The sequence below is a fragment of the Telopea speciosissima genome, chromosome 9, assembly GCF_018873765.1.
Source record: "Telopea speciosissima isolate NSW1024214 ecotype Mountain lineage chromosome 9, Tspe_v1, whole genome shotgun sequence".
Classification (NCBI taxonomy): domain Eukaryota; kingdom Viridiplantae; phylum Streptophyta; class Magnoliopsida; order Proteales; family Proteaceae; genus Telopea; species Telopea speciosissima.
The window spans coordinates 38,651,627-38,723,715 of record NC_057924.1 but is presented as its reverse complement, the minus strand read 5'-3'; the positions used below and the strand labels follow the sequence as shown (position 1 = coordinate 38,723,715).

At 41.2% G+C, this 72,089-nt stretch overlaps 1 protein-coding gene across 1 annotated transcript; it reads right to left on the bottom strand.

Annotated features, from left to right (window-relative positions):
• Positions 1 to 28,802: 28,802 nt before the first annotated feature.
• LOC122639289 lies at positions 28,803 to 65,947 on the bottom strand. Its single transcript, XM_043832109.1, has 5 exons — positions 65,765 to 65,947; positions 51,573 to 51,772; positions 50,107 to 50,585; positions 49,921 to 49,990; positions 28,803 to 28,821 (listed from the first exon to the last, which is right to left on the bottom strand). Exons 1-4 carry the CDS (start codon positions 65,907 to 65,909, stop codon positions 49,951 to 49,953), a joined length of 864 nt encoding a protein of 287 aa, XP_043688044.1. The 5' UTR covers positions 65,910 to 65,947; the 3' UTR covers positions 28,803 to 28,821; positions 49,921 to 49,950.
• Positions 65,948 to 72,089: the final 6,142 nt, after the last annotated feature.

Sequence of the window (72,089 nt, the reverse complement as noted above, 5' to 3'; positions counted from 1 at the left end):
AAGATATGACAATAGTTATATTGACATACCACTGTTGATATTTGACTTTGTTAATAATATCAATGAAATCTTTATTATTGTTTGGTAAGGTTTGTATACTGTTATCTTCTTCTTCTCCTACTTCTATTTCGACCTTTTGTTGGAACTTCTTTAAATTTGTAATATCTACTTTTATATTTTTTATTTTAGTTTTTAAATCACTTGTAGTAGCTTCTAGACTGGCAATTTTAATTTGGTCTGGATTTTGTGAAGAAGTTGGAGTTTTATCAAACTTTTTGTAAATATTTTTTATATTATAAAGGGTTGCTTTAGCTTGAGATTTTGTTGATGAGACCTGTTGTAAGAGTTCTTGGGCATGTTGAAGGTATAAAGTTTTGGTATGTTTATCTTTGATTTGATCAACAAAGTTGAGAAATTCTTCTGGTTTGTTAAAGTTTCTAAGTCCTGAACTTTATTGTATCATGTTAATAGATTTTGATGATTCTGAATCATCACAATTTTTACAAAAAACTCCTTGGCTACAGTTGCAAGGAGAGACTTGATCTTCACTATCGCTATTTGACTCGATCTAGTTTAACTCATTCTCTTGGTTTTCTGTTTCACTCTCGGAGCTGTTTTGTTCCAAATCAGCTAGGAGTTGGATTTTTGTATCATCGGGCATTATAAATGAATTTATCTTTTTTGCGAGTCTACAGTATTTAGCTATGTGGCCTGGCTTGCCACAGTTATAGCATCAAGTCTTGGTGTTTTGGGTTGGTCTTGATTTTTGGAAGGTTCTCTTGTAAGGTCTATGTTTCTTGGGGCTAGACCTATTATCTAGGTTCTTATCTGGTTCTTTTTGAGTTTTGTATTTGCTTAAGTACCTATTTTTTCTGTTGTGCCTGTGGCTTTTATATTTCTTTTGGGAGATGATTTTGAATCAAATCCGAATTGTTCACAGAATCCCCTTAACTCTTTTTTGTAGGATTTTGATTCTTTCCTAATTTGTTTTCTGAGTTTGATGTTTGTGCACAAGGCTAATCCTTCTTTGTGAACAAGACTTAGGAGGTTACCATAGGTGAGGGTTTGATAGGAAATTTCTCCGTTGTTTTCTTCTCTTAATTTTTGTTTAAGTTTTTCAGAGAATAAACTGGGTAACCCAGTAAGGAACTTCTCTTTCCTGCAGGGAAGATTTGCATCTTCCCTAGTTAGAACCTTGGTCATGAATGTGTCCTTATACCACTTGAAATCATGTAATTTTTTACATTTGAGGTTTGATAATTGTTCAGAAGATCTGTCCTTAAGTCTTGTAGGATCTCCTAAGAAATACTTGGTTATACTAAAAATCAAAGTGTTGACTGCATCTTCAACTGGTTGGTTTTCAATTATAATTGGTAAACCTTGTTCATTAGTTTGAATGGCATTTAGTATGGATTCCTTTTCAGTTGGGCTGAGAACATTATCCCACCAACCTTTTAGTTGACCTGTAAACCCATAAATAATTATTTCTGCTATGGCTTGGTCAGGTATGTTCTTGATCTGATGAGCATTCCTCACCATGGTCATCTCTTGGAGCTTGTTAACCAAATTGTAATCTGACATACCATCTATGTTCCATTCATAGATGGTACCACTTTGGTAATTTGCCTGAGAAAATTTCCTTCTCTGTTCAATTTGGAGATCTGGGTATGTTGTTTTTGGATAATAGTTATTGTTCATGTATGGGCTAGTAATAGCATTTACTTGGTCTTGTTCCTCATCATCACTGGATGATTCAGAGAAAGCCATTTGTTGGATATTTGCCACATTTGAAGTAGAACTTCCTTGTATTTATTTTTGAGGCGTGTCAGGGACAATCAAGTTTTGTAATCTCGTGGAAATCTGGCTTACTAGATCTCTATTTTTTTGAGTATTTAGATTTTTTTAAGCTTTTGTTGGAAATTGTGAAAGGTTTGAACAGAGTTGTTGTTGAGGGAGTACTAGCTTGACTTAGAGACGTTGGTTCAATAAGAGTGTCTTTTTGAACTAAGTTCTCTATTCTAATTAGTTGGCTTCCTATGGTTTGTAAGTATTGATTTGTGTAATTTGTTTGTTCAATAATTTTCTTGGATCCATCAGAAGCACCTTCAGTGGACCTGAAAGGTGTTGCCGCTATTTCTGTGTTGTTAATTTTGATCTTAATATTTGAACCAGGAGGGTGTATAGTTTCGATGGTTTTATCATCAGTTAATTTCCAGGTGTGGTAGGTCTTCTTACTAGCGTTGATGTTTGAGAATGGATAAGGAATGTTATTGTTACTTGTATAAATGTCTAAGTATGAAAAGAACATAACATTTACTTTGATGGCTCTCATCTTATCGTACCAAAGGTTTTTAATTTCTTGTTGGTTTTCTTTTGAGAAGTAGCTGAAAAACCATTCTCTTTTTTCAGCGTTTCTGGGTGAATTGAAATCTATCCTGAGTTTGGGTTTGTCTATCTCATAGTCTTCTACTGTGATGACAGCAACTCTTGCTTCGTGTTGCATGTCAGTTTGAGTTGGTGAAATTGGGTTATTTGTCGGAGAAGACTAATTAGACTGTTCTTTATAAATTCCTTGGGTGACATTACTGTTAATCGGAGTATGCAATCCTAAGATTTGTAAGGACCTTAATTGTTGATGTAACCTTTGGTTTTCTAAGTGAAGACTTGTCAGAAAACTAGAAGTTGAAGCTCTACTTGGAACTTGACTAAGTCTTTCAAACTCTTCAGGTTTTATTTGTTTATCTTTTCTCTGGAATGTTATGGTAACCATTCCGTCTTGATCTTGGTTTATCGATTCAACATCACTATTTGGTTCAACAATTGACTCAGGGCAAGGAGCCTGGAGATACCATTTTGTTGAAAATTTAATGTCTTTCCAGCTGACAGTTTTTGGGTGAACGGTTCTTGAATGGACAAAATCTGTTTCTATGAACGTAGTTTATCCTTTGATGGTTCTTCTCAGGGCCTTAGGTCTTAAAGTCCTCATGGCCTTGTACTGGATTCTATGGATTATGGCAATTGGTATTGATCCTTGTTTCATCTTGTAACCACTTGTAAGGATGTTAACTTTGAGAGTATCTAAGAGATTTGCATCATTTAGGGAAAGGTTTATATCTGGGTAACAATTGAAGTAAACTGGGCCTTTATGAAGACTTGTTTCTATCATCCCTAGAAGGGAATCATCGAATTGTAAGAACCTTTGATCCCTGAGTGCAAGCAGGAGGGCTACATTGAGTCCTTCCCTGTGCAGGGGTTTGATGGCAACTTGTATAAGTCCTATGTGGAGGTAGTTGAAATCCTTTTTAAGTTTGTTAAGATTTGAAGGATCTAAGAGTTGGATCTCTTCCATATCTGGAGAGTAATTGATGGTCTGTTCTATAGTCTTGATAGTTTCAGTGAAACTATACCATTCTTGTTTGTAAACTTCTTTGGTTGGGACCTTGGGTAAGGTCCAATTTTGCAGGGACTGATCAATGTCACTTGTTAGGACTTCATTACTAATTACTTGATTTGGCGAACTGAAGTCGCCGACCAATCTCGAAGACATGATTCTACTTAGTCTACTCATAGTTATCGTATCATACCCCCCTAACTAAAATATACTTCTTTCCACCAAAGGGTGAAGAAGATTTTAGTTGCTAATCAACCGCATATTAGGGTCTTACCTCTGCCCTATGGCTCCAAATAACCACTAATTCTCATTACGCAACTCCCAGAGGACTGCCAGAAAGTAAACTTGAAAGGGAGAGAAGAACTAAAACTAAAAGTCGACTAAATATATATATATATTACAATATAAAAGAAAAAATGGATTACTGTAATGTTTGTTTATATAAGTAATTTTATTATTTAAGTAAAACATCTAAAATGTTGGGTGTTCATTTCGGTGATTCATACAAGAAAAAAAGCAAATACGCGCATTTACACGTGCAATTTTACTAGTATATGCATATATATAAAAGTTTTTGTACACGATGATCATGCATGTACACCAACTGCATTAAATGCAGTTAAATTGATATAAATGTTTTATCAAAAAAATTGATATAAATACTACTTTGAGATGACATAAAAAAGCCCTCACACCTCACTTGATAGGGTTGGTAGGAAAATCTCCTTGTACGTACCTTCCCCATATATATTTTTTTCTTTTCTAATACTTCAGAATCAGACAAAAGAACCACGAAGACAGACAAAGATCCAGAAGGGGCCACCAAAGGGACCATTGAGTCATACCACTACCATTATTTAAGAAGGATGGGGTATAAGTGGGTCAAACTCTTGACTTTCCTTGGATTTAGCCTAAGCTAGTCGCGGGCCTTTGATCAAGAAGCATTTAATGCTTGATAGAAGAAACATCATTCCATTATTTTGGATGCAACAGTATAATGGTCCTAGCATTGTAATGGAAGTAGTTAATTAGTATTTTCATTGAGTATGTAGCATATGCACTTAAACTGTTTCTAATTTTAGTAGAAAATACCACGTAAAATCATTTACATCACTTCTCCAAGAAGTAATTAACATACTTGAAAGACTAGTTAATAAAAGGAAATTGATCGATTTCTCATGCTGATCAGTTACTCACATGGGGACGGGTGGGGACAGATCTGATCCCTCCATGGATAGTGGGTCTCATACCCTAGAGGTAGGTCCCACACCCCCATGGAGGGTTCAAATCTATCTCCACCCATCCCCATGTGGATAGCAGATCCAAACTCGTCAATGTGAAAGAATCTCCTTATACCAAAAAAAAAATGTAAAGAAATCTCCTAAGCCACATTAATCATAGTATGAAATACGCTTTTCACAATAAATGAAGGAGTGCCCTAAGTAGGGTTTTGGGTGGGGCAGGAAAAGTGAAAGGGAAGCACTAGGCTTAGCTAGAAAAGACAGGGGAGGGGAAGCAATAAAGCAGAGCTCAAATAGACAGGGCAGGGGGAAGGGGCTTTTGGGAAAATGATGTGCACACTGCGGTGATGCATGTCTTCTCACATTCCCTGACATTCCACTTTTTGACCTTGTAGGCCCCTTGTATATGAAGTGTAATACATTCTCTCCTGGCCATTGGTTTGACTGCCAATTTACATTGACAGTGTATCAATCCATTTGAGCATGGTGCACATGCGATAGAGAGAATGATTGAAATCCTCATTTCCAGCTAGATCCGTATTGTCCGAATGGCATCCAGGCCATATGTCAATGCCTGCTGTTGCGTTGGACGATCTCCAGCTCAGGAGTGCACTAGAGAGAAGCCCAATCCATCGATCCAATTAACCCTCTTAAATTTTTTATTTTATAAACTTATATTGATGTCTCCATAGAAATTAGTATATAGTATTGAAAATTTTGGTTTCTGTATGCGTGTTTGAAAAATGAAAACAAATACATATTACTTTTTTTATAAGCAACAAATACGTAATACAATTAAGTTTTTCTATTTAAAAAAATATGAATTCTAGCTTTATTTCCATTCTGAACGTTTTGGTCATGCATAAAACCATAAGCAATCCAAAATCAACCCATCCTTGTGTCATTATGGAAATGATTGAACATTTCACCAAAAAAACAAAGGGAAATTTACGTTTAGCATTCCTATGATTTCAAACTATTACATCTATCACCCTTAAATTTTTCAAAATTATGTCCATACCCCTAAGTTCTAATTTTGTTAGTTTTATTTTGAAAAGACAATTTTGTCCAGAATACCCTTAACTACATATCTTGTACCTGAGGGAGAAGGGTTTGGGAGCACCTGCTGCTCCGCGCAACCATTGCATCTTGTAACCAGCTCCTGGCAACCATTGTTGCTTCGGCAACCACCTGTTGCTCCAACAGGAAACTTCTTCTTCTTCTAGTTCGTTGGTGGAGAGAGCTTCAGTGTCACACCCCTATCCCAAACAAGGGGTATGTGACAGGAATACCCTCGTATTCCACACCGAATCAAAGGATGAATTCGGAGTCACAACGAAAGAATTAAAGGATACTAATAACATAAAATTAAAAATTTCTAAATGATATCAAATAATTCATTTATAAAGTTTGCCTCAAACATCCAAGTATTCATAAGTATCAAATACTATAAAATCAACCACATAAAGAAAGAACCAGATGTAAATATCCACCATCATTTAATTACAGTTATCCATAGCATTCCCATAACAAGATATAAACAGTGTTCCAAACCATTGGGCCTCTAGCCCACACCACTACTCTCTATGAGCATCCATCTCGCAAGTCTGATCACCATCATGTCCCTCCTCATCGGGTCTCCCTACAATGTCATGACCAGGCACGAGTGTCCGGCCAGGGTCTACCCAAATGTCAATACTAGCCAAGTATGGCCATCGAGACTCCTCATCAGTCTCCATAGCATGTCTTATATCGGCATCTAAAAACAATGGTTTCCGAGGTATGAGCTTCCACACGCTCAGTGAGCGATTAAACTAAATACAAACATACATCAATAGATACATCAATAATGCATGCTAAAGTATGCACATCACATATGATGCATGAATGCTTTTGTTCATTTCTCCCCTAGCAATAAGATTCTAAGTCGGGTCAAGTACTACTATAGCACAGGTAGCATCGTCGGCAAGCAGTGTCATAATCTAGATAACATTTCAACAATGTCAAACCCACACTATAATGGAAACCAGCGAGACCAGACCTCTCCACTAGGTTGTCCGCTAACCTTCGATACAAACCCCGTCCTGGTTCCCAGCTCGAATCACTATCGGTGCCTGGACTTCGCTGTTGGCTACCCCACAAACAGGTCGGGACCCATGGGTTTGCCCGACACCTACACCCCTGCCAGTAAGGGTCGTAGTATTGGGTAAATTATATCTTAACCAGCAAATAACTATTGAGATGCATAGGTACACACATGTATAGCTTAGAGGTCGAGTCCGTAGTGCCAAGCACGGTGGCCCGGCTACCCTCTCGCCCCCCTCTAGCTTACATACGTATGTTGGATAATAGTAGTATGTCGAGTGTGATGCTGAAATACCAGTCGGCCGGTCACCTCCCAACCCAATCTATCATACACAAATCATAATCATTATATATTCATAACACTCTCCTCACAATACTTTCATGGCAATCCCTAGTCCGGCACACACTCACAGCACTTGGATTCCAGCACTCAATCATGTTCCATATTTATCTTTCATATCATCATTTGCATAGCCTTTTAAATTAAGGTTTTAGCTTAGTAACATTTATCATAATGTATCTCATCATGTTCGCATCAATCATAAGGCATAACATGCACAACAAGCATATCACATCATTATGCATATCCTAAGCAATGCCTAATGAGAAATATTCCATAAAATAGATCAAATATTCACTCCATTCACAATCGTTGAAGCATAAACAGTCATAGGTTCTGTGTAGTGCATGGCCTAACATTTTCATAAACAATCATACAATAGGTCAGAGAAGGTCTGGGCATCAAGTTTGAAGTCAAACACCCAAACCAGTCATTCACTAGCCTGAGCGGACAATGGAATAGAGCGAATTGTGTGCATCGTCCGCAGGCCAACAGACTGTGTAGGTAGCAACCCTTGTGAATTTGTGCGGATAATGCTCTATTTCACGAAGCGGACGATGTATCATCCGCAGACTGTATCGTCCGCTCAGACCAAAACTGCTGAGTTTTGGCTTGAGGTCAAACCAGTCCTTGGTCAATGACCATGGGGCCAAACAAAGGTCCATGAGGGGTGTTCTTAGCCTCCATAGGAGCTACTAATCCTAGGGATTCGATCCTATTAAGATCCCCATGAGGATTTGGGTTCCATTCAATAAGAATCCCCAATTTGGGAGGTTCTAGCTTGGGGTTTCATGGTGGCTTAGCTATGGATTAGGGAACTAGCCAATAGAGGTCATCAATTGACATCAAATCAACATAAAGGGGAAGGAAGAAACACACCCAATGACGCATCATGTCCACCCTGGAAATGATGACCTCATCCATGCTGGCCATCATGCGCCGCATGTCAACATACCAAGCCGTGGTCACCTGGAGAAAAAAACACAAAAGAGGGGGTGAGGATTTTCACTTTGCAAACTTAAATAAACACGCACAAAAAAAAGAGGAGATTTACTTACCCCATCATATTGAAGAGGGAGACCTAGGTCGCAATCCGGAGAGTTGGGAGGTCTGGCTCAGTATGCCTGATGAACCATGGATGATAGCAAGGGATGTGATCATCCATACCCGCCAACCTCAGAAGAGAGACTCCGCCAGAAGTCTTTGCCTCAGGGTCTACCCCTATCGTCAGAAAGGCATGCGAGGACTGTCCTCGACCAAAGCTCCAAGGGAAGAGAGGGCGGACAGGGTGCTGCAAAAGAACCAAAATTAATTAGCATAATTCAGTAAATTTCTTGGTTAATTAATAAAGAGTAAAGAAATCATACCCGAGGACCTTTCGGAATGAGAGGGGTGCAAACAGTCTCCCGAAAGAGAAACGTAGGGTAGTCCTCGATAGCAGTAGCTAGCTGCACTGTCAGCTCGCCGACCCTCAAGCACTAGATCTCCTGTGGCTCCAAGAGAGAAGAGGTGTGCATGCGAGCTAGAAAGAAATAAGGGATGAGTCTCTCCTCAGACCACTGCAAGGACACCCGCTCTCCCAAGTAGAGGGAGAATCCCTATGGACCCTTGAAGAGGATCCGTCGGGAACAAAGAGCGAAAGCCCGAGCAAATAGGACCGGCTCAGGGAGGTACTCCAGAAGGTAGGGGCGAAGGGAGACCTGCCAAACAAAAAATACATATTGATAAGTAAAATAAATGCAAAATTGGGACTAAGAATAAAAGAGAGTAGTCTTGAACTCACATCCCCAAGCCGCAACTCTTTCAGGAGACCCCAAACGGAAGGAAGATCCTTATAGTGGCCGCTCTTCAGAAGGGTTCCCTTGGACCATCGCTCGACCCTAGGGAAAGTGATACCCTGGTCCTCTCTCCCCTTAAAGAAGGGAGTCCGGAAGCACATGACCTCATAACTCCATGTCTGTGAAGAAACAAAAAGAATCAATAAATGAAGTTGGACAATAATAAAAAAAATTAAAAAAAAAAAGCGAAAGAGACTCACCTAGATGACATAGGAGCACCCGATAAGGTTCGGGGAACCTAGGACTAGGAAGTCCATCATGTAGAGGAGGTGGGCATAAGCCGAACCTCCCCAGTTGAACCCTACCGCGAGGTCAAAGTCCTCAAAGAACCGACAGACAAGGTCGATAGTCATAGTCCCAATCATATCGCTGAACACGACCTCGACCAGCAGATACACGAGAAAACACCAGGCCATCTGGTCGTGCTCCATAGAAAGCGACTGGTCCGTCACCCTCTTCTCCTGCCAGAATTGCCTCATAACAGCGGCAGGAAGGCCCCTGTGCATGACTTGGATCCTTGTCATGCTCCTCCAGTAATCAATGCGGTCCTCCTGGTTTGTTGAGGTCAGCGCCACGGGCACCCCTCCAAAGGGAAGCCCTGTGATCATGTAAAAATTGAGGGGTGTGATAGTCACCTCTTCTAGTGGAAGGTGGAAGGTGTGAGTGCTCGGCCACCACCTCTCCACTAAAGGCTGAATTGTCAGGCTGTCCAGCTCTCGAACGGGGCAGGCAGCAATGTGCCCCAATTCGGTCCACCTCACCCGGGACAATACCTCTGGGCAAAGCTCTCCATTCCACTCCCACACTCTCTCTGTGCCACAATACTTCTTCGGCATCGGGAAGGTCTTACCTTGTAAAAACATAAGAAAAAACAATTGATTAGATTCTAATAAATAAAGAGAAAACAAGAATATAAGTTTAAAAAATGACTAAATGAGACATTTCAGGGCTCTATTTTGATTTGCATGCCTAAAAATACCTAAGCCGGTATTTTAGAGTTTTGCCTCAATTTGCATGCTAAAAGATACCCAGTTTGGTATCCGATGGCTTTGCCTTGATTTGCGTGCCTAAAAATGCCTAAGTCAGTATTTTAGGGTTTTGCCTCAATTTACGTGCCAAAAGATACTCGGGGTGGTTTCTAATTGGCTTTACCTTGGTTTGTATACCTAAATATGCCTAAGTCGATATTTTAGGGTTTGCCTCAATTTGTGTGCCAAAAGATACCTGGTTTGGTATCTGATGGCTTCGCCTTGATTTGCATGCTAAAAGATACCCGGTTTGGTATCTGATGGCTTTGCTTTAATTTGCGTGCCTAAAAATGCCTAAATCGGTGTTTTAGGGCCTTGCCTCGATTTATGCATCAAAAGATATCCGGTTTGGTATCTGATGGCTTCGCCTTGATTTCCTTGCCTAAAATGCCTAAGTCGGTATTTTAGGGTTTCGCCTCGATTTGCATGCCAAAAGATAACCGGGATGGTATCTGATGACCTTACCTGGGGTTGCATGCCTAAAAATGCCTAAGTCGATGTTTTAGGGCCTCGTCTCGATTTGCACATCAAAAGATACCCGATTTGGAATCTGATAGCTTCGCCTCGATTTGCACACTAAAAGATACCCGATTGGATATCTAATGGCTTCGCCTTGATTTGCGTACCTAAAAATGTCTAAGTTAATATTTTATGGGTTTGCCTCGATTTATGCACCAAAAGATACTCGATTTGGTATCTGATGGCTTTATCTTGATTTGCGTGCCTAAAAATGCCTAAGTTTGTATTTTAGGGCTCCGCCTCGATTTGTGCATCAAAATATATCCGGTTTGGTATCTGATAGCTTTGTCTCGATTTGCATGCCTAAAAATGCCTAAGTCGGTGTTTTAGGGTTTTGCTTCGATTTGCACGTTGAAAGATACCCGGTTTGGTATCTGACGACTTTGTCTCGATTTGTGTGCCTAAAAATGCCTAAGTCAGTGTTTTAGGGTTTCACCTAGATTTGTACGCCGAAAGATACCCAATTTGGAATCTGACGGCTTTGTCTCGATTTATATACCTAAAAATGCCTAAGTCGGTATTTTAGGGTTTCGCCACGATTTGCATTCCAATAGATACCCGGGTGGTATCCGATGGCCTTACTGGGGGTTGTGTGCCTAAAAATGCCTAAGTCGGTGTTTTAGGGCCTTGCCTCGATTTGTGCACCAAAAGATACCCGATTTGGTATCTGACAGTTTTGCCTCGATTTATATGCCAAAAGAAACCCGATTTGGTATTTGATGGCTTTGCCTTGATTTACGTACCTAAAAATGCCTAAGTAGGTATTTTAGGATTTTGCCTCGATTTGTGTGCCAAAAGATACTTGATTTGTTATCTAATGGCTTCGCCTTGATTTACGTGCCTAAAAATGCCTAAGTTTGTATTTTAGGGCATCGCCTCGATTTACATGCCAAAAGATACCTGGTTTGGTATCTGATGACTTTGTCTCGATTTTCATGCCTAAAATGCCTAAGTCGGTGTTTTAGGGTTTCACCTCGATTTATACGCTGAAAGATATCAGGTTTGGTATCTGACGGTTTTGTCTCGATTTGCATGCCTAAAAATGCCTAAGTCGGTGTTTTAGAGTTTTGCCTTGATTTGTGCGCCGAAAGATATCTGGTTTGGTATCTAATAGTTTTGTCTCGTTTTACGTACCTAAAAATGCCTAAGTTGGTATTTTAGGGTTTTACCTCGATTCGCATGCCAAAAGATACCCAAGGTGGTATCTGATGGCTTTACCTGGGTTGCGTGCCTAAAAATGCCTAAGTCGGTGTTTTAGGGTTTCGTCTCGATTTATGCGCCAAAAGATATCCAGTTTGATATCTAATAGCTTCATCTCGATTTGCATGCCAAAAGATATCCGATTTGGTATCTGATGGTTTCGCCTTGATTTGTGTATCTAAAAATGCCTAAGTCGGTATTTTAGGATTTTACCTCATTTTACGTGTCAAAAGATACCAAACTGCCTGTGACTGCCCCTAGATAGCGCAACAAATGTGGCGAGAAGTGTTTCTCAGCGTCGCCCCAAATGGGTACCAGCCCGCCGATCATCTGTGTCGATCGTACCCAGCAGTGGACCATGCGAGGACTGTCGAGGACGTGTGCGGAAGGCCATCTCACTCAGAAAATACAAAAAAAATGTAAAATAGCAGAGTCTGGGGGTCCAAAAAGATAAAAGATATCAACAGGGACCCCCCCATTTGTAAACTAAGGCAGCCGTGATCATGGCGCCGTGGAAACCTCCATGGCACCGTGAGGAATCCTCCATGGCGCAGTGGAAGATCTCCACAGTGCTGTGGAGCAGCGATGCCACCAAATCCACGGTGCCGTAGAGACCCCCACAAGGCGCCGTGGACCCAAAAAAAAAAAAGAATAAAATAAAAAATATATATATAAAATAATAATTCTTTCTTGAATATATTCATACACACATAAAATAAAATAAAAACAATAATAATAATAAATAAATACATGTATATACATGCGTAGGCACCCTGATACAATTTCCCTTTCAAGAATTATTGGAAGAGTTTATCATGATTGATCACATGATTTTTGTGGTTCAACAAGGGATTATTAGCCACTTGGTTAATTCCTCCGAGGATTATCGGAAAATTTTCACCGTGATTAATCGCATGATTTTTCTTTGTGGTGTAACAAAGAGGATTATCGAAAGATTTCCGCTATGATCACATGATTTTTCCTTTGCGGAAGATTTTTAGCCGCTTAATCGATTTCTTTTAGGTTTATCAAGAGATTTTATCGCCTGGTTTCCTTTGCAACTTTGCTGCCCTTGTGCAAGGAGTCAGCAGTACATGCTCTTGGTGACAAAATTAGTTAGTCTTTTGTCTTTACCCTTCGGCTGCTGGCACAAGCCTCGGCCAAAGAGGGGCAAACTGTAGACACTGAAATTTTGCCACCACCATTGGCGATGATGACGACAGGACACGGACAATGGATGTCACACCCCCTTTCCCTTTCCTAGGACGAAAACGATAGGGTCCATGGGCCCAGACACACTCTGAACATAAAAAATAGCCCATTTAGTCTCAAAAGGCGAGAAAAGGGGGACCACACTATCCATGGCGCCGTGGACAGTGCCCCAGGGCCCTGTGGAGGCCTCCCACGGCAATAGCGTATGGAACCACGCAGCCATGGAGGGCTACGACATCAGCAGGTTGACGTCATCCATGGCGCTGTGGAGGACCTATCCAGGTCAGAAGATGTGGGACACCCCCCTATAAATAAGAGGTTCCCTCTCCCCTCATTTCAAGGATTTTCAGGGTAGGGAGACCCTCCTAGTCCGAGTTTAACCCCTTTCTGTCCCGATTCCGCTCTTGTGAGCATCTATTGAGGTGAGATTCCAAAGTGTGGGTAGATCTGTCGATTACCCTTTCAGGAAAGAAGCGACCCCATTCCCTTTCAAGTTCTTATCCTGTCAGTGTATGGATAACAAAAGATTTCCTTCACCACCATTATTCTGTCCGTTTACAGATAACAAGAGATATCCAAAAGAGGCGTTACCTTGTTCGACGAAATCGGTGTCGATCCATTCGTCCGTCTCCCCCTGAGCCAGGGGATCGTCAAAATCCGAGGTATACCTCTATAAAGGTATAATTGCTCTTTTTTTTTTTTTTTTTTTTCCATTGTCACGATGTAGTCTCTTATATTTTTAACGTTTTGATGTATATATTGTAAATATAGGTATAATGTACATTATATAGCCTCATTGTCATAGAAAGAGAGAATATTCGTCATTCTTGCATCTATAACAGAACGATCGGTTTTCGTCGGGCAAGATGGGTGCCTAACACCTTCCCATGCTTGTAATTTGACCCCTTACCTGAATCTCTGATACACCATGCAGAATCTTGTAGCCTGTTTCTGTTTGTAACGGATAGGGCTACACCCATTGGGTCCTAGGCCCTAATCCTACGTGGTGACTCATTTTTTTTTTAATATTTTATGAGGCATGACCCCAACCCCATGATGACATGTCAAAATGATACCCCTATGATTACTGACCAATAGTATGTCACCAAAAAGGCTGAGGAAACCTCATCATCGGGGACTGTGGTACTTACATTCACCAATAAACAAAGGAGGTCTAGAGACATTTAGTCCTTCGAGTGCATTGTGGTGTGAAGTCATGGATCTTTAAATCTCAAGATTTTGAATTCCTGCTATGATACCAATTGTGAGATAACCTAGAGGGGGTGAATAGGTTACCACTAGTAAAATGTATCCTCTTTAAAAATATCTTCCAATTTGAAGTTTAAAGTAAAGTAGAAATGCGCAAATGAGAAGACACAAGATTTATAGTGGTTCGTCTAATCCAAGCCTGCATCCACTCCTCTCAACCTTGAGAGAATTTCACTAGTATCTTCCTTTCAGTACAATAGGTGGGAAGAACTCCTTTACAATCTTTTTCATAGGATAAGAGGATCCTAACTCTTTTTCACAGGATATGAGAATTCTAATCTTTTTACTGGGATAAGAGGATCCTAATCTTTTTACCGGGATAAGAGGATCCAAAGTATTAATCTAAGTACAGTCTAGATTAACACACAAATGCTTTCTCAAACCAAAAGTATAAATAGTAAATAAGAAAAAGGTAAGAATTACCTCAACAAGGAGTGTGACATGTACTCCTTACATATGATGAATGATGTGCATATGAATGCGCATGTATTTGACCTTCTATATAATATAGCTTGCAATAGAATGCTTGTGAAGGGCTTGAATATTGAAGTCACTCTTGATTGGACTTGTGGTGTCACATCCCAAACCACCCCCTAGGAGGATTGGGTAGGTGACCCGAACTGCATGATAACAATCCGCCAAATCCCTAAGGATCCAGAAGCAGTTAATATCACTCACAAACACACACACACACCCATAACAATGGATAAATTAATACAGAATGTTACGGAAAGCTAAAACTTCACATTAAACATAAAAGTAATATTTACAACATTGTTTTTGTTTCTCCTTACCAGTCTTTGTGCAGTCTATACATTTCTAATCAAATAGCTTTACATGTAACAAAAGCGGGCAAGAAAACAGAAACTCGAGTAAACTATACAAAAGAAGGGAAGTTAGTAGATCCTATCTACCCAAAAGAATCCTTAGGTTAGAACTATGTATGCTACCCCATCTCTCAAGGGCCATCCTCAAGAATCACACTGATCACTTGCACTAGAGGGATAACCTCCATCCAGGCCCTTACCCACACTGTCATAATCAACATCGCCCTCCTACTCGAGATGAGCCTCCCAACCATCTAAACATCCACCTACAGGATCATCTAAAAAGAGAATGTACAAGAGTGTGAGCTCCACCAAGCCAGTGAATGAAAATATTAACCATGCATGCATATGCAAGCACAACCATGAGTCTATATGTATGAGATTCATTGTATTTATTAAGTCTCCTAACAACAAATCTAAGGCAGGTATAGTGCTACTACAATCCCCAATACATGTATCCCTGGTGTGGGGCTTTAACCCCTTCCCGCGATACACCCATTGAGTTGTTGGAGAAAATCAGTCGGCTCCAGCATCCTCTCCATGGTCAGCCCGACCAGCCCTCTGTGATTAGCCTGTGAAATCATATTTCTTGAAGATGGGTACCCAACTGAGCAAATACCTTTGGTATAAGTTCTCTCACGGACATCCAACACCTTAACCCCTGTTGGTAAGGATTCGTAGCACGGGCGATGATACTCTAACCATATGCATTCTATATGGCATAGTATGAAGTGTATAAGGTTCCTGCATCCCATACCCTTCATTTCCAAGCCGACTACGGCATCTAAACTAGCAATTATCTATAAGCAATAACATCAATTTCCAACATCCATCATATAAAAACCAGAGTAAATAAGATTCTAAAGTAAATTAAATGAATAAAGACAGTAAAGTAATTATTGTTGTGTCATGACTCATCAGTCATGTTACACCTGCACGTATTGTGTGATTCCACTCACCTTGTTCAGGTCCTGCTTGTCCTTCAGTCTACCCGGTCTCTATTGGGTTCGACATTGCACTCCGCACCCGGGGCTATAACCTATGTTAACGGGACCATTAGAACATATTAAACATTGTTTAGAAAGGGGTTAGAGTCCTAAGGTTGGCCTAGAGTAGGTTGGGTTTAGGTTTGAATGTCAATTCATTAAGTTGGAATTCTTTGAGACTTGCACTGGGCCTTTGGGTCAAACGGCCAGTGCATCACCCAGATAATGGAAACACAACAAAGTGGGGTTTTATTCATGGGTTCCCTTTGTTCTAAGTCATAATAGTTTGTGTTTGCATAAGTTCTCCCCATGGTTGCCTTAGGTTTTGGTCTCAGGGTCCTTCTTTGGATCATGGCCATCGGGGCTCATCGGTGCACCCAAGCCATGGATGGTAGCAAGAGTGGATAGGGTAGTGTTTTATGGTGATTTTCATGCTCCCCATACTATTCTAGGGATGTGGGTAAGGATCCAAGAGGCTAGAGTCAAATTAGATGCCAAACAACAACACTGGGCGTTTGGGTGCAACTTCGAATGCAACGCACAGTCCCTGTTGGACACGGGATTTTTGAATCCAACACTGGTTTTGGCTGCCGATTTCTTCCTATTTCCGATTTAGGATGATTCAAGGGGGTAGCACATCACTCATTTAGCCTAATTGAATGATTCTATGGGACCCCTAAACCCAATTTGCTAATGGGTTGATGGATTGGGTCCAAGCATCTAAGGAATTCAAGCATACAAGGCTGAAATCAAACATGTAACTACTCTAATTCCTATAATTCATACAAGAGCAGTCATATTTACCCATTACAGCAACTATCCTAAGCTATAACACACTAAATATAGCATGCATGTAAAGATCAATGCTTCTAGCCTATCATTTATATGATATATACATGTTTTATCATAAAACAATCCAACTAACATGGCTGGAAACGAAATTGATGAACTAACAAGTTATGATCAGTATAGATAGCAAGTAAGACATAAGGAACTGAGCATGCATGGATGATCCATAACTTTCCTAGTGTTCTAAATGGTGAATTCATAGCAAGAACACTACTACATGGCTGTATAGCTTGGACTCATACACAAAGGACATAAGGTATAGCATAGTAAGATAGGTAGACTGAGCTCTAGTTTGGTTACCTTCAGCTAGGGAGAGGTCGGCCGAGACTCCTAACCCAATCTCTCCCTTCTTTTCTTCTTCTCCTTCTACTTCTCCTTCCTCTTCCTCTCTTTCTCTCCATGGTTTGAACAGTAGGAAGTTCTGTTTTAAAACCCAGCCTTATATTTATAGGCCCAGGTTCACTAAGGCCTGTTTGGCCAAGGCTGCCCCCCAGTGAAAATGCATTTTTCACATGCTTTACAGCATTTTTATATATGTAGGTGGAGCCCACATGGTTCTAAGGTTGGGGGATCCCTTCGATAAATCCTAGGGGATGATTTGGAGGTGTTTGATAGCAATGCTCATAGTTCCCAGAAGTTTGGAGTGGAAATTACAAGTTTCAGCAACTCTGGGACTTGCACTGGGCGTTTGGGTCCATCGCCCAGAGAATGCTGTTTTGTTGATTTTTGCTGTGGCCTGCCACAGGGGTTGGGGCTTCCACATGGGTACCTTCCCTCACTCATTTATTAAGGCAAAACAGGTATGATTATGGGCATGGCCCCTAGGTACGCATTAGGGAGAAATTACCTGGAATCAGAGCCATACATCAGGTGATGGGCTGAGCAACTACAGGGTGTTGCAACCCACCTTCTTACAGGTATGTTGGATGTCATTTGTGGGGCTCCCCTCTGATCTTAACCACAGGGTTGATACACCACAGGGTATTTGAGTGGGTGACCTCAAGCTCCTATTCTTCAAGCAAGGTCTTAGTCAAATTGGGGCAGGTTTAACATTCTCCCCTCCTAACAGAAATTTCATCCTCGAAATTGGCATACCTTGTTGTCCAAAGAGTTGAGGATATTTATCACGCATTTCCCCTTTACATTCCCAAGATGCTTCCTCTGGTGGGCGATTTTCCCATCGAATTTTAATGAACGCAACGTGCAGTTGCGGAGGTCATGTTCCTTTCTATCCAATATCTCCGTTGGCTGCTCCTCATATGTCATGTCAGCATCCAGCTGCTCTGGTTCAGCTGAGAGTATATGTGTCGGGTTGTTGATGTATTTATTTAGCATTGACACATGTAATACATCATGGATGCCCTCCAAAGATGGCGGTAGGGCCAACCAATACGCCACTAGACCGACCCTCCTTAAAATTTCATATGGTCTAATGTAACGCGAGCTCAGTTTTCCCTTCTTGTTGAATAGCAACAGACCTTTTGTCGGAGAAACCCAGAGGAATACCTTCTCACCAACTCCAAACTCAATGTCCTTCCTCTGGTTGTCGGCGTAGCTCATTTGTTTGGACTGAGCCGCTTTGATATTTTCTCTTATCACATCCACCTTCTCACAAGTTGCTTGTATCTTCTTAGGACCTAGATACCTTCGCTCCCCAACTTCGTCTCAGTACAATGGTGTGTGGCACCTCTTGCCATACATGGCCTCATATGGTGCCATGCCAATTGTGGAGTGGTAACTATTATTGTAAGCGAACTCTATCAGGGGAATATGAGTGTCCCAACTGTCCTTCATTTCCATCACACAGGCTCTGAACATGTCCTCCAAGGTTTGTATCGTTCTTTCAAATTGTCCATCCATGTGGGGATGGAAAGTTATGCTAAGATTTAGCTGAGATCCCAAGGCCTGTTGTAGGCTCTTCTAGAATCTTGATGTAAATCGGGGATCCCTATCGGATACAATGTTGACGGGCACGCCATGCAGGCGGATCACATTTTCAATGTAGAGTTGGGCGAGCCTTTCCATTGAGTAAGTTGTCTTGATGGGAACAAAGTGGGCTGCTTTGGTTAATCCATTGACTATTGCCCAGATTGCGTTCGCTCCCTTCCTCGTATTCGGCAAGCCGGTTACGAAGTCCATAGTAATCCTTTCCCATTTCCATTCCGGAATTGGAAGTGGTTGCAATAATGAGACTTATTTCTCTTCTCCATAAAAACCAAAATACGGAATGTATTGATCACTATATGCCAATTAGTCTATGTGCAGTGGTAGTGAAAGTATTTACTAAGATTATGAACTCTAGACTCAAAGATGTTCTTCCTCATTTGATCTCCGCTATGCAGTTGGCTTTTCTCCTAGGGTGTTCTATTTCTAATAATGTATTTGTTGTGCATTGATGAGCACATTTATGTGCAAAATCTTAGGGTCATAGAGCATGCATTTTTATACTTGGAATGGAGCTACTTGAGGTTTTTTGTCTGTGTTTTCAGGTTTTAGGTGAATTTTTGTGAAAATAGAGCAAATGATGCTAAGGAACCATTTTTAAGCTATTAAGTGGTGTTTGGCAGTAGTCGGAAGCATCCAGGAGTCGAGAAAATCAAGTTTGGATTGAGCACTGAAAGAATCATGCCAATTAGTCAAATTTGAAAGTGAGTACAGTGAGCCCCTTAGCATAATTTTGAAGTGTTAATAGTATGGATGTGTAGCCCGTCGAGTCAGCTTCGCAACAGTTCAAACGGCACTTGATTCTGAGCTGAAACGAAGAAGTTACGGCCGTTTCCGTAATGACACGCGAAAATGGCATGCCACTGGTTCAATTTTTATGATAGGGGTTTGTTTATAATTATTGAAAATTGATTGGGGATAAAGTAAAGCCAAAGTTTGGATTCGAGGGGTCATATTGCAATAATCAGAAGTTATCTTTTCTGTTAGCCGAAAGATTCCATTTGGAAGGCTCTAGAGTAGTCCAACTTCAACTTGAGATATCTTGGGTTCCCGAACTCCAAATTGGATGAAATTTGGGTCTATTTTGGGTGATTTTTTGCAAGGAATGCAACAGTGAGGCCTATATAAGCATCTCATACTCCACGTTTTTTGAAGGACATAATGGAGATTTAATTAATTCTTGAAGGGAATCCTAGTCATCACCCTCACTCTCTCTCTCCTCCAACTTTTCAAGGGTACTTTAGGGATTTAACTATGGATAGATTTCTTTTGAAAAATATTCTCTCATCCATGAAAGGTTGAAAAGTCAAAGATGCCTTAATCACATTACTTGGAGAAGACTCCTACAAAGAAAAGGAAGCACAAGAATAAAAATAGAAGGTCCACTTTTTGAAAAATAGAAGGTTTATGTAGCTAAGATTTTTATTTCTCCCACTTTCTATTTTTTCTTTTTTCTTGGAGTTCAAGTCTTTTTATAAAGGAAGGAGAAGGGAATATTTCTCCTACCTCTTCTCTCTTCTTTTCTCCTTCTCCTATAAATACCCCTTGCTCTTGGATTGTAAAAGTGTTAGTTCTAGTTCAGTTTTAGTTAGTTTTAGTTTAATTTTCTAGTTCAGTTTTTAGTACAATTTTTAGTTCAATTAATTAGTGAAATTTCTTCTTCTCTTCTTCTAGTTTTTTACTTTATAAGTTCTAGTTTGATTTTATGATTTCAATTCCATGGTTGTAATGCTTTTGATTCATGCTTTAATTTTATGTCTTCAATTTGGTTGTAATAATTTAATTCTAGTTTAGTTTTAAAGCTTTCTAGTCTAGGCTTCTAATTCTAGTGAGAAGAGTTAGAGACTTGGAAGAGGAAGCCATGCAAAGATTAATCAAGTATCCAAGCTTCATCAAATTCCATTCATGCAAGGCCTAGTTAATTTATGCACTTTCAACTTTGAATTGGTAGCGCCATTTCAAGTGTGAGAAGCAAACAATTTTAATCCGGTTCAAGCACATTTGGGTTTCACTCCTTTAATCTCTTAGTCTCATTCTTCTTTTGTTTTTTTTATGTGATTGTAATGTGTGGCTGCAATTTATTCCTTCCAATCCGCTTTAATTTTGATAGGTTAGATGCTTATGTGTTAGGACGCCAATTCAATTCCTTAGATGCGTAATTTCGCTAGATGCTTGTGAGTTAGGACGCGTTAATTTAATTATCATTAGTTTAGTCCACCACTTTAATTAATTTGGTTCACTTTGCATTGCTTTAAAGTGAGTAAAATAGAGTGGCGTACATCTCCTTGAGTTCGACCCGTAGCTACGATTGATCTGTACGCTTGCGATTATTATTTCTTGCAAACAAGTTTTTGGTGCCGTTGCCGGGGAGATTATTGACCATTTTATTTTTCTGATTGTTAAGTAATTCGAAGTGCTTTAATTTATTTTCCTTCTCCTCTTCTTTTTCAATAATAAAAAAAAAATATTTTAGGGATACGTCAATTTTGGATAGTTGGATAATTTATGCATGTCTGGAATAATGGGAGGTACACCTCCACCTATGACTTTGGGGGAAAGGTTTAAACAGGCTAGGGCGGCCAAAAGTAGTGAATTAGAGAACCACTTTGCACCACCCCAGTACAATTTTGTTCCCCAACCCAACTATGGGCTTTCAGGAAATTTTGATTAGTTACATCCCCAGACTATCTATGTTATGGAAGGATGCCCTAATCTTTATGGGGGTAACTATGTTAATGAGAATGTGAGTCCTCTATTTCAGTACAATTCTTTTGGCACTTACAATCAGGGGTGGAGTGATCATCCCAATTTCTCGTGGGATCAATGGAATAACCAAGCTGGACCTCCAATTTTCAATATCATGGTTAGTTTGGTCCTCCAATGCCCAACCCTCCATTGAATCTCAATGAGCCACCTCTCCTTGAACCATATCACCAACCCCCTGAGTTTCAGAAAATGGGTGAGGAGGCCAGAATGAGTGAGCTTGAGTGGAAAGTTACCCTTTTCATAGAAAGTAGTAACAACATGGAGAAGCAACTCTCTCAACTGATCACCATGATACAGGAGGAGGAAATGGGTAAAATACCTAGTCAGATTGAACCTAGTCTATGTTATCAGATTCCAGTTCAGAATGAACCACCCCATCCCCAGTTTAATGATGTTGAAAGTCCACCACCCCAGTTAGAAGTTAATGAGAGTCACTCCCAACAAGATGATTTTCAGGATGATTTAGGTGTTGAGATTGAGTTTCTTGAAGATGTTAGTGAAGCGAAGTTTGATGAGCCATCTGGGGAAGTCTAACTTTTGCCTGAAATTTTTGATCTTAGTGAGCCTAGTGTTTCTACTGATTTAGAATCAGATTTTCATGATAACATAGAAATCTAGGACATTCGATCTCCCTCTCTCTCTTTGGAAAACCCAGATAATTGTCATTCTGAGGATTGTTTTGTCCCGTATGTTGATTGGTCCAAACCTCCTAGGTTTGATGATTTTATTGAGGAGGACAATGTTAGTCATGATGCTCTTCAAGCATATTATTGTGATCCTTATTTGGCAAACCAAGTTATGCAAAAGGCAGATAGTTTTACTGCTAGGATTGATTTGAGTAAACCTACCATTTTTTATGATTATCTTGATGAGGTTACTGATATTCATGATCCTTTTGATGCTTACTGCGATCCATTCTTGGTTGATTTTGGTGATAATGGCATGCATTCTGTATTGACAATGGGAGGGAATGGAAGGATTTATGGCCTGAGTTTTATTGCTTTCATTTTCCACTATCCCATGTGGACAGATTTTTCTGTTGAGTATTTATCATTTGTGCTTAACTTCCATGTTATTTCTCGCTTTACTAAAATTCATGGTCAAGTATATTCTGGTTCTGAAGCTCTTTCTACATTTACTGACCATGGATTGAGATTTCTGTTGCTGCCCCTAGCACTTTTTGTCAAGCTCATGACTCTTCATGATCCTCTTTGTTATCTCCTGGTATGTCTGCCATCCCTTGTCCTTATTCTTTCTTTTCTGCATGCATTGAGGACACTGCATGAATTAAGTGTGTGGGGGGGGGGGGGGTGTGTTGGACTTAATTGGTGAATTTGGTGAATTTTGATTGTGGCGGTAGTTTTGATTTTGTGCATACGTTTCTTTGATTGCGAAGCGAGAAAAAGAGGGAATTAGGTGCCCTAGCTTGCGAAATAATAAAAAATCCCTTTTCAAAGACGGTAGTTGGTATGTATCCAGGGAGAGGGGCTGAGTTGAAAAATATGAGCACTATTTTGTTTGATGGCTAGATTCCTCTATGTGTTTTATGAACCCTTTGATCTTTTGGCTAGTAGTTGAGACCAATTTGTTTGTGGCAAGACAATGAAAGTGATGAAAGTAAAAAAAAAAAAAGAAAAGAAGAAAGGACTTGGAATTCCTTGGGACTAGATATTGCCTTAGGAAGTAGGGTGACTTGTTCGAAATGCCTTGAAAGGAAACTAAAAAAAAAAACACTCTTGCATCAGTGTCTCAATGTCTTTATGGATATATGCAAAAAGCGAAGCTACCAAGTACTTGGGTGTCTGGTGTATGCTCCACCATGTCATTAAGAGAACAGTAGTGGAGTAGAAATAGAGTTTACTGTTGAGAAAGAAAAGCTTTTGCCTTAATGCCTGAAAAAAAAGTATGGTAAAAATTGTTCAAAGCCTAAGTCTTTGGTTCCATTGATGCTAAGAGTGGTTTACCTGAAGGTGAGTAGTGTTCAGAAGATATGAGGAGATTCCTTAATCTTGATGCATGCTTGTTACTTGAATTGATGTGGGGGGATAAAATTCAAGTGTGGGGGAATCTTTAGCTCCTTGATCTTTAGTTAAGCACCTTTTGGGATTATGTGCACTATCCTACTTATGCCATGATTAAAATTTGCAGCATTCTTTCTTTTTATTGAATTTTGGGTGTACATTCATTGCAAACACCCATGAAACACAACTCATCCACTAGGGGTAACCTAGGGGTTTAAAGGCTTGTTGCACATGCTAAGTGCAACCGTGATTCCTACGAAAGTGAGTTAGGATTTCTGCATTCTAGATTAGTTTTTTGTTTTTGTTTACTTGAGGACAAGCAAACTTCAAGTGTGGGGGAATCTGATGAGCATAATTATGTGCGAAATCTTAGGGTCATAGAGCATGCATTTTTATACTTGGAACGGAGCTACTCGAGGTTTTTTGTTTGTGTTTTCAGGTTTTAGGTGAATTCTTGTGAAAATAGAGCAAATGATACTAAGGAGCCATTTTTAAGCTGTTTAGTAGTGTTTGGCAGTAGTAGGAAGCGTCTAGGAGTCGAGAAAATAAAGTTTGGATTGAGCACTGAAAGAATCACGTCAATTAGTTAAATTTGAAAGTGAGTACAGTGGACCCCTTAGCATGATTTTGATGTGTTAATAGTATGGATGCGTAGCCCATCGAGTCAGCTTCGCAATGGTTCAAACGACACTTGATTCTGAGTTGAAACGAAGAAGTTACGGCCGTGTCCGTAATGACACGCGAAAATGGCATGCCACTGTTTCAATTTTTATGATAGGGGTTTGTTTGTAATTATTAAAAATTGATTGGGGACAAAATAAAGTGAAAGATTGGATTTGAGGGGTCATATTGCAATTATCAAAAATTATCTTTTCTGTTAGCCGAAAGATTCTATTTGGAAGGCTCTGGAGCAGTCCAACTTCAACTTGAGATATTTTGGGCTCCCGAACTCCAAATTGGACGAAATTTGGGTCCATTTTGGGTGATTTTCACAAGAAATGCAACCGTGAGGCCTATATAAGCATTCCATGCTCCACGTTTTTTGAAGGACAGAATGGAGATTTAATTAATTCTTGAAGGGAATCCTAGTCATCACCCTTACTCTCTCTCTCCTCCAACTTTTCAATGGTACTTTAGGGATTTTACTATGGATAGATTTTTTTTGAAAAATATTCTCTCATCCATGGAAGGTTGAAAAGTCAAAGATGCCTTGATCACATTATTAGAGAAGACTACTACAAAGAAAAGGAAGCACAAGAATAAAAATAGAAGGTCCACTTTTTGAAAATTAGAAGGTTTATGTAGCTAAGATTTTTATCTCTCCCACTTTCTATTTTTTCTTTTTTCTTGGGGTTCAAGCCTTTTTGTAAAGGAAGGAGAAGGGAATATTTCTCCTACCTCTTCTCTCTTCTTCTTCTTTTCCTATAAATACCCCCTTGCTCTTGGGTTGTAAGAGTGTTAGTTCTAGTTCAGTTTTAGTTAGTTTTAGTTCAATTTTCTAGTTCAGATTTTAGTACAATTTTTAGTTCAATCAATTAGTGAAATTTCTTCTTCTCCTCTTCTAGTTTTTGGCTTTCTAAGTTGTAGTTTGATTTTATGATTTCAATTCCATGGTTGTAATGCTTTTGATTCATGCTTTAATTTTATGTCTTCAATTTGGTTGTAATAATTTAATTCTAGTTTAGTTTTAAAGCTTTCTAGTCTAGGCTTCTAATTCTAGTGAGAAAAGTTAGAGACTTGGAAGAGGAAGCAATGGAAGGATTAATCAAGTGTTCAAGTTTCATCAAATTACATTCATGCAAGGCCTAGTTAATTCATGTACTTTCAACTTTGATTTGGTAGCGCCATTCAAGTGTGAAAAGCAAGCAATTTCAATCTGGTTCAAGCACCTCTGGGTTTCACTCCTTTAATCTCTTAGTCTCATTCTTCTTTTGTTTTTTTTTTTTTTATGTGGTTGTGATGTGTGGCTGCAATTTATTCCTTCCAATCCGCGTTAGTTTTGATAGGTTAGATGCTTATGTGTTAGGACGCCAATTCAATTCCTTAGATGCGTAATTTCGCTAGATGCTTGTGAGTTAGGACACGTCAATTTAATTATCATTAGTTTAGTCCACCACTTTAATTAATTTGGTTCACTTTGCATTGCTTTAAAGTGAGTAAAATAGGGTGGCGTACATCTCCTTGAGTTCGACCCGTCGCTACGATTGATCCGTACGCTTGCGGTTATTATTTCTTGCAAACATGCATGAGCTCTTCAATTACATTAATAAGAAAAAGAAAGACAAGAAACAACTTCTAACGCTAAAGTTAGACATGAAGAAGGCATATGACTGGGTGGATGTGGATTTGTTAGAAAAAGTACACCTCAAACTCGGGTTTTGTAACAAATGGGTGATGATGGTAATGTGTTGCCTTTGCTCGAATTCGTGTAAACTTATGGTGAATGGGGTAGTTCGGGGAAGTGTTGTTCCATCTCGGGGCATTTGTCAAAGGGATCCGATTTCACCAGCTTGTTTTTATTATTTGTTCTCAAGCCTTTAGTAGCTTAAAAGCGGAACCAGAAGGGATAAGTAGAGAAATCCGTGTTCGAAATCGTACAATGCATGCAAATATCTCATCTCCTCTTTCCATATGACTACCTTTTATTCTCTGATGGTTAACTATCAGAAGTATGCCATTTGAGACAATGTCTGGATTGGTATTGCACGACTAGTGGCCACGCTATAAATCTCCAAAAATCGCCCCTATGCTTCAGCCCAAACACTCTGACTCACTTTCGCCAATCATTTTCTCAAGTCTTGAAGTGTCATATGATAAAGGTCCAAGTAAATATTTTGGCCTTCCAACGGAGTTTGGCACTTCCAAAGCTCAATTATTTAAGGATATCTCTAACAAAGTTGAGAAGCGATTTAGTGGATGGGAAAAGAAATTGTTATATCACTCGGGTAAAGAAATCATGCTTCAGTGGCTTTCTCTCTCTCGAATTATAAGTGTTCACACTTTAAGCTTCCCAAATCACGCCATAATCTCTTGAGGAGGGCAACAACCTAGTTCAATTTGGGTGATGATTCTGAGAAGAAGAACATACATTTGATTTCTTGGCGTAGACTTTGCCTTTCTAAGGGGAAAGGTGGTTTAGGTTTCCGTGATCCGACCTTACAAAAAAAGCCTACTTATGCAAGGTAGCTTGGCGATTACAGTCTGACCCTGATTCCTGTGGACAAAGTTCATGAAGATGATCTACCTTCCTAACCATAAATTACTTGATGCAAAAAAAAAAAAAAAAAGAACTTTCTTGATGTAAAGTTAGGCTTGAAACCTTCTTGGGCCTGGCATAGCATTATTCAAGGAAGGGATGTCCTCAAAATGAGTCTTCTTTGGCATGTGGGGAAAGGCGATAAAGATCAAAATTTGGTCGGATAATTGGCTACCCACTTCACTAAATTTTCAACTACAATATCTACCATTACAAGATTGTCCTCTCCATTTTGTTGAAGAGCTTATTGACCAAGAAAATAGAATATGGAACCAAGAGTTATTAGAGCTATATTTCCACCCAGCAAATAAGGAAGCTATCCTTCAAATTCCGTTTGGTCTGTTTGAAAGTGATGCCTATCAATTTGGGACGCTTCGAGGAAAGGCTATTTCTCTGTTAAAAATGCTTACCATTTATTAACCAATCAATGGCTATTTGAGCTGGCCGACTGCCCAACAACGGCTAGGGGACATTCTTGACATCACATGACAAACCAAGTTTGGAAGCAGATTTGGAACTGCTTTACTATCCCAAAGGTGAGAATCTATTATGGATAATCTGTGCCAGGGGTATTGCAACCTCCAAACTCTGATTCATAGACATAGAGGTTTAGCTTCTTTACCAACGATGTGGGCCTATAGCAGAGACAAGTGATCATATTTTTCTCCATTTTCCCTTCGCTCGATCAGTTTGGTTTAGTTGCAGTCTCACTTTCATTATTCCTAATCTTGATGACTACCCTATGCATCGGTGGATTCAAGATTGCCAATCTTTTCTCCATCATGGCAAGAGATTCTATTAGGAGTCTTTCCTTGTGTGCTTTCATTTGTTGGTACTTATGCATAGCGTCGGCATCAATGGACGGAGTCGACACACATTTGTTAGTACTTATGTTAGCCCAAAATGACTTGGACTTCGGTCGGCGTCTATGGGCTTCTTTGGAGGTTAATGAGTAGGCCCATAAATCCTAGAGAGAGTTTTTGAGAGTATCATCATTGTCTACCCTTTCACTACAATCATAGAATTCGACAATTTTGTCATCATGGAGCCCCCTCCCCAATCTTTATTTAAGTTGAACTATGATGCTTCAATTCAATTGGAGAAAAAGCGAGGAGACTTGGGTTTTATTATTAGGGATTCCCGATGATGCAACCTCTTGACCCTAGCAATACATGTGATGTACTTCTTAATGAGGCAATGGTGGTTAGGCAACCAATGCTGGAAGCTATTTCTGAAGGGATTGAAAATTTGATCGTTGAGAGCAGTAACCAAGAAATAATATTGGCCTTGCAATCAGCATCACCTCCTTTCCCTATATTAATTCGTGCAATTGTAGAAGACATCATATATCTTCAGGGCTGCTTTGAGTCTAGTGCTTTTAGTTTATTCCAAGAGCTAGAAATACAGAAGGGCCTTGTCCTTGGCGAGGAGGACAAATTAGCATTATCTGATCCCTGTCTCTTTGAAGATGAGAGTGTATCTCGCTCTTTTGAATAGACTGCTTTTTACCCAAAAAAAAGAAGTGAAAACTAGTATATGAACAACATTTCGCTTGTAATTCTGTTGGAACATTTCCCAATAGGAAGCAATAATTTACCAAGATGAAAGCAATAGTATAGAAGTGTTTGATTTGGTTGTCTATAAGATAGATTCAAACATTACAACATATCCATTTCTAAATTTTAATTTATTGGGTATAACAAGTAGATACAGAATAGAAATGGAGTCCCAATTCATATCTATCTTGGCCTTTTACCTAATAATATTACTTCAATCTGGGATCGAAATTGAAACATTTATGTTTTAGTTAGTTGTGGGTAGCCTTGGGCCTTCCTCTTCTTGATTTTTGCTATGTACCTTGCTGTCTGATTCTATAAAACTGCAATCATTTACAACCAACCAACCCCCCCTCCAAAAAAAATAAATAAATAAATAAAAGAAAAAGGGTTGTCCCTTCAAGCTTTCAAGAACCAGTTACTCACACATCTTGTTTGGTGGTTTGCAGAAAACTCAAAGAAAGCTCAGTATGAACAAACTTCAAATCTACATCTGAAACAAGAAGAATTGGTCAGCATATTCATGTAACATTCGGATAAGATGCATTATGAAAATAAACCAGGTATATAGTTATGTCTCATTTATAATCTATGATGATGAAATTGAAACAGCTAGTAAACCACTGAAGCTATGGGTCACGGATATCTGCATATGCACAACTGGGACTTAAGAATGCAGATCATTAATATTCCAGAAAAAACTGTGGAAGTGAATAATATTATACAAAATTATCATAGTTTCGGTCATGGGATTGATCAGTTACCTGGTAATGAGTGCTTGTCTGCAGAGAACTTCAAAATAGTACTAAGCATTCTAAGCCCACTGAACATCCCAAGTGACTGCAGTGAAAAGGAAGTGGAAGCCATAAGCAAAAAATAAAGGTTACAGTCAACTACAGAAGACACATTTCACCTTAGTAGGTAAATAAAAACACAAGGAGCCTTGATTTTTCAAAGACATGATGCAAGACTATCCCACTGGCTCATGGGTCAGAGAGCAGAAATCATCAAAGGGAGGTAGGCAACAAGCAGGAGGCCAAAGGTACAGTAGATGGTCTTCTACCATTTGACTGGTAATATCTAATCAGCTATTTTCTGGTTTATTTACTTGGGTGTTTGAACATGTATTTCCATAATTTAAACTCAATTTCAAATTGGATCTCCAGTTGTTTACTGAAGCCTCCATCCAACGGTACAAGTGCTTTACTACTGAATGATGCCGCATAGAGAATCCCTCCCCTTGAATAGAATAATGAGTTTATTGCTGCATTGATTTACAATGTTCCTCTATTTTTCGTAAGTTCATTAATTCTTCAAAATCTACTGCATTTTTTGTATGGAAGCAATCTGTTCTAAATCAAAGTATGATTACAAAAACATTGAACAACGAGCAAAAAACAACCAAAAAAGACCATTTGAGGTGGCTTCTGCTGGGCAATGAATAGGTAGGACTAGAAAAAATGTTTATTCTAGTATGAATATGGGACCATTATAAGTTCATAAATATAACAGAATATGGCCAAATAGCATCATCATAAACCACAAGAAACAACCAAAAAATAAAATAAAATATAATGGTGGTCAGTGTTTGGCCCAAAGGACACCAGTTTCATTTTTACCAAAGTTTGAAAAAGGGAAGAGTCAAGAAAGATAGTGTATGGTCAGGAAGTTCAAAACATTTGGGCAATTTGGATAAGCTGTATACATGGTCCTCCTCTAGTCCTCTTTCTAGATCATGTAGATCTAGGCCACATCTCAAGCTCAACAACAGAGTAAACACCATATCACCTAGATGAAGAAAGCCATCAAATGAATCCTACAGGACAATTTAAATGTTTAGAATGCCACAGAACATTATTCAGTGGCCATTCTACATGCTTAATCTCAGCACTTGTAAAGTTGATTAACAGTGAAAAATTCCCTACATGAAATAAGATGTTAATGATCTTTTGTATCACATTTTTACTCAAATCTTCTAGGTTTGTACTGGAACCATGGTTTTTAATAAATAATAACGATATTAGTTCCAGTATAAAGTGTTCTAACAGTGAATATCAATAAGCATTTATGAATAAGGGGTATAAAATATAATACAACGGTTTCTATTGTTGAAACACTTTATATTGGTTGATGCTATTTTCCAGAATCATCATTATGGATATAATTTATAAAACTATTTCATTATCTTCTAAGATTATGCACAATATGGCAAGGTAAGGCACCCTGGAAATCGTGCTAAAGGCCAGTGGGATGAGCAACCACATGACACCAGATTTGGTGCAAGATAGAACCCAGACTTCCCAGTTCATGTGTTGAATTTCAGCCCCAAGGCCCCAAGCAGGAATCACCCCACAACAACAGAACACAGAAATTGTTCAAAGCTCAAAGATTTTGAAAAACTCTAGTTGGCAGGAAATACAAGGGGAAAGTTCCAATACATTGCGAAAAGAAAATAAAACCTTCCAGTGTAAATAATTAAATATGGAAAGATTGGGCCAAAAGGTTATTCATGGGGCAAAGGGTCTCCGTCTGGGGTGAAATATTTTTAAGAGATTCTTTCAAAGAAGAAGGTGCAGAAGGGTTTCAAATTCACAATGGTTTTTTCTTAACCAGCCCCTAGGTGCATGTTAGCATAGGCGATTTTAGGAGGGCTCTGCAGGTGCACGTTAGCACCGGTTTCTTGTGAGATTTCCATGGTGGATCCTCCCTCTCGGGAGGATCATCCGCAGGCGATCCGGCCGCCGATGACTATTTCTTTTGCTTCGGCAGTGGCAAAATCGACCACAGTTGATATCCCTTAAGTTCCTTTGAAATCTCCTTCGACACACTTGGGATCGCCAGCTATTTTCTTCTCAGAGGAGGAGATTTCTAGGTCTGAGAATCCTCTACAGCTTGCGCTGGTTGCCAAGTGTTCCTATGCCAGACCATCTATCTTTGATCTCAAGTGCTCACTGCAATCAACGTTTCATCTGTCGGCTGTTGTTTTGGTGTCAACATTGGATTCCAGACATCTTCTGCTTAGGTTTATAAATCAATCGGATTATATCAGGGTTTGGCTTAAGGAACAGCTTGCCATTAAGGGTTTTCCCTTCAGATTCTTCAAGTGGACAAGGTTTTTTAAATCTGGTCTGTAATCACCAACAGTCCTGGTATGGGTCTCTTTCCCAAGTTTGCCGATTAATTTATATCAAGGGAACTACTTTTGTTCGGTGGCGGGCGCAGTTGGAAAAGTTTTGAAGGTGGATGGTGCAACAGCGGCATGCTCCCGAATGGTGGCTGCAAGGGCCTGTGTAGAGATCGATCTTCGGTCAAAATTGCTAGAGAAAATCTGGATTGGATGCGGCGCTTCAGGATTTTTTCGGAAAGTGGTGTACGAACGATTGCCAGCCTTTTGTATTGAATGTTCAAAATTACTCAAATTAGGTCACTTTGTGGACAACTGCAGGAAGAAAGCTCTAGGAGGGACCAATGCCAAGAATGATGGGATAGCATTACTGTCCAGCCGAATGGACATATAAAGAAAACGCCTGAAGGCGATGCTACTTTTGTTAGAGGAACGGTTGCGGTTAAAACCAATAAAGGTAAGGAGGTTACAGTGGAGGAAAGTAGGGTAGCAGAAGGCCAATCAAAGGAAAAGCACGATGTGCTCTATAGGCAAACAAGGGAACAAGGCGAGGCCTCACAGAGGGTGAACTCCCAATTAGAGGAGGGCAGATTCAACCGGCTATGGAGACCCACGGGTAGGGTGCTTAACGCCAATTCAGGAGGCGACAGAGAGGTGCGTTCCATGGTAGATGACATAGATTCAGAGTTGGAGGGAGCGCATGGTTCAGAGGACGAGGTTGTGGTAGAAGAGGAGGCGACTGTTGGGACCCACTAACACGTTTAGTAAGCGGGCGGTCCCGATGTGGGGTTTTAGCCCGTCGGGTATCCGACCGGACTGACCGATTCTAGGCCCGATCTAGCCCGCCCGATTACAGCCCAACCTAGCGCGACCTTTTAACTTTAAAATTCCCCTCCTCTTCCCTCTCCCGGTCTCCCCTGTGTGGTTGTGTCTGATCTTGTTATATGCTATTTTCTTCTCATCATATTCTGTAAAATGAAAATTGCTTGAGTAAGAGAAGTTTTATTTCGTAATTGGTATTTAATCAAAGAAAGTAAGCCCATTATATTCAAAATAAAATGGGTCGAGATGGACAGCTTGAATGGTCCACACATTGTATCTTATTTTAATAAGCCCCTTACTCCATAGCCACCTATTGTATCTTATTTTAATAAGCCCATTATATTCAAAATTGACTTGATCAAGATGAAATGGGTCGAAATGGACAGCTTGAATGGTGCTTCTCATTTTTTTATTTTTTCTCTAACCCTATGTGGCTGCACCGTTTAGAGCCCAATTAAGGCCCGTTTAGAGTTAAACATGCCCATAGCCCGGTTATGGACCGATTATAGCACGAAGCCCAACCAGGCCCGGTCCGAAAACTTAAACGGGCGGTCACGGTGCAGGCTTTTAGCACCGTGAGGCCCGGCTAGGCCCGAGCGAACCCTATCGAGCCCGACCGGTTGACACCCCTAGCTAATCCCAAGATTCAATATTCTAAACCAGATCGAATTATGAGGAATCTGGGGATGGATTTTGTCTTATCTAGGGGCTCGGAGAATGGATACAGATTATGGATTTTCTGGAAAGGTGGAATACAGGTTACTTTGGTGAAAAGTCAACTGCAAAGTATCACGATTAAGTGTGTGGTGACTAACATGCCCACGGTGTTAATTTCCTTTGTTCATGCCTTGTGTTCTGTGGGGGAACGTCGTCTTCTCTGGGAAGATTTTTATTAGAAATTGAAAAGCAGTAGGGTTGCCCCTGGTTGGTGGGAGGTGATTTTAATGCAATTCTGGATCCGATGGAGAAGACTGGAGGGAAAACGCCATGCCCAGCCTCAATGGAGGAGTTTGGAAGTTTTGTTGATAGAGCCAGTCTTGTAGATGGAGGTTTCCAAGGCAATGAATTCACATGGTCTAACAACCAGGAAGGCGTGGGTAAGGTCTTAGCTCAATTGAATCGTTTCCTGTTTAATGATGCCTGGGTGAATAATTTTGCAGTTAATAAGGTGAGCCATTTAAACCGAATCTGCTCGGATCATGCCCCTATTTTTCTGGAGTTTTCTATGCAGGTGGTTAATAGAGTGTCTTCTTTTAAATTCCAACAAATGTGGATTTTGCACCCAAGTTTTTTGGATTGTGTTAGAAAGTGTTGGGAGTTGCCATGCTTTGATTCCCCTCTTCAGATTTCATATTCCCAGTTGAAATCCCTTGGTATATGTCTTCATTCTTGGAATAAATCAATTTTTGCAAACATCCATCAAAATGTCAGGAATGCAAAAGATAGGGTATCTAGAGCAAAGATTGCAATGGGGCAGAGCCCTAATGATATAAATGAAGGTGAGCTGAAGGAGGCCAGACAAGCTCTTCAGAATGTGTTACTTCAGGAGGAGATTTTCTGGAGATAGAAATCTCGGGTTCATTGGCTTCAGGAAGGAGAAAGGAACACTAAGTTCTTTCATACCATGGTCAATATTAGACGAAGAAATCAACAGGTGGAGAAAATTAAAGGTGAAAACGGTACTTGGATTAATGGGGCAGCAGGACTGGCAGCTGAAGCTGTTTGTTATTTCTTAGACATTTTTTCATCTCAAAATTGCCATCAAGATGCGGATTTGCTGCAGATTATTCCAAATCTGGTAACGGAGGCAGATAATGTTGTTCTCTTGGCGATTCCATCAATGGAAGAGGTTAAAAAGGCGGTGTTTCTTTTATCCAAGGACAGTGCTCCTGGCCCAGACGGTTTTTTTGGGTATTTCTTTACAACATGCTGGGATATTATCTGTAGCGACGTGTGGGCTGCGGTGAAAGATTTATTCACTGGTGGGAGCTTATTGAGAAGTTACACTGCGGCAAATTTGGTCCTTATTCCAAAGAAGGAAAGTCCTGAGGTAATTTCTGATTTCCGCCCTATAAGCTTATGCAATTTTTCTTATAAAAATTATTGCTAAGATAATATCTGCTAGAATGTCTTCAATTCTCCCTACTATTATATCCGAGGAGCAAGGTGCTTTTATCCAGGGTCACTGCATCCATGACAATATTGCTTTGGTTTAAGAGGTTGTTCAGGACATCAATAGGAGCACCCCAGGGGGTAATGTTGTGCTCAAGCTAGATATGGCAAAAGCTTACAACCGGTTAGAATGGGACTTTTTATATAAAGTGTTGGGAAGGTTTGGTTTTGCGGAGGATTGGATCAGTTTGATAAGGAAAACTATGGAGAACTGTTGGTTCTCGATTGTAATGAATGGGGAACCTTTTGGTTTCTTTAAATCTTCAAGGGGAGTGTAGTAGGGTGATCCTTAGTCACTGTCTCTTTTTATTTTAGACGAGGAGGTTTTGAGCAGGGGCCTTCAATCTCTTTTCATAGAGGGCAGATTTTTTCAGCTGCCTAGAGGGTGCCCAAGAATCTCACACAGGCTATTTGCGGATGACACCATAATATTTTCCAAGAGTCTTAAAAATTCTCTAAAGCAAATCCTGGGCTTCATTAGTAGATATGAGGATGCTTCAAGGCAGTTGGTGAATAAAAATTAGAGCGGTTTTGTTGTTGGAGAGAAAACCGCTGAAAGTAGAAGTCGAATGATTGAACAGGTAACAGGGTTTACTAGGAAAAGTTTACCGATTATCTATCTTGGAGCGCCTCTTTTTTCTGGGCGGTTGCGGGTGGGTTTTTTTGAAGACTTTTTGGCTAAAGTGCGAAAAAGATTGTTGGCTTGAAGGGAAAGTTGTTGAGTTCGGGTGGCAGAGTCATTCTTCTCAAGCATGTGCTAACCTCGATGCCAATTCACCTTATCTCCACCTTGGAAATTCCCAAGACAGTTGTTAGGAGATTTGAAAGCTTATGTTCGAATTTCTTATGGGGAGAATTTGAATCGGGACAACGACATCATTGGGTAGGGTGGAGAAAAGTAAAAAGTTTGTACAGGAAGGAGGCTTGGGTCTTAGAAGGTTGGAGGACATAAGTATGGCTCTTCGTTTGAAGGGGCTGTGGCGTGTTATACCGACGGACTCGATATGGTGCTCTGTCTTTAGAGCGAAGTTTTTTAAAAATGAGCATGTGGTCTTAGCAAAACCGAGATTGGTGGGCTCTATTTCATGGCGACGGGCGTTGCTTCGTAAGGATCTGCTGCTCTTGAGTTGATGGGGTCATTCATTTGGATCTTTCGGTTAAGGTGGATATGGTGCTAAGTCCAGAAGGGGAGTGGAATCAAGATTTTCTTCTCAAAATTGATTCTGATTTGGTTCAAAAAGATATAAGAGGGGAAAAATTCCACTGACAAAGAGGAGCGCTTGGTTTGGACACCTTCAAGAAATGGCTTGTTCTTAACAAAATCGTTATGGAATATTGTGAGACCCACATCGAGTGAAAAATCTTTTGCGAAGTGGGTCTGGAATCGGACGATTCCGACAAAAGTGGGCTTTTTTTCGTGGCAGATTTTGTGTGAAAGTGTAGCCACAGACGACGCCATAATGAAAATGGGTATTCCGCTGGCTTCAAAGTGCATGCATGTGCTGTGGAAATCCAGCTAGTGAATCGATGTCCCATTGCCTGGTTTTGGGGGGGGGGGGGACTGGTCCTTTTATTCTTGATTGATGGAAGTGGAGGACATCCTCTATCAGGATGTGAGGACAAAGATGTTATTCTGGCAGGGGCAAGCTAATGGAAAAACCCGATATGATGTAATTACCGATTTCCTTCCCTCCTTTATAGTTTGGGAACTTTGGAAAGAACGAAATAATAGACGGCATGGGGAGAAAGCGCGGTCGGCTAGTTCGGTTGTGGAGACTATTAGTAACTGGATTGGTGAGGTTCCTATGTATGGCTCTTTCACAAAAACTCCCACTTTGAAGGAAACTCTCATTCTCAGTTTCTTTCGAATTTCGAATCATCCACCCATCAGGAGGCAGCCAAAACCGGTGTACTGGTGTTCACCGTTTAACAGGGTAAAAATTAACATAGATGGTGCTTGTAAAGGAAACCCCGGGATGGGTGGTGGAAGGGGTATTATTAGAGATGTGGAAGGGGTAGTGATTGCTGCTTTTTCAAAATTCTATGGGGAGTGTACCAACTCGATTGTAGAGCTTAGAGCTTTGGGTGATGGGCTAAAGCTCTCTGTGCTAGGATGGGTTTCGCAGGCGCATATGTCAATTCAAATTCTATGACAACAATTCAGAGCATTTTCAAAGGGGAGTGTGGATCTTGGAAAGGGTGGTACTGGTTCCAGGAAGCACTTGATCTTGTACAGTCTCTCAGGCCGATGATAACCTTTACATAAAGAGAAGGGAACAGAGCAGCTGATTGGCTTGCCAACCTGGCTTGTGCAGCAGAGACTGACACAGAGTTTCAGGGAGAACAGAATTTACCTTCAGAACTTCAGAGGATTACACGAGAAGATGCTATTGGGTTACCAGTCTTAAGGAAATGATCTTGTATAGTTTGGGTTGGGAAGTGAGGTTGTTTTACTTTTGTGAATGGTAGAGCGTTTCAATTTCTTCTTTATGGCTTCGGGTAAGGCGGGCATGTCCCCCCCTTGTAATTATCATTTATTCGGATTACTTTAATAAAATTTTAGGGGCTGGCCCGGGTCCCAAAGAAAAAAAAAAAAGTGCAGAATGGTGAACAGGAACAAATGTGTTTGAGAGACAAAAAACACTGTCCTCACTTAACCTTGGAATGTGAAGTAGCTACATCAGTATGGCATAATATGATTCCTGCGACAGGCATACAGTTGTGTTGACAGGTATATGACAGTTCACACGCCTGTATACATGTACATATGTATAACAGATCAATAAAAGAATGTAAATTTTCATAGGTTCCAAATTATCAAGTATTACACAATATTTGCAACACAGAAAAATCTCTACATGTCAATGGAATTGAATTATACAGAGGGACTACCAACGAGTTTTGGAATCATAATTCGGCTTTATAAGGGGAACAAAAAAGAACTATGAATTAGGACAAAAGAAAATTATTAATTGTTATAAAGCTTAAGGGATGATCCTTCATAAAGTGTGAACCATGATGCAAATTAAGTGATAACAATTAGAAGGAAGAATTTTAATTAAGTGGCTAGAACAAGCTGTTTTTTTATTTCCAACACAATGCGAAAACTAAAGCAAACTAGACGTAAATTGTTTTTAAACTTTCAAGGTGCAAAAGAAAAGAACTGGAAAAAGATTAGCTTGAGATTAGAACAATTCTCTTAAAAATATATGCTTTGTTCTATTCAAGTTTTATATTATTAATATTGTAATCTCTTTCAGAACTTGAGAAAGAGAGTGTAACTTGTAACAGTGGCATCAGAGCCAATTTGGTTTATGGTTCGAATGCTTTGGGGAAGAGATTTTAATTTTATTTGGATTATGGAATTAGGGTTTCTTTTTGTTTGGAAGGAGCATGAGCACTGCCCATGGAGCACAACTCATACCTCTCCCCTATTTCTCTCTCTTTCCCCTCTTTTTTTTTTTTTTTTGCTCTTTTTCTTTCTTCCCCACGTCCCACGGCCCTTGGCACACGCCCACAGCAGCAGCAGGCCGCGGCCAGAGGCTACCGCGGGTGTGTGCAAGGCGTGCACGCACTAGCATAGTCCGAAATCTCGCGAGATCTCGTCGAATCTCACCGAGATTCTCGGTTTTTTCATTTACCGAGTCGAGATGGCTTACGAAACTCAGAAGTGCACTTTCTCGCCGAGATCCGAGATCTCAGCGAGATCTCGCGAAATCTCTTCTCGATTTTGGCTCAATTTTATGATGAAACCAGGAAGAGAAAATGCAAAATCTCGGCGAGATCTCAGGTCGAATTGCTGGTTTCGAGTATGGGCTTGGGTCAATTGACCCATTTAACTTCATTTAAGCCATCTACAGATTGTAAACAGCCCCAGCTCGACAAAATCATTCTTACTCCTCTCTATTTTGCTCTCTCTTCTTCTCTCAAAGTCTCAATTCTTGTCTTCCCTTCTTCATTTTTGGTTGGATTCGAAGCTTTGGAAGCTGATTTTGGTGCCAAACTAAAGATTGAAGCTTAGTTTTGCAAGATTGATCAAGATTTTGAAGGTTTTTTGAAAGGTAACCCATTTTCCCTAAACCTATTTTTTTGAAAAAAAATTGATGAAATCTTGGTAGATGGGTGTGATTTTGAGTTATGTTATACAAGTTTGGCCAATCTATCACTTGATGGAGGCCGAATTATTTTTGGGTTATTAAATTTTTTATTATAATTTCTGAAAAAAAATATGATTTTTTTCAAAAAAGAAATTAAAAAAAATAGGATAAATACTTATTGTTTGGATGTGATCTTGATGTATGTTAGACAAGTTTGCATGCTCTATAGCCTCATGAAGTCATTTTTTTTTTTCACCCATTAAAAAAAATATTTTATTTTTTAGATTTAATAATAATATTATTAAAATAGTTAAAAAATACATAGAATTAAGGCAAAATATCTGTTTTTGTTGAAAAATTATGCACAACATTTGTACATAATGTCCAACTTCAAATGATGTCAAATACATCATTATGTTATAATATTTTATATTTGAAGGTATAATTATTTTTAATAAAAATTATAAAAATTATTTTTAATTAATAAATAAATACTAGGGTTAGGGAATAAATAAGAGATAGGTATTTGATTGTTCTAGTAGCTTCATATTATGTTTAATAGTTATGAATACAATACTTTAAGTGTTTAATACCTTACTTTAAGTCTGTAATAGTTACTAATATATGTTTTTTTATGTAACAGTATAAAAAATAAGATATTTCTTACACAATGGGGGATATAGCATGACTACATGGAGTCCCGATGTCCGAAGACAAAAAGAAGTCAAAGTGTAACTACTGTGGAAAGATTCTAAATTCTGGAGGAGCAACTAGGTTAAAGGAACATTTGTCTGGTCTGGGCAAGGATGTTGCCAAATGCCGAAATGTTCTGAGCCAAGTAAAACTGGCAATGACACAAAACTTGAGAGGAGTACGAACAAAGAAAGCTGAGAGGGAAAGACAACAAATAGCTTTCGATGCGGCAGTTCTAGAGAGGCCTGGTGTAGACATCCTTAGAGGAGTAGGAGATGATACTGAATATAGGCCTACACCTAGTGAGTTCGAATTAGAGGCTGAATATAGGATTTATTAGCAAACTTTGGCAGAGAGTAGGCAAAGTTTTCATTTTGAAAATATAAGATCATATAAGCAAGCAAGAGGAGCTGGTGGATCAGGCTCAACTGCACCAATGCAACAAGATGAGAGGAGGAGAAGCACTGGCACAAGAGATATCCCACGGCCCCAAGCCCGACCCCGAGCACGTTCCCCAAATACCATTTTTTAGCAAGATCCATCTACCTTTAGGCAACAAGATGCCTTCCAGCCAACCATCCCACAAGTGTTTGGTGGTACACAAGAGGAAGCACGGAAAGCCTTCAGCAAGTTCATGTTATACAATGGCATTCCAACTAATATAACACAAGGAACATATTATAATGCATTCCTTGACGCTGCAGGGAGGGCTGGCCCAGGATGGAAGGGGCCTACACCCTATGAGTTGTATAATGTATATTTGCCTAAAAAGGTGGAGGAGCTGAAAGAGTATATAGAGGGTCTGAAGCCAAGGTGGGATACATATAGGGTTACTCTTATGGTTGATGGTTGGACTGGACCTACTAGACAGTCCATTATAAATTTCATAGTGAGTTGTAATGGGAAGACTGTCTTCTTGAAGTCTGTTGATGCATCAAAGCATGTCAAGGATGCATCATACTTGTATAAGCTACTAAAGCAAGTGGTGGAGGAAAATATACGAGCAAAGAACGTTATCCAAATTGTGACGGATAACGGTTCTAATTTTAAGAAGGCTGGAGAGAAATTGATGAACAAGAAGAGTAAGAGGATCCGCCTCTTTTGGACTCCATGTGCAACCCGTTCTATTGATTTAATGCTGAAGGACATGGGGAAAAAAACTTTGGTGGCTGGTGTGGTCAATAGGGCAAGGCAAGTGACCACCTTTGTGTATAACCATGGTTATGCTTTAGTCATGATGAGGGAAAAATGCAAGCGGGATTTAGTGAGGCCTGGTGTCACTCGATTTGCCACCAATTACATTGCATTGAAGAGCATTCAATCGAAGGTGGTAAGTCTGAGGTCAATGTTTGCAAGTGAGCAATGGTTTAGTTGGCCAGGTTCTAGGACAGAAGAAGGGAAGGCAGCACAAGAGACCATTGCAAGTGATGGATTTTGGAAGGACTCGTATAAAGTTGTTGCCATATTAGAGCCAGTGGTGGCAGTACTAAGGATGATCGACACGGAGAAGAAGCCTACCTTACCCCATATATATGCTGCCCTGTAGAAGATGAAGGAAATGGTCCGAGCTGCAATACCCCGAAGTGCTCGCTCATACATTAACATCATTGATGAGCGATGGGTGAAGCACTTGAGTCATCCCTTGCATAAAGCTGGTGAGTTCAACACTTTAGCATACTTTACACTTTATATAAGTTTTTACATTTATATATTCAAAACTCAAAAGTATTAAGTCACTAACAACTTATATTTGTGGTTTCCCCTTTACTAGCATACTATTTGAATCCAAAGTACCAGTACTCGCATAATCTTGGGCTGGACACGGATTTGTTACTAGCAGTTGAAGCTGTTATTGAGAAGTTGGAGGTCAATCCCAAAACACAATCTGACTGCAATGATGAGGTGAGACTATGGGACTTTGGTACATTGGTAGTCAATAAATGAATGTAATTACTAAATAGCAAATACTAATGCCTCTAACACTGTTTGAAATTTAAAATGAAAATAGATCAAATTCTTCAGAGAGGCCTCAGCAAGTTTCAGTCGAAAAGCTGCAGTGGAGGGTAGACAAAAGTTAGACCCTGGTAGGTGGCAATGTGCCATGACTTTATATTTATGAATTATAATTTTATCCCTTTATAATGCACATATTCTTAATATTCTATGTTTATAATGCAGCTGACTGGTGGGTGCTTTATGGTACAAGTTCACCCAACCTGAGGAAAGTAGCAATCAAAGTGCTCTCACAAACTTGTTCATCCTCTGGGTGCGAGCGCAACTGGAGTACTTTCGCATTGATACACTCAAAGAGGCGGAACAAATTGGGTAGTCAACGACTAGAGCAGCTGGTGTATGTACATTATAATATGAGACTAAGGATGAGGCACATACGTGAAGAATTTGAGAACAATGACAAAGATCCCATCGAGCTAGCCAACATTTTCCAGGACTCTAATGATGATGAGGATCCCCTATTCCAGTGGGTGAGGGATCGTGATGCACCAGAGATGGATGAGCCTGGAGGTAAGCCCGACTCCACCATTGTGTCCGTAACCGGTACAGATGTTGGCGACTATATGTCGCAAGAGAGGCGTGCACATTCTCAGTCACAGAGACCTTTTGAGGATGCAATAGGAACTGCTCCTGATGATGATGGTGGTGATGGTGATGGTGATGGTGATGACTCTGCTGGTGGTGATGACCCTACTGGTGGTGATGCTGGTGGTAGTGGTGGTGGTGGTGGTACTGGTGGCATGCAGAGTGGTGATTATTATGATAATCGTCATGAGGGGATGCGTGAGCAATACCAGCATGAAGTGGGAACCCAGGACCCTGTGTGTTTCACAGGTGAGTCTCAGTTTATACATGTCATACAAGATCAAGACCATGGTGGCCACAGCAAAACGTACAAGAGAAGGACAGGTCTCAAACACAACCAACCTCAGTATGATGACACGAGTATAAACACCATGCTAGTAAGTTTTGGAAGCATGACTATGGATACTGGTAGTGAGCATCAGTCGTGGCAATCATATCAACCTCATCATCACTATGATTATGGCCAGCAAAGCATCGGTTCTGAATTTAGTGCCTATGGTCAGTTTGGCCAGTCAACACATGCGTATGACTATCAAAGCAGTGAGTCTGGCTCTAGCATTGGGTTCACCTTTGGGTCCACATTCTCAGTCCCATACATTCCTCAATATGACAGTAGCACAAGCAGTGGATATCAACCTTCACAGCAACGGTCTAACGCCACTGTGGAACAGCTATACCCTAGGATAGGGATCTTGGCATATGTGGATGAGAACTCTTATATGAATGCTGTGGAGAACTATATGCAACAGTGGAGCAACAATATGTCATGGGAAGATTATGTGGGACAAATGGGGAATAAATATGTGATTCAATCTAATTTTATGTGATGATAGTTGTAACTTGTAACATTGTTAAGCTTGAGCAATTTGATGTATTACTTATTCACTTTAACATTTGTAATGCTTATTAAGTTATTTTCCTATTAATTGAATGTTTTGTTTGAGTCCTATATACATAAATTATGTCATTAATGTATATAGTATGTTATTTTAATACGTCTTCGCCTACCAACTAAGGGTCCGATGTAAAAGTCCTATTTGGACAAAGTTTTTGCAAAATCTGATAATGTCATTGTGTTTAAATGGCCTAAAATAGGCTGTATACCAATTTTCAGACCCAAAAGATGTCTAAAACCTACCGAGATAGGCTTCCGAGTCGGAAAAAAAAAAGTGCACAAACTCGCCGAGATCTCGGTCCAACTCGGTTTTTGGCTGGGCCGAGATGGCTCCGAGACCCGAGTTTTCGAACCTTGCGCGCTAGCCGCGCACAGCAGCAGCGGGCCGTGGCCTGCGGCTGCCGCAGCTGTGTGCAACTAAGCCTGCCACGGATTTTGGGCGTACACAAGGCAGCAGCCGCTAGCTAGGCCAAGCAACTATTGCCAAGCAAAGAAAAAAAGGTTTTTCAATGATTACTTCAATCATTGTTTTTTTTTTAACAATAGTGTTGTTTATGCATATGATTTTGTTTGAAAAGTCAAAAGCATAATTTTTTTTTATTAAGCTGTGAAGTACTTGCGGGCACAGCAGCGGCAGCAACAAGCCTTGGCTTGCGGCTGCTGCGGCTGTGTGCCGTTGGGCTACATTAAAGAAAGAAAAAAAAAAAGGGTGACACGTACCTGGGCTGTTTTGGTTTTAAGACCTAGACTATTGGATTCCTGCTTGCACGGCCTGTGGCTGTCGAGAGGCTGAATGCAGATTTTCTTTTTTGGATTAAAGAAAGGGGCAGAATCGGATCTTAAAACCTTGATTTAAGATTTTGGGGAAGGAGATGGGTGAAGAGGAAATCCCTTCACCTACACCCTTCTATTTTCTAAAATTGTGACTTATAATTATGGTTGTGGGCCGGTTTTTAGGTTTTAATTGTTTCCTTTATATTTAATTTTGCTATTATGTGTTTGCAAATTTAAATTAGCAATTATATCCTCCCATTGCGGTACAGACCGGTTTGACGCTATCATCAGGGTAACGCTGTCAAACACCCCATCCCATGCGCACCATGTGTTTTTTATTAATTTTTATTTTTCATAGAATGGATTTGGTACTTGCATAGTGATATGTTTTTTTTTTTAGATGTATGTGTGTTAGAGTTGGTACCTGAACGTGATACAAAATGCAGTGCTCGCCGGTAGTTTGTAGTAGGATTCTTGAATGTAAAGAGTCGGTTGTAATTTTTTAATATTTTTTGAGAAGCCATGTAATGGGAGCCTACTGCACTGCGTGTCATAACCTCGTATTGACTCAACATATCACTTTAAGTACCAAATCGGGTCTCTTTAATGAGTCCTTTGCACACTCGATTGTATGGCGCATTAAATTGTGATTAGGAGATGCTCTTTCCTTCTATTTTTGTTCGAAATCAATTAAAATTATATGTTCCCAAACCTACGCATGTGAGATTTGATTACGAGCCTAGCGAAGTTTTTGGTCCCACCATGTGGGACAATGAACCATTAATTTTAATTAGGGTTTCTTGAACATTTGTTTATGAATGTATGCTAAATGTCCTCCCTTGCACATTGTAGTGATGGCCACCAAGACAGTTGTTGCTAACCTTAACCAAAGCAATAAGTTGGATGGCACCAACTATGACATGTGGCACCGTAAGATTAAGTTCTTACTTAATGAGTAAGATTACCTAGAACACCTGACCACTGAGATGGCCCCACCCCAAGTGGGTACTACCGCCCGTTATCGTCAAGATAAAGAGACTTACGACAATTGGTTTAAGAAAGATCGGAGTGCTCGCTTTATTATGTTAAGCTCGATGCACGATGATCTCATCGGCCAGTATGAGAAATGCGAGACAGCCAAATCCATGTGGGACCAGGTTAAGCTCGACTGTGGCGGTACATCCACTACCAGACTTAGGTCCTTGAACTTGAAGTTTGAGGTGTATCGTAAGGACCCCAAGCACATTATGGTTGAACACCTCAGGGTCATGAAAGACATGCTCCAAAAATTAGATGATGCTGGGATACACCTTACCGATGAGCAGCAAATACAAGCCGTCATCTGGACGTTGCCTGATTCTTGGGGGCAAATGAAGATAGTTCTAACATATAACGACACTGTCAAGACATTTAATGACATTGCCGCTCATGTGAAACTAGAGGTGGAGCACCTAGAGGCGACCCAATCACAGGCCCTTGTAGCCCAAGCGAGGCAGCGCAAGAATGGGTCTAAGCGCAAGAGACAGAGGACCACTGGGAATCAGGACCAAGCTCAGAATGCTGCACCAACGGGCGTAAGACCACCAAGTGCCGACGTGGCAAACGAGGTGGAAAGAAAGATATCACCAAGGTCAAGTGCTATAATTGCAAGAAGATGGGGCACTTCGCTCGTGACTGCACTGAAGCGAAGAAGGTACCATTTCTACCCCTCTCCTTGTATTTTTGTATGTACACACGTTTTGGTTGCCCAAACCCAATCTGACTGAATTGTGGATACAGGTGCAACAAGACACATAGCGCGAGATCGAGGAAGGTTTGTAGATTATAGAAAGATTCCGGATGGCGCCCAAAGTATCTACACGAGGAATGGCACGAATGAAGCAGTTCGAGGAGTTGGTACCTACCAGGTCACCTTGCGCACTGGGCACATCTTGTTACTTCATGATGTGCTATACGCACCAGAAATCCAGCATAATCTATTTTTTGTTACTGCATTACTGACTTTAGGATATTCTTTTATTTTTTATGACTCATTTGAGATACGATTGGATGGTAATGTTTTTGGATATTGTAGACTTGAGAATGGTTTTGTTAAATTAAATTTGATAATTCCTGTTGTTTCCTCCTCATCTTTTGTAGTTGATTCTAATACTAGTTCTGATTTAATTACTTGGCATGCTAGACTAGGACACATAAGTCGAGATAGGTTGGAACGGCTAGCTAGAGAAGGCCTTCTTGGCTTACTTGCTAAAGTCAACCTACCGACATGTGAGGCCTGTTTAGCGGGTAAGGCCCACCAGAAGCCTTTTGGAAAGCCTAAACAGGTCAACCCAGACCCTAGAGCTGGTCCATTCGGATATCTGCAGACCAATGAATGTGAAGGCACGTCATGGTGCTTCCTACTCTCACCTTTATTGATGATTATTCGCGATATGGTTATGTGTATCTAATCGTTTACCACTACGAAGCACTAGATTGCTTCAAACGACTTGTAGCAGAGGTTGAGAATCAACAAGGCAAGAGTTTAAAAGCTCTGCGTACTAACCGAAGACGCGAGTATTTATCAGATCAATTTAAAGAGATGTGTGAGGAAAAAGGAATCACCAGACAGCTGAATATTCCCCACACTCCGTAGCAAAATGGTGTAGTGGAGCGGAATAGGACGTTTTTAGATATGGTTAGATCGATGATGGCACAGGCCAACCTTCCAATATCTTTCTGGGGGGATGCTATGTTGACCGCTGCCTACATCCTTAACCGCGTGCCATCACAGTCAATTCCTTCCACTCCCTATGAATTGTGGAAAGGTGCAAAGCCCACTTTAGGACATATACGACCATGGGGATGTGCAGGATATGTTCATAGTACCTCCCATAAGTTTGGGAAACTTGGCCCTAGAGCTAAAAAGAGTATCTTTATAAGGTATTCCGATACCTCGAAAGGCTATGTAGTGCACGGTGAACATCAACATGGAGGGATGACAGAGAGTGAATCCCGCGATGTGGATTTTTTAGAGACCGATTTCCCAAGCATTAGTGACGCTAGTAGAGAACTTGATCTCTTTAAGATGGAGACTAATGAAAAAGTTTCACCTACTCTTGGCAAGGGTGAGGAATTAATAAATAATCAAGAGGTCGCCAAAGAGGGTGAGACTGATCATCAGCCTAGTGGGAGTGCGCCACTTAGTGGCAGCGCACAACCAGAAGGTCAAGAATCCTCTGCGCGTAGGAGCACACGTGGACACACTCCCCGACATCGTTTTGAGATTGAAGGGAACGCTGCCCTCGTTTGTGTTCCAAGGGATGAGGATGAGCCAGCCTCAATAAGTGAGGCGCTCTCTTCTCCAACCAAAGAAATGTGGCAAGCTGCTATGGAAGACGAGTTGAATTCTATGAGTAAGAACCAAGTCTGGGAGTTAGTTGATCTTCCACCTGGGCGCAAGGCCATCGGGAACAAGTAGGTCTTGAAGGTCAAGCGAAAGGCAGATGGATCAATTGACAAGTACAAGGCACGCCTCGCAGCGAAGGGATATACCCAAAAAGAGGGTATAGACTATGATGAGACATTTTCCCTGTGGTGAGAATGGCCTCCATACGCCTCATTCTAGCCATTGTCACAAAGTTGGATTTAGAACTCTACCAAATGGACGTTAAAACTGTTTTTCTCAACAGAGAACTGGACGAGGAGATCTTTATGGCTCAGCCTGTGGGCTTTGAGAAGAAGGAACATGAGCGTAAAGTATGCCGTCTCAAACGTTCCATCTATGGCCTTAAGCAATCGTCCAGGCAGTAGTACATTAGATTTCACCATGCCATTACCACCGTGGGTTTTGACATGATTGAAGAGAACCACTGTGTGTATGTTAAACGGTCCAAGGGAGGGTTTCTTATCCTATCCTTATATGTTGACGACATCTTGTTGGCTAGGAATGACATTGAAATGATTGTCGCCACTAAAGAGTGGTTGTCCTCTACTTTTAAGACATGGGTAAGGCCAACTTTGTGTTGGGCATGAAGATTGTGAGGGATCGCACTAGGAGACTTTTTAGTTTGTCTCAAGAGACTTACACAAAGAAAGTCCTAGAGCGATTCTATATGAGCAACTCGAAACCCATTGACACTCCAATGGACAAGGCATACATTTTGAGCCTAGACCAGTGCCCTAAGAGTGATGAAGAAAGAAACCAAATGTCCAAAATACCCTATGCAGCAGCAGTAGGCAGCCTGATGTACGTGATGATGTGCACGCGTCCAGATATTTGCTTTGCTGTTGGCATGATGAGCTGTTACCAGAGTAACTCAGGGCCAGTTCATTGGCAGGCAGTGAGGAGAATCCTTTGATACATACGTGGGACTACAGACCTCTCGCTCACCCTCAGTGGTTTAGACTTGAGACTGAGAGGCTATAGTGATGCTGATTGGGCTAGTGATAGAGACGAGTGCAAGTCCACTTCGGGGTATGCGTTTATCCTAGGAGGCGGGGCTGTCACTTGGAGTAGCAAAAAACAGACCTGCATTGCCCTATCCACGATAGAGTCGGAGTACATCGCATATTCGGCAGCTGTACAGGAGGCCGTTTGGCTCAGAAGGTTCTTGTAGAGACTTAGTGTTTCTGCTCACTCAGATGACGCTGTATTTATACACTGTGACAGCATGGCAGCGCTTGCATTTGCGAAGGACCCCAATTTCCATGGTAGAGCCAAGCACATTGACATACGGTACCACTACATTCGAGACATTGTAGCGCAAGGTGAAGTTCTGCAGCATATCTCCATTGGCAATATGTTGGCTGATCCATTGATTAAGCCCATTACCAGAGATGTTTTCCTAGTTCACGTTAGAAACTTGGGACTCAGGCGGATTTGATATGTATTTTTTTGGGGAACACTTTATGATGGACATTTATTTGTATTTCTCTTACATTTATTAATCAGTATATATTTGTTTAAGTAATCTTGTGTGTATACATTCATTATTTGTAAAGATGTCACTAGGCATGGAATCGACCCACTCACACGGGTGATTCTCCTCGACGCTTAAGCGTAGCAAGCGAGATGAGCCCATGAGCATGTGTGCTCGATGGCGCCTTAGTTAGAGCTAAGATGAGACTTTTATTTGGTCCAACTTGGAAGATACCACACTTCTAAGTAGCCTGTTGGAAGCCGGATGTGAGGTTCTAGGCAGAAACCATGAGGGCGAATGTGCTAGAAACTCAGGTTAGGCACTTAGAGTAGCGACTAAACTAAGATCTGTATGGCATTTACATACTGCGAGTGACATGCCCGCCCTGGTGAGAGTTACGCCATAGCGTACATATCATACTGCATGTGCTTATATCGACCGATTGTGAGAGTGACAGAATGGATCCCTGCTTCGTCAATGTGTAAGCCACGTGGATTATATTAATCCCACAGTACCCTAATTACCTGAGACGATATCATGAAAAAGACACCCAATGACGCTACTTTGACGTTCTCCTTAGGATCATGAATGATGCGGTCCAGCGGGAAGCGATCGGAAAAACTGTTGGGGATATTTGGATTGGCATGCGGGACTCAGAGAAAACCATCGGACGTTACATCTTTGTTCTGTGGCTCATTGCCCGGGCAACTTATCGTATTTGTGATCGACGTAGTCATAAGTACATTGCATACAAAGGGTTAGCACTACTCATCATGAGGGATCAAGAGTGCTAGATCTGGTGTAATTGGATTGTTTGGGGTATTTCGAGAATATTTGAGAGTGATGTACTACGTTGGCTAGATGGAAGTTTGATATAGTACTCCTACCTTGGATCATCTCGTCAGGTCGCATGCCCCATTACCTGTATGAAGGATAACGCGGAATGAGAGAAAACTTGAATGCATACTTAGATTTATGCACGCTGTGTGGGCGAGTGGGAGATGTAAATCGGGGTTGGGCCGGGCCCAACTAGTCCGCCCACATAGGGGCAGGCCGCACGTCCAAGAGGGGGCGGCCAATTAAGTGACCGACCCCTATCCTTGTGTTTGAGAGAGACTCCCAGTGGGAGTCGACATAAGGAGGGCACCCAATGGGGGTTTGGCTATAAATATTTATTCATAGCTCAAACCCTAAGATACATCATAAGATTGGTTTCCTGATTTTCTCTCCTCCCTCTTCTAGTTCTGCGGTTTCCTAGGGTTTCCATCGTTGCCTAGGATTTTGTGGTGTGGAGTTCTCTGTGGAGAAGCCTGTAGAGATCGTGAAGCGTCCGTAATCGTAAGCCGTGTTCGATCGTCCCTTCCGCTGTGATTCCATTCTTTTCAGGTAAGATCTAAACCTATATTTTATGTGGATTGGAATGCTTAAGTGTAACATAACTAATGAGAACAAATTTCAGAAGTAACTAATGATGTGATTAATAACACACCATACAGATGTCACAGTCCCATCTCACCTTTTCTGTGAGAAGAGAATTTGTAAGCTTCTATCTGATCTCTGCTTTTGCTTGCTTGATACTTGCAATCCTATGGAAAAAAGCCACAGAATTATGGAGGATAGAGACATATCAACCAGACTTTCAATTATAAATAAGAAGTTTAATGGTTCTTAAAAAAAATTCCAGTTAAATCTTGACATTCACCTCCCTCTAATGCCACGCACGTTCTCAAGGATTTCAACAGCATGCTGCACCTTTGAATTTTTTGTCTGTTCTTCACTTTCGAGTACAAACATCCAGAGGCGTAACATAGTGGCAACTTCTACTTCAATTTTGTTAAGCTGTTGATCCACATGTTCTAGGAAATTCTCATAAGAGGATATACCCTTCAAGCTGCTACTTATACACTCTTCATTCCAAATTCTTGTGCTCATAGTACTTTCTTCAATATCCTCTTGCTGTTGGTTAATGAAAAGGTTTGCTTGAGCTTCTGTCGTAAACTGCTCTTGCTGATCCTCATTAAGGTCCATGACAACTGGCTTAAAGTCTTCATTTCTATTTGCATCAAATTCTGTCTCCTCCTGCAGAGAGATGATCCGAATTGGACCAGAAGCATCTTCTCTTTCAACTTCCAGATCCAAAGCAACATTTCCAATTAGCTGTGTCTCTTTTACAGAAATTGCCTGAAACCACATGAAATTTCCCATCATATAATATTCAATACTTGAAATACGATAGAAAACAAATCAGGAAATACATAAACTTCAATAAGAATTTCAGTTAGACAAAATATTGTATGCTTGGTATTTTTCTCTTTCATTTTCATTTAAAGAAGTATTTTATTTAGCAATTGTGAACATGGCTTCCATGGAGCTGTCATTACCTTCCTAAATCTTCTTCTTTTGAAACTCAACCTCATATTGGAGTTAGGGATGTATAAGATAAGAGCTGAGAAAAGGTTTATTGAGCTGAACTGCAATTGATAAATCCTAGCTCAAGCTCAGGCCATGACAAACAATAGGTTGTTAAATTCATGCTCACTGCACAGCTTTTAATAGCTTCTCTACAATGTTCATGGCCCTTGCCATTATATATGTAAACACAGATCCAATGAGTAAACGAATTGAATGCCTTGATGAGGAGAAGTAATGTTTGGGTTGGTTTTATTTGAAAACTGCCTCAACTGAACCCAAAAGAAACAGGGGATAACAAGAATATAATCCAGTTCATTCTTCATTGCATGATAGAAAAAGGTCGGTTAATTTTTTTCTTTTTTCTCAAAGATGCAGCAATGTGTGCAAAGAGTAGTCTAAGTCTACAAAAAGAGAAACCAACTACAAATATGGAAGACAACAGTATATAGATAGTTATAAAATTTCACTTCATTCAACAAATCATCCTTTGAACTGAAATGACAGCATATAAAACTTGGAGAAAGGATGTATCATTTAGCTTTATAGCATAGCTCACAACTCTTGTATTCTGATGGAGTCACAGGTTGAGGAAAGTTTGAGATTGATACAATCATACGACTTACTGGATTATGCAATTATTTTAAATATATCATGACTAAAACCAGTTCCTTGTATTTACGAATCCTATCATTTTTTCATTTGAACTACAAACAGTCACGAAATCAATAGTCTAAATAAAAGAATGATTAATTGCACCTCATTAAGCTTTGCTGAAAGCTCATCAAGAAACTGAATGCGGCACTTTGACTTCTCTAAAGCTTGCATTACTTTCTTTTTTTGAATGAGCAGTTCCCTTGCTTCATTTTCCTTCCCAAGCCGAACATCAATTGCTGCTTGCTTTTTAAGCTTCTCTGCCACCTCTGACAATCTCATAAGCCTTAATCTTGCATTATTTGCTGAATGAACAACCATACACTCAATGTGAAAATATGCAAAATGGCAGAGTACAACAATTAATTGCAAACTTAAGGTCCCCTTTATCACCAGCGTTATCACGATGATCTCTCTCCCCCCCCCCCCCCCCACCCCTTTTCTCTTTTATTTTAGAAAGTCATCTGGAATGACAACGAGATTTGTTTTCTTTTGATGGCAAACCAACCAACTCATTGGACAAGATCCCTAAAACAGCAATTGCTTCAATGAGGCCCACATATCCTTTGACTTAAAAACTAATGGTTGATCCAAATAATAGTAATTACATACTTCCCTCAGCTATCACTTCTCACTCCTTGATGCAGATCAAATAAATAGATCTGCTGGTTGTGAGCAGCAGGGATGAGAGATAGAGAGAGAAAACAAGGGGAGGAGAGAGAAAGAAAAGAGACATACGAGACACAACAGCCTCAACAAAACTAAATCAACATCTTATTCATCAAATCGTGCCTAAGGTGTGGCAGCTCTATTTATTTGTCATAATGAAGCAACATTACATAATTAGAAACTCTTCATAACTACGGGAGAGTTATCAAAATAGAAAGTAGAAGCTTACAAGAAATAGCATCTAAAATTTCATAGACTAAGGTAACTAAATAAGTAATAAAGAAGCCACAAAATAAAATCCACAATCCCAACAAGTAGCTGGAAGACATGATATAATTATACTAGTAGTAATGACCTAATACGAAAAAAAACCAACATATAATAAAGAAAGCATAGGATATAACAGAAGCATATTCATCAAAAAATTAAAAATAAACATAAATCAACATAAAGTCATGAAGTGTCAACAAGGCGTGTTGTCACCTTGGACCCAAAAAAGAGCTTGGACGCCCAGGTGGTGCCTAGGCGACACTTAGGTGATGCCTTGACAACTATGGTTGTGCCCAAGGTTTAAAGTATCGGTATCATGTATCGTATTGGTGGGGTGATTTTAAGAGACGTATCGCACACTACAAATACGCATGGAAATGGTCAAGATACACAGAAATACACTTTTGGAGCAAAAAACAATATAAATAAGCAATATTGCAATTTGTTTCCTTGATTCAACCAAAGTGCAGTTTGTTTCCTTGATTTGATTCGTTTTTCACCAAATAATCAAAGCTCCAAGCATGAAATTTGAAAGAAGATGTCACAAAATTGAAGTTTTGGGTGAAAACTTGTCCGTCCAGGTGCTGTTGGTGCTTTCTAGTTTCTGGAATCATGATTTTGAAGTCACATGTGCCTTTTAAAGTGCGTATCGCAATGTATCACGGTGTATCGGCCGATACGATGTGATAAATACTGATACTTAAAAAAAAAAATTCCAACCCCTAAATCAATCGTATCGAGAGTAAAGCTACGTATGGGCGCCATATCGGTCAATACAATGCCATATTGATCGATACCATTTAAAAAAAAAAAAAGAGAGACGTATCTCATTGTATCGTACTGATACCTTGCAATACCAATATGTATCGGCCGAGACAAAACGATACGGTGCGATACTTTAAACCATAGTTGTGCCACTTCATCTTCCATCATCGGTGGCAATAGCAAACAAAAGGGCAGGATCCATGGTATATAAGGCCAGGTTTTAGCTCTAACACCAAGTTGATGCAGATCAAGTAGATAGGTCTACTGGTGGTGAGCAACAGGGTTGAGAGACCAAAGAGAGAAAACGAGAGGAAGAGAGAGAAATACGAGAGGCAACAGCCTCAATATAACTAAATCAACTAAATCTCATTCATCAAATCATGCTTAGGGTGTGGCAGACCTCTTTATTTATCATAATGAAGCAACGTTACGTAATTAGAAACTGAAGAGTTATCAATATAGAAAGTAGAGGCATACAAGAAATAGCAACTACAATCTTATAGACTAAGGTAACTAAATAAGTAATAAATAAGCCACAAAATAAAACCCACGATCCCACAAAGTAGTTGGCTGATCTCAACAGAATATTTTCCACCCAAATCGCCTCTCGAGAGATGAAAGTGAGAAGTGATTTGGTGTATGTTGGTGGTGAAAACAAAAAGAGTGTACTCGTAGGGTCCAACTCTCTAAACACCACTCTAAAATGACTCCAAGCTTTGCCCGGGGTGAGGAAAGAATCCATGACACATGTTCCAGTGAAATAAGGATTACTTGAGTTGTGGCATCAACTGTCTACAGGCACTGGCCTAGTGCGAGCTCAACCACCAAGATGGGCTTGAATGTGGTTTCTGAGGCTGTCGATGACACCGCAAGTGTGGCTAAGTACTCGTAACAGTCAATAATTTGAGAGACACGACAATGATTGCAAGCCCCATATGATGGAGCTAAAGTGGACCAATTCATAATGTCGAACCAGCAGTCCAACCAGTCTGATTATAGTGGACCAATTCGTGATGTCAAACCAGTACAACCAGTTTCATTAAAGTGGACTAGTTTGTGATGTCGAACTAGTGGTCCCGCCAGTCTGATTGATGTGAACCCACACCTAGTGCATAGAGCATGATAGTCAGAGGCCGTTTTACTATCCGTACATAGTCTAGGACGATGAAGCCAATTGGTCAGGGACCAAGCTTTCTTAGTAGTGGAATTGCCCACATCAAGATGGGCTTGAATTTGGTTCATGAGGCTATTGATGACATTGCAGATATGGTCAATTATTCGAACGGCCAATAGTTTGAGAGACACGAGAGTGATTACAAGCTTACATATGACAGAGCTAAAGTGGACCAATTCGTAATGTCAAGCCAGCGGTCCAGCCGGTCTGATTATCGTAGACCAATTCGTGATGTCGAACCAATGGTCTAACCGGTCTGATTAAATGGATCAGTTCAAGATGTCAAACAAGTGGTCTCGTTGGTCTAATTGAAGGGAACCAACACTTAGTATGTGAAACAAGATGACTAGGGAGTGTTTTACAATTCGTGCATAGTTCGACACTATGAAGCCGATTGGACAGGGACCAAGCTTGCTTAGTAGTGGAATTGATTACACTAAGTCATGACGATGGAAGCCAAACGGTCAAGGACCAAGCTTTCTTAGTAATGGAATTGATCACACAAAGTCATGATGATGGAAGTCAAACGACCAAGATCGTTATACTGCTTTTGCATATGTTGAGACTATGAAGTAGATTGGTCAAGGGCGAAGCTTGCTTAGTAATGGAGTTGACCACATCAAGTCACAATGACGGAAGTCAGATGGTCAAAGACCATTTTTCTGTCCATGCATAGTCTAAGACTTTGAAGCGGATTCGTCAGGGACAAAGCTTGCTTAATAATGGAAATCAGTTGCCACACTAAGTCATGTTGACGGGTTTGGGAAAGTGCAGATTAACACAATTTAAGTTGGGTACCTATTTGGAAAGGCACCAAGAAAGCCCTTTGCCCATGTTGTGGGACTAGTAAGATATGGTAGGCAATCCTACAACATGGCTCCAAGGGGAGAAAAACTTCCATTGTGAGCCAACGTGGTCTTTAACGTAAATTTTGAAAAGTGCTTAGGAGACGGCTAGATCTGGGGTGCAAGCGTATGTGGTGGTATGAGACACCATAGAAAGCTTATATACCGAATTTAGCGGGAGTCGGCATATCTGAATGTTGGCACACTTGAGAGAATGTGGCTCACGTTTTGGCATCATGGGTGGTGCATTGGAGCAAATGGCTCATGGACAAGTAGAAGACTTGTCAAAATCTTGCCGGAAATCTATCAGTATAAGAAAGGGTTGCCTAGGAGAGGGCTACTTAAAGTAGAGTGAGAGCCGTCAAGAAAGGGTCACCTAAAGCAATATGGAGCCGCCAAGAAAGGGCTACCTATTGCCACTGTTAGGTCACATATACTAAGATCCAAATTATCTAGGGTTTGGATCATACCTGAATGTGTACGGAAGTGCAGCGGAAGAAGGATCAAACGCCAAGCTTATGATTACGAGTACCCGGACGAATCTCCACGATCACGACAGGCTTCTCCACAGAGAACTCCACACCACAAATCCCTAGGAAGAGATGGAATCCCAAAGAGAACACAAACACTGGAGAGAGGGAGAATTTAGTTTCACAGATCTACAGGTCTTAGGGTTACAGGCTTTCTATATAAAGCCAAAACCCTAAGACCCCTACCCCTTTAGACTCCCACTGGGAATCTATCTAAGAGGGAGGAAGAGACCCAGCCACTTAAGTGGCTGGTTCTTCCCATGCGCACCAGGGTCGGGTCGGGTCCGACCTGCCCTTTGTGGGTGGCTTGGACCGGGCCTGGCCCGTGTTCTATTTACATCTCCCACTCGCCCACATGGGGCGCAATAGTTTAACTATGCATCCAAGTCTCTCTCAATTGTGTAACTCTTCATACAGGAAATGGGGCGTTCGACCTATCGAGATAAAACAGGATAGGTAGGAGTACTATATCAAGCTTCAATCTAACCAATATAGTACATCACTCACAAACAATCTCGAAATACCCCAAACGATCTACTTACACCAGATCTAACACTCTCGACCCCTCATGATGAGCAGCGTTAATCCTTGGTATGTAATGTACTCAGGACTGCATCGATCACAAATACGACACGTTGCCCAGACAATGAGTCACATGACAAAGGTGTAACGTCGAATGGTTTTCCCTGAGCCCCTCATGTCAATTCAAATATCCCCAATAGCTTTCCCAATCGCTTCCCGCTGGACCGCATCATCCATGATCCTAAGGAGAACGTCAAAGTAGCGTCATTGGGTGTCTTTTTCTTCACATCGTCTCAGGTAATAAGGGTACTGTGGGATTAATATAATCCACGTGGCTCACACAGTGACGAAGCAAGGATCCATTCAGTCATTCTCACAATCAGTCGACATGAGCACATGCAGTATGATATGCATGCTATGGCGTAACTCCCATTAGGGTGGGCATGTCACTCGCAGTAAATAAACGCCATACAGATCTTAGTCTAGTTGCTACTTCAAGCGCCTAACCTGAGTTTCTAGCACAGTCGCCCCCATGGTTTCTGCCTAGAACCTCACATCTGGCTTCTAACAGGCTGCTTAGAAGTGTGGTATCTTCCAAGTTGGACCAAGTAAAGGTCTCATCTTAGCTCTAACTGAGGTGCCATCGAGCACACATGCTCGTGGGCTCATCTCACTCGCTATGCTCAAGCGCCGAGGCGAATCACTCGTGTGAGTGGGTCGATTCAATGCTTGGTGACATCTTTACAAACAATGAATATATAAGCACAAGATTACTCAAACAAATATATGCTCATTATTAAATGTAGGAGAAATACAGATAAATGCCCATCACAAACAAAGTGTTGCCAAAGAAAATACATATCAAATCCGCCTGAGTCCCAAGTTCCTAACGTGAACTAGGTAAACATCTCTAGCAATAGGCTTAGTCAATGGATCAGCCAACATATTGCCAATGGAGATATGCTGCAGAACAACTTCCCCTCGTGCTACCATGTCACGAATGTAGTGGTACCGTATGTCAATGTGCTTGGCTCTACCAAGGAATTTGGGGTCCTTTGCAAATGCAAACGCCGCCATGTTGCCGTAGTGTATAAGCACAGCGTTGTCTGAGTGAGCAGAAACACTAAGTCTCTGCAAGAACCTCCTAAGCCAAACGGCCTCCTGTACAGCAGCCGAACATGCGACGTACTCCGACTTCATCGTGGATAGGGCGATGCAGGTCTGTTTCTTGCTACTCCAAGTGACAGCCCCGCCTCCCAGGACAAACCCATACCCCGAAGTGGACTTGCGCTCGTCTCTATCACTTGCCCAATCAGCATCACTACAGCCTCTCAGTTTCAAGTCTGAACCACCGAAGGTGAGCGAGAGGACTGTAATGCCACGTAGGTATCGAAGTATTCTCTTTATTGTCTGCCAATGAACTGGCCCTGGGTTACTCTAGTAACGGCTCACCATGCCAACGACAAAGCAAATATCTAGACGCGTGCACATCATCGCATACATCAGACTGCCTACTGCCGCTGCATAGGGTATTTTGGACATTTGGTTCCTCTCTTCATCACTCTTAGGGCATTAGTCTAGGCTCAAAATGCATGCCTTGTCCATTGGGGTGTCAATGGGTTTTGAGTTGTTCATATGAAATCGCTCCAAGACTTTCTTTATGTAAGGCTCTTGAGACAAACTAAGAAATCTCCTAGCGCGGTCCCTCACAATCTTCATGCTCGACACAAAGTTGGCCTCACCCATGTCCTTCATCTCAAAAGTAGAGGACAACCACTCTTTAATGGCGACAATCATTTTAATGTCATTCTCAGCCAACAAGATGTCGTCAACATAGAAGGATAGGATAAGAAACTCTGCCTTGGACCGTTTAACGTACACGCAGTGGTCCTCTTCAATCATGTCAAAACCCGCGGTGATAATGGCATGGTGAAATCTAATGTACTACTGCCTGGACGAATACTTAAGGCCATAGATAGAACGTTTGAGACTGCATACTTTGCGCTCATGTCCCTTCTTCTCGAAGCCCACAGGCTGAGCCATAAAGATCTCCTTATCCAGTTCTCCATTGAGAAAAACAGTTTTAACGTCCATTTGGTAGAGTTCCAAATCCAACTTTGCGACAATGCCTAGAATGAGGCGTATGAAGGCCATTCTCACCACTAGGGAGAACGTCTCATCATAGTCCATACCCTCCTTTTGGGTATATCCCTTCACCACAAGACATGCCTTATACTTGTCAATTGATCCATGTGCCTTTCGCTTAACCTTTAGGACCCACTTGTTCCCACTAGCCTTCACCCAGGTCGAAGATCAACTAACTCCCAGACTTGGTTCTTACTCATAGAACTCAACTCGGCTTCCATAGCAGCTTGCCACATTTCTTTAGCTGGAGAAGAGAGCACCTCACTCACTGAGGCTGGCTCATCGTCGTCCCTCGGGACACAGACGAGGGCAGTGTCCCCTTCAATCTCAAAACGACTTTGAGGAACATGTCCACGTGCGCTTTTACTCGCAAAGGGTTCTTTACCCGCAGGTTGTACGCTTTCATTAGGTAGCGCACTCCCACTGGGCTGATGATCACTCTCACCCTCTCTGGCGATCTCTTGATGAGTATTTCCTCACCCTCGCCAAGAGTAGGTGAAACGTTTTCATCAGTCTCTATCTCAAAGAGATCAAGGTCTCTGCTAGCGTCACTAATGCTAGAGAAATCGGTCTCAAGAAAATCCACATCGCGGGACTCACTCTCTGTCATTCCTCCATCTTGATGTTCACCATACACCACATAGCCTTTCGAGGTATCGAAATACCTTATAAAGATATTCTTTTTAGCTTTAAAGCCATGTTTCCTAAACTTATGGGAGGTACTATGAACATATCCTGCACAACCCCATGGTCGCATATGCCCTAAAGTGGGCTTGTCGCCTTTCCACAATTCATAGGGTGTGGAAGGAACTGACTGTGATGGCACGCGGTTAAGGACGTAGGCAGCGGTTAACATAGCATCCCCCCAGAAAGATATTGGGAGGTTGGCCTGCGCCATCATCGATCTAACCATATCTAAAAGCGTCCTATTCCTCCGCTCCGCTATACCATTTTGTTGCAGGGTGTTGGGAATAGTAAGCTGTCTAGTGATTCTTTTTTCCTCACACATCTCTTTAAATTGATCTGACAAATATTCACGTCCTCGGTCAGTACGCAGAGTTTTTAAACTCTTGCCTTATTGATTCTCAACCTCTGTTACAAAGCATTTGAAGCAATCTAGCCCTTCGTAGCGGTGAGCGATCAGATAGACAACCAAATCGCGAGTAATCGTCGATAAAGGTGAGAAAATAGGAAGCACTATGACGTGCCTTCACGTTCATTGGTCCGCAGATGTCTGAATGGGCAAGCTATAGGGTCTGGGTTGACCATTTAGCCTTTCCAAAAGGCTTCCTGTGGGCCTTACCCGCTCCTCACATGTCAATAGATTGACTTTAGCGAGTGAGCCAAGAAGGCCTTCTCGAGCTAACCGTCCCATCCTATCTTGACCTATGTGTCCTAGTCTAGCAGGCCATGTAATTGAATCAAGACTAGTATTAGAATCAACTACAAAAGATGAAGAGGAAACAACAGGAATTATTAAATCTAATTTAACAAAACCATTCTCAAGTCTACAATATCCAAAAACACTACCATCCAATCGTATCTCAAATGAGTCACCATTAAAAATAAAGGAATATCCTACAGTCAATAATGCAATAACAGAAAATAGATTATACTGGATTTCTGGTGCGTATAGCACATCATGAAGTAGCAAGATGCGCCCAGTGCGCAAGGTGAGCTGGTAGGTACCAACTCCTCGAACTGCTTCACTAGTATCATTCCCCATGTAGATACTTTGGGCGCCATCCGGAATCTTTCTATAATCTACGAACCCTCCTCGATCTCGCGCTATGTGTCTTGTTGCACCTGTATCCACAATCCAATCAGATTGGTTTAGGCAACCAAAACGTGTCTACATACAAAAGTACAAGGAGAGAGGGGCAGAAATAGTACTTGCTTCGCTTCAGTGCAGTCACGAGCGAAGTGCCCCATCTTTTGGCAGTTATAGCACTTGACTTTGGCGATATCTTTCTTTCCACCTCGCTTGCCACGTCGGCGTTCGGTGGTCTTACGCCCAGTTGGTGCAGCGTTCTGAGCTTGGTCCAGATTCCCAGTGGTCCTCTGTCCCTTGCGCTTCTCCGCTTGGGCGACAAGGGCATGTGATTGGGTCGCCTCTAGGCGCTTCGCCTCTAGTTCCACATGAGCAATAATGTCATTAAAAGTCTTGACAGTGTCGTTATGTGTTAGAACTATCTTCATTTGCCCCCAGGAATCTTGACAGTGTCCTGATGACGGCTTGTACTTGCTGCTCATCGGTAAGGTGTACCCTAGCATCATCCAATTTTCGGATCATGTCTTTCACGACCCTGAGGTGTTCAACCATAGTGTGCTTGGGGTCCTTACGGTACATCTCAAACTTCAAGGTCATGGACCTAAGTCTAGTAGTGGATGTACCGTCACAGTCGAGCTTTACCTGGTTCCACATGGACTTGGCAATCTTGCACTTCTCATACTGGCCAATGAGATCATCGGACATCGTGCTTAACATAAGAAAGGGTGCACTACGATCTCTCTTCAACCAATTGTCGTAAGCCTCTTTTTCTTGACGATGATGGGCAGTAGTATCCACTTCGGGTAGAGTCATTTCAGTGGTCAAGAGTTCAAAGTAATCTTGCTCATTAAGCAAGAACTTGGCCTTTCGGTGCCACATGTCATAATTGGTGCCATCCAACTTGTTGCCTTGGTTAAGGTCAGCAACTACACTTTTAGAGGCCATAACTACAATATGCAAGGAAGGACATTTAGTATACATCTATAAACCAAATTTGTTCAAGAAACCGTAATTAAAATTAATGGTTCCTTTTCCCACACGATGAGACCAAAGACTTCGCTAAGCTGGTAATCAAATCTCACATTGTGAGGGTCTGGGGACATATAACTTCAATTGATTTCGAACAAATATAGGAGGAAAAAACATCTCCTAACCATAATTTAATGCGCCATACATCGGGTGCGCAAAGGACTCTCATAAGTGACCCAAATTGGTACTTGAAGTGATATGCCGAGTCGGTACGGGGTTGTGATACGCAGTGCAGTAGCTCCCATTACATGGCTTCTCAAAAAATATTAAAATTACAACCGGCTCTTTACATTCAAGATTCCTACTACAAACTACTGGCGAGCAGTGCACTTTGTATTACTTCTAGGTACCAACTCTAACGCACATACATCTCAAAAAACATATCACTATGCAAGTACCAAATCCATCCCATGAAAAATAAAAAATAATAAAAACACATGGTGCGCATGGGATGGGGTGTTTGACAGCGTTACCCTGATGGTAGCGTCAAACCAGTCTGTACCGCAATGGTGGGTATAATTGCTAATTTAAATTTGCAAACACATAATAGCAAAATTAAATATAAGGAAAACAATTAAAACCCTAAAAAAAAATGGCCCATACCTGTAAATATGAGCCCATTAGGGAAAAAAGGTAAGGGGGTGGGTGAAGGCATTCCCACTTCACCCATCTCCTTCCCCCCAAAAAACCCTAAAAAAAAACGAATCTGCCCATATTTTTCTCTTTTTTTTTTTTATATCGTGGGGCTAACCGCTAAGCAAGCAGCCTTGTGGCACACAACCACGGCAGCCGCAGGCCATAGCCTGCTGCTATCACTGCTGTGCGCACAGGCACCTCACAAGCAAATGCATAAAAACAGAAAAAAAAAAAAAAAAAAAAAAAAGATTCTATTTCAAAAAAAAACATTAAAGAAAAACTTTTCAATCATGATATCAATCATGACTTCAAAAGCTCCAATCATGATATCAATCATGACTTCAAAAACTTCTAATCATGATATTAATCATGACTTTTAATTTTTTTTTAAAAGATCATTATGATTTTAATACCCATCCTCTCACCGTGGCATCACCAACTATAAAACTTCCTTTTTCTTTCTTTTTTTTCTCTTTTTGTTTCTTTCTTCTCCATTATCCTTTTTTTTTTTCTCTCGGCAGCAGCAGCTTGGCCCATCCAGCGGCTGCTGCCATGTGTACGCCTTGCTGCACACGGCCGCTGCAGCACAAGCCACGGCCCGCTGCTGTGCGTGGCCTAGATCGTGCGCGCCCTTGCACACATTCGTGGCAGGTGCTGGCCGCGGCCTGCTACTGCGGGCATGCGCCCAAGGGTAGCGAGGCGCGGGGAAGAAAGAAAAAAAAAGGTCCAAACAATAAACCAATAGCTCTGATGCCATTGTTAGGTCACATACACCAAGATCCAAATTATCTAGGGTTTGGATCATACCTGAATGTGTACGGAAGCGCAGCGGAAGAAGGATCAAAAGCCAAGCTTATGGTTACGAGCACCCAGACGAATCTCCACAATCACGATAGGCTTCTCCACAGAGAACTCCACACCACAAATCCCTAGGAAGAGATGGAATCCCAAAGAGAACACAAACACTGGAGAGAGTAAGAATTTGGTTTCACAGATCTACAGGTCTTAGGGTTACACGCTTTCTATATAAAGCCAAAACCCTAAGACCCCTGCCCCTTTTAGACTCCCATTGGGAATCTATTTAAGAGGGAGGAAGAGACCCAGCCACTTAAGTGGCTGGTTCTTCCCATGCGCACCAGGGTTGGGTCGGGTCCGACCTGCCCCTTGTGGGCGGCTTGGACCGGGCCTGGCCCGTGTCTATTTACAGCCAGCAAAGATCCTAAAGCAAAGTGGAACCGCTTAGAAAGGGATACCTATCGTGAGAGTGCAGCTACTTGGAAAAGTCTACCAATCGAACTGCCTAGAGTGAAGCCACCAAGGACGACGACAGTGCAATGGTGTTATGGAAGCATGTTGGTCAGTCATGTACCTGGTGTGGCTCACTCTATATTATGTGTTATGTTCTTGGTATGGCTTAATCTGCGATGGAAGGAGAGTCAATGCTGAGGGGAAGAACTGAAGGTCAACATCAATGGAGTCAGCCACAGACTGTAGCATGGTGGTCAACATAGCCGTTACAAATAGAATCTGTCATCTACAAAAGCCATGAAAATCCCCTATAAAAGGGGATCATATTCCAATGTAAATGTAGAACAACAAAAGTTGTAAATCAAGGTTGCGTTTGGCATGCATTCTTGGAACACATTCTGAACCGAGAACACGTTCTAGAATAAAAACAAACATTGTTTGGTATGCATTCTCATTCTCAGATATTGGAATGCATACAAAAACGAGGCCCATTCTGGAATGGGCTTTTTTATCCATTCTGCATTCTCGTTCTGGTCATCGTTTTCAATTTCGGTCTCGTGGTAACCCACCCTTTAACAACGAAAAGCAAGGTGTGTATCTAAGAAATGCCTAAAGATCACGAAGTTGATGATTTATCTTGTTCTCAACCCTCTTCATCTCAACTCGGCCTCTCCCCATTTTCCTCTCTTTCTCCTATAGCTTATATCTATGACAAACAGATAAAGGTTGCTCCATGGGTTCGAGTCTGGAAACAGCCTCTCTGCGAAAGCAGATGTAAGGCTGTGTACATCATGACCCTCCCCAGACCCCTCAGTGATGCAGATTCATCACCGAAATGGGCTTAATTCTTTAGAAATAAGTCCAGGGTTGGGTTATTTGTATGTTGGGCCTTTGATCCCAATCATCCCATGGGTTTTCTATGTAATAGGCCACTTTTATAGGCCTAAAATATGGGTAATTAGGTTGCATACGGGATTAGCTGTTTTAATTCCTTAGTTTTGATTTTAATGTAATTATTGGTCATGTGATCACTTAAGTGATCATGTGACTTGTTTAAGTGGTCATGTGACAACTTAAGTGGCCATGTGATGTAAGTTGGGCTGGATTAAGATTCTATAAGTCCAGCCAGGTTTTGAATTTAAATCTTTTAGTATTTTAGTTTCCTAGTAAGTTTAAGTTACCTAATAGGTTAAGGATTGAGTTAGGCCTTTCCTTTTTAGAGTAGAAGTCTATTTTTAAGTCTTTTATATAAGGTTGTAAGGGGGCAAAGCCTTGAATACGAATTTGATTAATGGAAAAAGCTTTTGCTTGTTGGCTGCCATTGTTGCTGCTCTTGTGCTCCTTGTGAGTGTGCATCCTTGTGGTTCTATCAAGGTGGAAAGAGATTGGTGGAATCCGATCGACTCCTTGCGCCGTGACGGCCGGGAGAATCCCAATTCAAAGGTGATTCTATCCTTCACTTCTGTCCAAGCTGCTGCTGGTGGATTCCTACTGCAACTTGTTCATTAATTTCTTCTTCTAATCCTCTACTCCCTTCCCCAATTGATCCCCCTTTATTTTTGCTTGAATTCCATTAAACCCTAATTCCTTTAAACTCTAGATCCTGCTGCTCAGCCATATTTGTCCATCAAAACCCTAATCCCTTCATCCTTCATTAATTTCCCCAAAACCCATAGTCGATCCTGACTTACTGCACAGTTTTACAGAATTTTCAAAACACTTAAAACTCTATAATACCTACAATATTAGAGTCCTATAAACCTGCCTAGCCATACCCCCTAAGCTCCCCCTTCCATTATCCTAACCTAAGCCCTAGATTTAACCTAAAACTACAATTCTGTCCTACTGAAACTGCAGAACCAACAGCCCCTTAGTTCCTTGTTATTGGTCCTAGTTTAATTGGCTTCTAGTAGGGCTTTACCCTATCTAGAACTACATTACTCAGTGGCAGGAGTCTCATGCACTGGGTACGCCCTTTATCTCTGCCAAACAGATGTATTTCTCTATTTCTTTCTAATTATGTTATATCAGCCTTTTGGTTCTCTCTTCCTCAGTTGTTCTTTTTTGTTCCTCTCGTCTGCTGATCTGAGTTTGGTGTTAGATCTGCTTTCATGAGCTGTACCTTGATGAAAAATGGAAACCCTTACAGAGCTAGTTCCTTTTATCTTCTTCCTTAGTCTGGCCCACATGAGCTGTTCATCATAGATTATTTTTTTTATTTCGTTTTGCTGTTAATTTTCATTATTTGTTAGTAGCCCATGAGGCGTTCGATGAAATGTCTAAGCATTTTGAAATAGAGAATGCATTTTAACCAAATATGTATCCAAACAGTGTTCGCATTCTCAGTTAAGAATACATTCTGCGTTTCGGGAATGATAAAGCATACCAAACATAGCCCAAATGTTAATCCTCTGCGACTCTACATTGACATTTAAGATCCTACATTTTTTCCTGTTGAAAACAACATAAATCCACAGTAGAAACTAAAGAGAAAGTATCAGATAACTAAGAAGGCTTAAGAAAAAATTCATTGGGGAGAACTATTCAGTCTACCGCTCATTTAATTGTTTATTCAGTAAATAAAGGAAGTGTGAGAATTCCAACAGTAAATCAAGCTAGGGTTTTTCTAACGCAGGCGAGTGGTGTACTGTCGATGGGTTGTGATAATTTCAAAGAGAAGAGCAAACACGAACCTTTGAGTCTAGTTTTCTCTGCTTCAGAGTGAAGTTGGTCCAGTTGAGTTCGCAACTGCTCTGTACTGCTGATGTTGGTAACCATGCGAACTCTCCTCAGAGGCGGCCTCTGAGGAACGATCACTGAGGCAGGATTCAATATCATCACGATTCGATCCACTCTCACACACACACACAAACTCCCTCCATCTCTGTCTCTCCCTGCGTTTTGTCAATGAGAAATGAGGACCATCGTCCCCCTCACTTTTTTTGTTTTTTGGCAAAAGTGTAAAACGTCCCCCTCACGTTAAAACCGTTGGATTGAGAACTCAAATCAGGGTTTTAAAATAAGGAATCGGGATCTGAATCGGATTTAGTCGATTCCGATTAGATCCCGTTTTAGATTGGCCAGAATCGGCGGGGAATAGGTTAGATTCCGTCTAACACTTGAAACCCAGGTTGGACCATCTGCCTCTGACTCACCCAATTTAATTTCGATCATTGTTTTTTTTCTGAGAAGAAAATCAAACTACCAAAGGAAGAGATTAGCAATATTGTTTTTAACATTCCTACTGCAAAGTGCAAACATGATTTGTCCGCCTTATTCCTTCACATTTGCTTCTGAATCTGGTATCGATTGCTTATACCTGCTATCGTGAGTTATTGTTGAATCTGGTATCAACTGCTGCCTACTGAGTGTTATTAAACTTGGTATCATGGTTAATTTCTGTTGATTTCTGGTACTTGAGTAAGTTGATTGCTGCTGCTATCTAATTTTGCTAACGATTGTTGAAATGCTATCGATTTATTCCCTTTGGTGATTTCTGATTTTTCTTATCGATTTGCTGCTGAATCGTTTTTGAAGATGCTTCAATTAAGTATCAATTGAAGATGGGACCGATTTCTGGTTTTCTGATTCCCTGTCGATTACTGAAGATGGTTTTCCTGCTTCGACAAGCACATGTATGGAAGTAAGAGATGTAACATTATACGATCATAGGCTTTAATTCCCTTAGTTGTTAAGGGTAAATGGGTAATTAGTATTTGAGGATAGCTGGGTAATTAGGTAGGGCTTTATATAATGTAAGGGGACCGGTTGTTAAAGGGCATGCATGAATATATGAAATCTCTTCTTCCTTCTCTGTTCTAGGAGGCCGCTACCCTATAAGCCAGCATTTCCCTTCCCCTTCTTCCTCTACTTAATCTCTTACCTTCCTTGCAACTAGTTTATATCAATGGTGCTTTCATTGAGAGACAGCAACCCCCATGGCCGACAGACTCCGCTTCACCCCATCCCCCATCTCTGCCTCACCACCTCCATCCATCGTGCAAGAGGCGATGTCCAGCCTCCTTCGTTGCACACCCATTTCTTCACCACCACTGGAAAAAGCACTCTGCAACCAGCCCTTGAACTCCCTTTAATCCACCATGTCCGAGCTGCTTCGGCTACTCGATTCGATGGAGAGTCGACTAGATCAATTTGTCACGCCCCCAATCTGATGAAAGATATTTTACTATAAAAGGGGGTGACTGGGACAACACGTGTCATCCCAATACCTACCAGGATCACAGATATAGTGTCCCAAGCCACAGTCCACCCTATCATCAATCATGATAACAGCAAGGAACGTACTTAATGAACCCAAATTCACACCGACTAATCGAAGATTGCCACGTGGCATGACCCAGAAGAGTGGGCAGCACAGAGTCAGGGAAGCACCATCCACCACCACCCTTGTGCGCCAACCCCTGGGGAGTGCGGACCTCCTTGGGCGCCAACCCCTTGGACGAAGACCCCGGACACGGCTCCTCCGAACACGTCATCTCCAAGCACAAGCTCCCTCGGATCGCCATCAACAAAACAATATCGCCAAGGACTCGAGGCCACCGCCTATCGAGTCACATAGTCTGAACGGACTCATGCACCGGAAACCCCATCTACCACGTAGATGATCTATCCATCAAGGATACCAAGGCCATCAGGACACTACGTCCCACAGGAAGGTAACCTCCAAAGACACCACGTCTCTAAGGAAGGCAACTACCTAGTCTATCAATGACACCACATCTCTCGGGAAGACAACTCCCAAGTCTATCATGACACTACGTCTCTCAGCAAGACGACTACCAGGTCTACCGTGACACCACCTCTCACGGGAAGACAACCTATCAAGGATAAGCCCTACTACTTAGGAACTCTATCTCCTACGACAAACACTCTACATCAACTAGGACTCTCCACATCGCCATACACTACTATAAATGGGAAGGTACTCTACTCCTCCAGCCATCTTGAGTTTTATTCACTCATCTATTTGCTCAAAGAAATCTAACTTAGGCATCGAAGAGTCCTAGGCCGGAACCACACCTGTTCTTCTTTGTCACCCAGGGTCTTTTGCAGGTTATGGCACTCGAAGGACCGCTGAGCGATTTCTTGACGCAACAGTACCAAATGGAATAAATCGTTCCAATTACAGAGTTAGCAGAAGCGAAATTTATTTAAATCATATGAAATTATAGAGCATCGGTTCTCTAATGATAACACATAGTACAATTTAAATGTTTGTAACCATTCATTCTCTCCTTATAATTAAACATAAAGTTTATACATGATTGTGGATGAATACAGAAATTAAATAATAAATAATCGCCACTAGGGCACCATTCTTGGGTGTACATCTACATCCAAGTCACAGCCACCGGCTCCACTTGATTCGCATCCAACGGTGCTCGTCAAGTGAATTACCTGCATATCAACTAAAAAGGGATTGCGCAATGGGATTAGCTACACTAGCTAGCATATACACAAACAATTTCAAACAGAATGATGCATGCTAATGTTAGATTCATTTTTCACCTAACACACAATTCTATAAGTCAAGTGTATGCTACTGTGATAACTCAGGAGACACTGAGGGTCACTTAACTTATCGCCCCAATGAAACCTCAATTATCACACGGGAGCCTACATTGGTAGAAACCATCCGGTCACCCAGTGGCAGACCCCGATAGCCATCACTACCCTTGACCTGGCCTCTCCTACCTCCACAGGTAATAGGTGCTCAGACTATCCAACACATAAACCCCTGTTGGCAAGGGTCATAGCATAAGAGAGCAAGCATCTTAGCCACAGATATACTACATGCAAGTCCTATCGTCCCGAGAGGTATTCTGGGTGCATCAACGTCCCATTCCATCTAGTACCCGAGTACCAGCACAGCACGACACATACAGATCAGGATGACATATAACAGTTTTCATAATTAAATAAATTGGGGTTCCGGTACCGACACACCCGGCACTGTCACCCGATACAATGGTGAGAATAATATCACATTCATAACAGTTCACATTGAGAAAAATAATGTAATGCGCACAATGCTTATATTTATATAATAGCATGATAATGGTTATTTAATATGTATATTCAAACCCAATAAAGTCACCCAAAATCCACTCACTAAACTCGGGTGTCACCCGGCGTGGTTGACATGAATCTCACTGGTGCACCAGCTATCCATCGAGTTGGGTAGCCTAAAAATCACAAAAGCAATCATTAAAGGATGTATAGAGGGGTCCCATGCTAGACCCCCAAGGTTAAAACTAAGTTTCAACCAAGATAGCACGAGCGGACTCACGGACGAAAGCAACAGAGTGAGTCCATCCCTGACTCCATTCAGGCTCAAAAGGTCAAAACACAAGGACCAGATCCACGGGCGAAACATCTTACTTCGATCTGTTCGTACATCCGTTCGATTTCTGAGACACACCTGAGAGCGAGAGGATCCACGGACGGATGCACCATCTTAATCCGCCCCTGCATCCGTTCGATCCCTGAGACATACCCGAGAGGGAACTGACCCATGGGCGGAGGCAACAGAATGAATCCGTCCCTTCATCCATTCAGGTCAAGTCACTGAGATTACACTGGACGGACTGACGGACGGTGGTGGATCTGGTTGTGCGTCCGTCTGAAATTTTTTTCGAGATTTCAAAGGGCTTTTCCTCCAGCTTGAAGCTTGGAGTTCACTCAACACTTAGGGTCATGGAGAGGGTGTCTTAGGTCTCCCTAGGATCACTAGAACCTAGGCTTATCTCATGGATTCAAGATCACACAGGATTTGGTCTCAATTTGTCCAACGGTAAGGTTTTATGGCTTAGAACCAAAGGTTCAGCAGCAATGACTGCAATGCAGCACATATAAGTCTTTAATAGGGTTTGATCAGCACCAATTGAGCTCCAACTAACGGTCAAGCATCACCTTGAGTCCTAAGTGGAAACCTAGGTTAGCTCAAGTTCAAGGAATCTATAAAAATGGAAATGGAAAGAGAAGTACCAAGGGTTTAGGTCATACCTTGGTGAGAGGAGCTCTGATTCCAGCCCTAGCCAACCTTGAAGAACCACCTCCTTTTCCTTCCTCCCTTCCTTTCCATCTCTTCTTTTTCTTCTCTTCTTCAGGCCTTGTCCGGACAGCCAAAGGAAGAGTTGTGGGGCAGCCAGCCATCTTGGCATGGCTTCCACCTTCTTCCCTTCCCCTCTCATTCCTCTCCTACTTCCACTTCTTCTTCTTCCTTTTCTCTTCTCCTCCACAGTTTGCTTGGGAGGGGGAGAGATAAGGGAATATGAAGTTCTCTTATCTTTTAAAGATAGGAAAGGGCCTTAGGCCTTGTTTGTTTAGGTGCCCCTAAAACACTTAGTGGTCTCTTAGGTTTAAATGGGTCTTAATTAGGTCTTAGGTCTTGTTTGGTCCATGTCCTAAACCATTAGGTCATTTTAGTTAATTAGGACATGTTTGGGTTCACCCTAAGTCTCATAAGACCTATTTGTCCTCTAAGGTCCGTTTGGTTTAAGTTAGATTATAAAACTCATTATTTTATTTAAGTTAAGTCTTATGGGCCCACTTTCATGGCCCTAACTAACCAATTAATGGTGAGGGTGAGGGTCCATCTGGTCTGGGGGTCTAATTATGGTGTCCGGGACATAAGGATGTGGGTCCCACAAGAAAATAAATCAAAAGGGAAATTGACAGCACGGGCGGATCCATGAGCGGAACCATTCAAGTGAGTCCGTTTGTGACTCCGTTGCTATTGTTAGGGCCCAAACTTCTAGGAAAATTGTGGGGCTTTGACCCGTACTCTCAGGATTATGAGGGAACATCTATAATAAAATATTAGGTTCAAGGTCATAAATGTTGACCATTGCCACCATGGCATTACCCTTTGGTAAGGTCCTATTTGCCCTGGGGTATTAAGGTATATTTCAGATACGGGTGTAAGACAATTTCTTAGTCTTCGCTCCCAGTCTTTCCCATCAAATCCACGTTGTACCACCAACAACAACAACCTCTCAAATCTGTAGCCAGATTCCCGCATCAGAGAAGATGATGGAACAGACCTGGTTTAAACATCTCTTGCTGGAGAAGAACCTGCAGTTGCTAAACTTGTTCGATCGGAGATCATGGACACAGAGATCGGTGCAACAGATCCACAAGTTTCAGATCTGGTTTAGACCTTCCTTGTCGAAGACAAGACTATCGTTGCAAAATAGGATCTAACGTCCTTTGCCGGAGAAGGTCTTCGTTCGAAAAATCTGATAATCTCAGAAGCACTGTTGTCGACCAGGTTCAAATGTCCTTTGCCCTTGACTCTCCGACACCATTTGAAGCTCCAACAACCAGATTCCATATCCGTAACCACCATCATGACTATTCCCTTTGACACCATTACCATCGCCATCGATTCTGGTGTTCTGCTTAAATACAGAGCCGAGTTCGGATTGAACGTTGGTGCCTCCTCTATTCTTCCATTCTATTTTTCTACTGACCGTGTGAACCAATTGCCTCATTTGATTTCTCCGATTGATTACCATTTTTTCTCCCTCGCGATCGATGTTCTTGACGAAGTTCAACGGCCGCCACCGGAGCCACCACCACCTCTGTGCATATCCAACTGCCGGCGTCTTAGCTGTTGGACCAGCGAAGGTCCGAACTATATAAATGCCATGGATTCCATTTTCTATTTCTTCCCATTTCTTCTTTCTCAATTTTTATTCTCTATAAACCCACCTTATAGAACCAAAACCCACTTTCACTCTATCTTCTTCCTACATCAGATCACCGACCCCCTTAGTTTTACATCTCTAACCCGTTTTCTCCATTTTTCTCAACCAAATCCATTGCTTCCATTTTTTCCATTTTTTTTTCTTCATTTCCCATTTTTATTCTTCTTCATTGTCCACCCCCCAATCCAAACACCATCTCAAATCCCACCAATAACCTATTCCAACATCTCCATTTCTCCATCTCCATTTGTCCTTTCTTCGTTCCTCAGTGTCATAAGCAATTTTG

What these genes read in the sequence shown, in the direction of transcription:
- LOC122639289 (XM_043832109.1), bottom strand. Translation starts at nt 65,909, where the DNA reads ATGATATTGAATCCTGCCTCAGTGATCGTTCCTCAGAGGCCGCCTCTG. An exon ending in AGAGAAAACTAGACTCAAAG is followed by an intron (nt 51,773 to 65,764) that starts GTTCGTGTTTGC and finishes TTGTTCATTCAG; the next exon opens with CAAATAATGCAAGATTAAGG. An exon ending in GTGCGTGGCATTAGAGGGAG is followed by an intron (nt 49,991 to 50,106) that starts GTGAATGTCAAG and finishes TTTTTTCCATAG; the next exon opens with GATTGCAAGTATCAAGCAAG.